Source organism: Lycium barbarum, chromosome 10, assembly GCF_019175385.1.
Source record: "Lycium barbarum isolate Lr01 chromosome 10, ASM1917538v2, whole genome shotgun sequence".
NCBI classification, from domain to species: Eukaryota; Viridiplantae; Streptophyta; class Magnoliopsida; order Solanales; family Solanaceae; genus Lycium; species Lycium barbarum.
The window spans coordinates 87,000,871-87,072,959 of record NC_083346.1 but is presented as its reverse complement, the minus strand read 5'-3'; the positions used below and the strand labels follow the sequence as shown (position 1 = coordinate 87,072,959).

The window sequence follows — 72,089 nt, the reverse complement described above, 5'->3', positions numbered from 1 at the left end:
CTGATAGGGCATGATGGGCACCCGACCCCTTACTCAGAGCCGAGTGAACCTGCTGGTTCTCGTTATGTTCATAACCTAACTGGACTCTGAAATCACGAAATGAAATGCATAATGAAAGCTTTTCAAAAACATTCTTTTCGTCGTTCTCAAATCAAGTAAAATCTGTAATCATATGAAATTTGTAACATAATGCATAATGATACGTCGGCTTGCAGAGCCGCTTACAAGACTGACATGCTATATACGTGACTCTGTCTGCAAAGTCTCTAACATCAATAAAGATACCACAACATAGATACTCTGACTCGGCAACACTCCGGAAGGAAATGGAGCTCGCCAATCCAGCTGGAACATCTTCTAGCAATATCCTCTACTCATTTGTAAACACATGTGTTTCATGAAACGCAGCGTCCACAAGAAGGGACGTCAGTACGAGCGATGTACTGAGTATGTAAGGCATGAATAATACCATAAGATCATGGTAAGAGATGTAAAGCATAGCATAGAGTAAGGAAATAACTTGTACCTCTGTCTGCCTCTTAAGGCAGATATCATGCATGCTAACTTTACCTTTTGAAACAACATATAAATATTTACAAGTAAACTGCCCGACCATACAGGTACGGTGTAATGCTGCCCGACCATATAGGTACGGTGTAATGATTCCCGGCCATTTAGGCACGGTGTGATCATCATTAGCCCGCGTCCAGGCCTCCCGCGTCCGCGGTAATCATAAACTGCCCACTGCAGTGGTGTGTCTGCCCGGCCGCCTATTGGACGGCGTGGTGTTATACTGCCCGGCCATGTAGGCACGGTGTTATTAAAATACATACACAATTAAAAAACATGCATGAGAGCACAACAAAAGCTATAACTCTATCGGAGTGACGTAAGGTCGGTAACCTCCGATTATATTATGGAATAATCATCATCGTTCTATCTCACCTTGAAGGAACAATTATTTTAAGGTGAGACAATCAATGAAGAATAACATTAAGAGAAAACATAGAATAAGATCATAAATCTCATAGGGCGTCAATTCATATACTTTGGAATCTTTAGAAATAGTCATCATCCATGAATAAATTGAGAAATCAAGAAATATCTCAACATTCTTATTTCGTCATTGAAACCATAAGCTTGGAACCTTTAAACATAAAATCGTTCTCCTCATAGTCATCATAGAAATATTCTCATCCTTGACATCATCGTTGTAATTGTAAAACATATCCGCCATTGTAGTCATAAAATCTTACAAAATCATAAACCTTTGTTTTGGAAAAAAATACGGACATTTTGGAAAACATTTACGGGTTATCAGGAAGGGAATCATGCCTTGGAATCATAGACTTTTAACTTTTGATGACAACGAAGATATGGAAACATTTATGAAATCATAACATAGGAATCATGCCTTTGAAAGAAAGGGACGAGCAACATACCTTTTTGGTCGCCTTAACTCTAACTATTCAACGCTTGGCCTCCCAGGCTCATAAATCTATATTCAAGAAAATTTATACTATTGTTAGACTCATCTTCATAGGCCTATCTTAAGCCCTCAAACTAACTCTTTCTAGAATCTGCTGAAATTTCGGCAGCATCTCCCCTGTTTATATGCCTAGTCCGAAATTATAATTCAGCAACCAACAACAACAACAACGACAATCACATCATTTCCAACACCAATATGTATCATAAAACATCCCACACGATGTTTCCCAATTTCCACAACCACCCATCTCGCTATACAATTATTTAACGACTTTATCTCCGTAATAAAGCAAAATTAACATTAAATAATAGGAGATTCATACCTTATTCTTGTTAAAACAGAGATATCTTCAATATCTACTTTGAATCCACCGCAAAACCATACTAGAATCACATCTATGCGTTTATCCGAGCTTCGATTAATACTCCGTCACTTGAAAATTCTTACTCTTTGTTTCTCTCTCTCTCTCTCTCTCTCTCTCTCTTCAATGAGATTTCTGGGCCAAAATCTGGTGAAAAAAGAGGGTCTTACCCTTTTTATAAGGGTCAAATTCGGGTCAAATCCGGGGGGGTACTGTAGCATTTTACTATAGCAGCACTGTAGCAGGTCGGTACTGTAGCAGTACTGTAGCAAGCGTTACTGTTCTGTCAGCTGAACTTGTAACGTCCATAATTCTCTACTCCGATGTCCTATCGACAAGCGTTTTGTTGGGTTGGAAAACTAGACTCGACGAACTTCATTTTAGGCTTTTGTTTCGCCTTAAAACACTTCATATGCTAAGAGATATGCGTCCCCCAAGTTGGACCAAAATGTTTCACACAAAACATTACCCATCCTTTCTCCGAAATCGTACTACTTCATTTCTTCCACTCATTTCCTTATAAAACCTTCCGGTATATATTATATACATCATTCACTTATTAAATATACTTAATAATTCTTGCTCCTTATATTCCAAGGTGGTTTTACTTAACCCTAACTCAACATACTTATGTTTCAAATTTGGTAAGTGCTCTTCGAAGATACGGGGTGTAACATCCTTCCCCCCCCTAGAAACATTCATCCTTGAATGTTTAAACTAGTCTCGTACTTTGTCCATGATCCCATTATCGGGTACATCCCTTCATCGGATCATTCTTCCTTTAATGCTATCATAATCGATGCACTATTGCATCTATTTTCTACGACCTATTCATTTAGTTGTCCAGCTCGTGCTGTTTTGTAGTCTCTCTTTACTGGGTGATCATACCATAGTAAGCATCGTAGTTATTCCAATATCTTGTCAATCTTTACCCCCTTCACTGGAATATCGTTTAATTTCTTTTCTTCTTCACGAATTATTTTCAGTCCAATCTCAAAAGATACCCTTCAATCACTCTATTCCTTTGCTGACTAACCCTTAGATCTTATTAAACTCGCTTCTACAAAAATTCTCACTTCAAACTACATCTGTTTTTCATATCTGAGTGCGTTTAGAATCTTTGCACTCTATTCACTCGCTTTCTCCTTATGAGTCTTACCTTACGGTGCCTTCAAAACAAATCCACACTTCGATCTTCAATCCTTACTTTCAATTTTAAGTCTAATACGTTCCTTTCATCGATTCACTTAATGGCCATACTGAAATGTATAATGATAACAACTATATCATTTCCGTATAACTCTCACTTTTCGTTTTAGGGTCTATACTTGTCACATCTTAGGATTCGTCATTTCAATCTCTACACTTATGCTTTCCTTACTTTCTTCCCCCCTTTTAGGGTCTTACTTATATCATACGCAAATCCATTACCTCACCTCCAATCTTGAATTCATGTATCCCTTTCCTCAATTCCCTTATTATACTGCATCATATTCATGCCATTTCCCATAATTTATAGTTGCAGTAATTCATGTGTGAAGTATTAACATACTCATCTTGTAGTTGTGTAATTCAGTAGTACAGCCAATGTAGCAATCCAAACAAGAATGTATTTTGCTTAGCTCAACCGTTAATTATGAGTCAATGTTTACCTCCGCTCCAATTAACAACTCTGTCCCATGGGGATACTCAAAATAATAGTATGTCAAACCGTCTGTACCGTCCATGTAGTGTCACTTATCCCATTCTTCAATAGTCAGCATTCACTGGTAGCGTCATCTTCCCCTTTTCTTTCCATCTCAAGTTATTTCTCTCTTTCCTGTAATCGACTTACAGTAACCGTAAATGCATTTCCCTTAAACCGCCATCTGTCTTATCAAGGATCTAAGTCTCATGCACAACTAATACCCCTTGTACGTCATACTCTTTTATTCTTGTGTTGTACTCAGCATTGATTTCAAAGAAAATCATAATCATATCCTTACTTGTTATTGGTGATATCCTTACTTTGTCGCTTTATCGTCATGTGGTGAACTCGTAACTCATAGCCACATTTTTCTTTCCAGCTTATTCCTTTATGTACTTTACTTGTTCTGTCTTAGTATAGGGTATCCGTAAGAGACGCATCTTCCTTTTCTCATAATACGACTACTTCTTAAGCTTGTGTACTTCGCATGTTTTCTTTTCTTTCTATACCCATACTTACTCCGTTTTATAATTAATCCTTTATTCCTCGCACAAGGAACCCTATTCTTAACTCAGTACCGCTTTTTCCTTCAAAATATATTACTTCTATACAATCCATTCTTCGCTTCCAACACTTATCCTACTCATTCCCTATCATCCTTATTATGCTGATCCTTTTCCTAACAATTGTTCTATTTAGTCATTCATTTTTCCGTAGTCTTAGTCCTTTACATCCAGCCAAAATATCATTAGTGATCTCGATTCTCCGCCACTACTTTGCTATGTCACCTTTCTCTGATTTCTTTTTCGAGTTGACTTCCTCTTCCCTTATGCTTGCTATCACTCCTGTCATTGCGAAACCTCTATGCTGAACTTTCCCTAACAAGGTCTTATAAGATTTCTTATCCACTGCTTCATGGCTCGCTTATTGGTTTCACACTTGCATTCACTCTCTATTCACATAGAACATGTCACCTCTTTAGTCGTTTCCTCGCTACACTTTACTTACTTTGTATTACAATTCTTGCTACGTTCTCATTATATCCCAATCATAATCAATTCTATAGTGTACCACTTCTTGATCTCATTCGTAACACTGCTTATAAAACAGAATAAACCTCGTGGAGTAAGCATACTTAACCTGTAACTCTTTCTGATTGACCCTATTACACTTACTACATAAGCTGTCTTACCAAGCTATTCATATTTGTTACAAACCTTCGTATTCTATGCCCTGTCTCTGTCATGCTGTTACTTCATTTTACTAATAGACTCATCGTATTTCACTTGTGGTTATCCATCCCAATCGATACTTCAGTACCACACTCCATTAGAGTTAACCTTTCTCTTTTTAAATCATATTTTAGTACTACCAATCTTCCCAATTTTCTCGGGTATTTCTCTTTACCATTAATATCATTCCGTGTAATCATCCTTACCTTCCTCTTTCCTTTCACTTCTAGTTATCTTTTAATGCTTCCTTTCATTTTGCACTCTAATTCTGTCCTTAGTCTTCTTTGGATCTCAATTTCGTTATGTTCTACTTAGCTTACTCAACGATACTTCATAGCTTGCCTTATGTCCTTTCACTCTTATCATTCCTTAACATTCTAGCTTGAGTTGCCTTGCACTTTCCCTCAATTCATCTGTAATATCATAGGCGTATGTCCTTCGCTTATCATCCTACCTTTGACCTTAACTCTTCGCGTAGTCCCTTCATATTGTATCGCCTTATTAACGCAACTCTACTATTCCCCTCAATCCAACTTGTATACAACTATCTCCATAGCTTCGACATCTATAATATGTCAAGATTAGGCGGTATCTATATGCGGTAATACTCTTTAACTTGACTTAAATGTATAACTAATCCAATAATCCTTTCGATACTTTAATATCTTTGAATTTTTCATAATAACTTTTTCTTCGTATAACTCACCTTCCTCAAAGATCATTCTTCAGGCCATGCCAAATCCATAACTCCTCTAAAGCAACACATCCCACTTATTGTCTATCTACGATATTTCCTTTTCACGCTTCTTCCTGTTAGGTGTACCTAACCAAATGACCTGATTTTGAAAAGTTCTGGCAGAGTCTCTTTTATAATTCTTACTATCCAAAACCTGCATGCAGCAAATACCAGCAATGCCTCACAGGGCATACACATATACACGACATATCCTAGCCACCCAGGGCTCCCAATTTCCGGTAAAAGAACAAAGATATCAAAACTTACCTCATATATAACACCTCGAGATGTACCTGATCCTTTAGCGATCTGCCCTGTTATATCTTCTTGTTTACCTTCCCTTTTCATTCTTCATCTTTACATCTCAATCATACATGCAATATTCTTACCTTACCCGACACACATCCTTCGTGCCATTGCTTACCTTGTACTGATTCATTCAATTGTCCAGTTCACAAACTTATGACTGAACTCATCATCAAGAGATACATTTAATCAATTCCGCTACTTGTACTTACACAGACTTACCTCTATGTCAACCGATCCATTATCATATATATATATATATATATATATATATATATATTCTGATAATGTAGCCTCAACGAAGTGACTTACCTCTGTGACTTCCCATATCAACGCTCACTTTCTCCCGTCGATACTGTGCTTCTGCTGAGATCAAAGGTTAGTATAAGGAATCTCATTTCCTATGACTTGGCTCTATCGTACGATCTTAGATGTGAAAGAAGAGTAACCACCCTATATGCCCCGTAGCCTCCTGTTTATAAATGTGGCGCGCTTCACACCATAAACAGGACTCTACTGGACACGACTTTCCAGAACACCCCTAGGACGAACTGCTCTGATACCAATTTGTCACACCCCAATCCTGATAGGGCATGATGGGCACCCGACCCCTTACTCAGAGCCGAGTGAACCCGCTGGTTCTCGTTATGTTCATAACCTCACTAGACTCTTAAATCACGAAATGAAATGCATAATGAAATCTTTTCAAAAACATTCTTTTCGTCGTTCTCAAATCAAGTAAAATCTGTAATCATATGAAATTTGTAACATAATGCATAATGATACGTCGGCTTGCAGAGCCGCTTACAAGACTGACATGCTATATACGTGACTCTGTCTGCAAAGTCTCTAACATCAATCAAGATACCACAACATAGATACTCTGACTCGGCAACACTCCGAAAGGAAATGGAGCTCGCCAATCCAGCTGGAACATCTTCTAGCAATATCCTCTACTCATTTGTATAAACATGCGTGGCATGAAACGCAGCGCCACAAGAAGGGACGTCAGTACGAGCGATGTACTGAGTATGTAAGGCATGAATAATACTATAAGATCATGGTAAGAGACGTAAAGCATAGCATAGAGTAAGGAAATAACTTGTACCTCTGTCTGCCTCTTAAGCCGGATATCATGCATGCTAGCTTTACCTTTTGAAACAACATATAAATATTTACAAGTAAACTGCCCGACCATACAGGTACAGTGTAATGCTGCCCGACCATATAGGTACGGTGTAATGCTGCCCGACCAATTAGGCACGGTGTCATCATCATTAGCCCGCATCCAGGCCTCCCGCGTCCGGGGTAATCATAAACTGCCCACTGCAGTGGTGTGTCTGCCCGGCCGCCTATTGGACGGCGCGGTGTCATACTGCCCGGCCATGTAGGCACGGTGTTATTAAAATACATACATAATTACAAAACATGCATGAGAGCCCAACAAAAGCTATAACTCTATCGGAGTGACGTAAGGTCGGTAACCTCCGATTATATTATGGAATAATCATCATCGGTCTATCTCACCTTGAAGGAACAATTATTTTAAGGTGAGACAATCAATGAAGAATAACATTAAGAGAAAACGTAGAATAAGATCATAAATCTCATAGGGCGTCAATTCATATACTTTGGAATCTTTAGAAATAGTCATCATCCATGAATAAATTGAGAAATCAAGAAATAGCTCAACATTCTTATTTCGTCATTGAAACCATAAGCTTGGAACCTTTAAACATGAAATCGTTCTCATCATAGTCATCATAGAAATATTCTCATCCTTGACATCATCGTTGTCATTGTAAAACATATCCGCCATTGTAGTCATAAAATCTTACAAATCATAAACCTTTGTTTTGGAAAAAAATACGGACATTTTGGAAAACATTTACGGGTTATCAGGAAGGGAATCATGCCTTGGAATCATAGACTTTTAACTTTTGATGACAAGGAAGATACGGAAACATTTATGAAATCATAACATAGGAATCATGCCATTGAAAGAAAGGGACGAGCAACATATCTTTTTGGTCGCCTTAACTCTAACTATTCAACGCTTGGCCTCCCAGGCTCGCAAATCTATATTCAAGAAAATTTATACTATTGTTAGACTCATCTTCATAGGCCTGTCTTAAGCCCTCAAACTAACTCTTTCTAGAATCTGCTGAAATTTCGGCAGCATCTCCCCTGTTTATATGCCTAGTCCGAAATTATAATTCAGCAACCAACAACAACAACAACGACAATCACATCATTTCCAACACCAATATGTATCATAAAACATCCCACACGATGTTTCCCAATTTCCACAACCACCCATCTCGCTATACAATTATTTAACGACTTTATCTCCGTAAATAAACCAAACTTAACATTAAATAATAGGATATTCATACCTTATTCTTGTTAAAACAGAGATATCTTCAATATCTACTTTGAATCCACCGCAAAACCATACTAGAATCACATCTATGCGTTTATCCGAGCTTCGATTAATACTCCGTCACTTGAAAATTGCTTACTCCTTGTTTCTCTCTCTCTCTCTCTCTCTCTTCAATTTCAAGAGATTTCTGGGCCAAAATCTGGTGAAAAAGAAGGGTCTTACCCATTTTATAAGGTTCAAATTCGGGCCCTGTAGCAGGTTGATACTGTTGCAGTACTGTAGCACGCGATTCTATTCTGTCAGCTGAACTTATAACGTCCATAATTCTCTACTCCGATGTCCTATCGACAAGCGGTTTGTTGCGTTGGAAAACTAGACTCGGCGAACTTCATTTTAGGCTTTTGTTTAACCTTAAAACACTTCATATGCTAAGAGATATGCGTCCCCCAAGTTGGACCAAAATGTTTCACACAAAACATTACCCATCCTTTCTCCGAAATCGTACTACTTCATTTCTTCCACTCATTTCCTTATAAAACCTTCCGGTATATCTTATATACATCCTTCACTTATTAAATATACTTAATAATTCTTGCTCCTTATATTCCAAGGTGGTTTTACTTAACCCTAACTCAACGTACTTTTGTTTCAAATTTGGTAAGTGCTCTTCGAAGATATGGGGTGTAACATTTTTCTCCAGACTCAGACAGGGTGGTCAGGGGACTTAGTATCAAGCTCCCCGAGCTCCATTTGCACTAGATAGAAGAGGCAAGGACCGTACACTGACAGGGCGGGGTGGCCACATCGCTGGTAGAGAGTGTCGCTCAGCCTAACCGAGACGGTCCTCAGGCAGGCAGAGGTGGAATGCAGCCCGATAGAGTGAGGCTCAGACTGTACAGGGTAATCGCAATGTATCACAGGCTACAGGAGGGCGCGATCACTTATACGCTTTCCCAGGTAGACCCGAGGCTGAAGCCTCCGGTGTCGTCATCACAGGTACTATCTCAGTTTATGACCGGATGGCTTCTGTTTTATTTGATCCGGATTCTACTTTTTCATATGTGTCTTCATATTTTGCTATGGGTTTGCATATGATTTGTGATCCTCTTGATGCCCCTATCCATGTATCTACTCCGGTCGGGGATTCTATAGTGGTAGATAGAGTCTACCCCTCTTGCGCGATTACATTTATGGGATATAATACTTGGGCTTAATGATCCTAGACATGGTAGATTTTTATGTCATCTTGGGCATGAGTTGGTTGTTCCCGCATTATGCAATTCTAGACTATCACTCTAAAACAGTTACCTTAACTTTGTTCGGGGCACCTAGGCTTGAGTGGAAAGGTAACCTTAGTCCCCTCCCTAAGAAAGTAATATCCTCTATTCGTACTAAGAATCTAATGGAGAAGGATTGTTTAGCTTATTTGGCACATATCCGTAATTCCAGCGCAGATACTCCATCTTTGATTCCGTTCCAGTTGTACGCGAGTTTACGGATGTGTTCCTCGCGAACTTGCCAGGTATGCCACCTGACCGTGGCATTGTCTTCCGGATTGATTTAGACCAAGAGACTCGTCCTATTTCTATTCCACCTTATAGGATGGCACTAGCAGAATTAAGGGAATTGAAAGAGCAGTTGCAAGATCTCTTGAGTAAGGGGTTGATTCACCCGAGGGCCTCTCCTTGGGGTGCTCCCGTGTTATTTGTTAAAAAGAAGGATGAGTCTATGCGTATGTGTATTGATTATCGTCATCTAAATAAGGTCACTATTTGAATAAAGTATCCTATCCCTCGTATTAATGATTTGTTTGATCAGCTGCAGGGAGCTTCTGTGTTCTCTAAAATTAACTTAAGGTTGGGGTATCACCAGTTAAAGACTCAAGCAGAAAATGTTCCTAAGACAACCTTCAGGACCAGGTATAGGCACTATGAGTTCTTGGTTCTGTCTTTTGGGATTACTAAAGCCCCAACTGCATTGATGGATTTGATGAACAGTATGTTTAAGCCCTATTTAGATTCTTTCATGATAGTGTTCATTGATGATATTCTAGTTTTAGTGTGTTCCGCTACAACAGGGCCACTGCAGCGACAGTTTGATCGTCGCAGTAGTCGACGGGGACAGAATCTCGGGTTTTAAACACTTAGTTCAAAATTCTTTATTCATAAAACTCGAAAACAGTTTCCAAGGAGCACCTAGGGCGAAGTTCTAAGCTAGGGTAAGAATATTCTCGAGAAGTAAGTCTCAATCATTCCTTCCTTCATTACCCATTCATCTCTAAGATTATCATCATTATAATGGGTCTACAATAGTGAATTGGGAATAATAACCCTAGAACTTAATAGACTTTCAATAGTTGTTGGGTTATGATTCTTTTTGTGGTATTATTATCTAAAGGCTTGGGCTTTCACTTTCTAATCATGAATTAAACCATTAGAGACATGAACTAAGTGAATTGAGACTTAGGGTTTCATAAAAATGGTAGCTTGACCATAGAAACTGCTTGTATGAGATAACTTGATTAAATAACCTAATGAATTGACAGTTTGTGACCACTAAGGCCAACGTTAGGATGATTTACGCCTAGTAATCATTCACCCATTAGAAAGGGGTAAGGTAGAAGGGTGTTCATTGTTTTGATATTGTTGACTAGAGTGTTTGGAACTTATTTAACATCTTAATTGCTAGAGTTTGAGCATTCTGAGGCTTTACGGAAGGGAAAGGCTATAGCGGAGTGATTCTCATTATTCCGGATCTGCAGTTGACGTAGGTTATGGTCTACTTGAGTTAGACTTTTATTAGTTGATTGTATGCATTGTGAAATTAATAGAAGAAAGCATGTCTAGTCTTCAGGCATAATGTGTGTGGTTAAAATTCCTATATGCTATTGATGAGTGATTGTGTGGGCTTAGTGCCACTATTCGATATATTGTGACGTACAGGTTGATGATATTTGTGGTGAGAAGTTAATAACATCTTCTTGGTAAAATTGAGGTACAAATTGATAAATCGATTATTGGCAGCGATGTGACAATAAATATGTATAAATATGAAAAGGCACATTTGACCGAGGGTGAGGGTGTGACCTATATGTATGAACATGCACATTTGACCGGGGGTGAAGATGTGGCCTAGTTATGAGCTCATGGTCTGAGGTTTGTTCAGGAACGAGTTGTACATGGACACCATGGGTCCCCTACAGGTCATGACTATTGGGCAATGACACCAATTAGCGTGGATGTACACGAGTGATCAGTGACTGAGTAGTGAGAATGTTTTCGGGAGACTATTTTCGTTGTTTGCTTCCATTGACTTGATTTTGATATCATTGGGTGACTTGATTGTTAATATCATTGGTAGACTTCTTATTGGGCTATTTGACTATGTGTTGTTGACTGGTTTGTCTATTTTATTGATTTTATAATTCATGCATGATACTAATCTTAGTCGGCCTATGATATGTACCGGTATATAGTGTTTGTAGTGATACTACCTTGCTACATTCTTTTGAGTGTAGATTCTGATCTAGAAACTGCTACACGACCTCATATTTAGCGTCCAAGCCAGCCATTTGCTGATAGATTGAGTGTGAGCTTTTATCCATTCTAGGATGCTTGAAGATCTTCTTTTTTCTAATGTCTATTTCCATTCCAGACATTGATGGTTATTTATTTCAGGCCCTAGGCATTCCTTAGAATTTTTGGGTTGTAATAGTTAGGACTTCCGCACTTACGTTATTATTTTATGGCATGATAATTTATTGATTTATTTTGTGTTTGACTGTTATGAATTTGTTAAATAAAAATGGACTTAAATGAATAGATGGTTAGGCGTGCAGGTTCGCCCACTAGGAGTTAGTGTGGGTGCCAGTCATGGCGGGTTGGGTCATGGCAGAGTTGGTATCAGATATTTAGGTTCATTGATCTTGTCGTTCAAGGACATGTTTAGTAGAGTCTTGTAGATCGGTACGGACACGTCTGTACTTATCTTCGAGAGGCTACCAGACACTAGGAAAATTCCCTTTTCTTCCTTTCTTTCGTGCTAGTTGATTCTAATTGATATCTGGATAATTCAAATTGGTATCTGACTATCCTTCATTCTCTCCCATATTGCGAGAACATGTGCGGCAGCAGCCTGAGGTAGAGGTGGAGGTAGAGGAGTAGGTAGAGGAACAACACCGGTTGGGAGCGGAGTCCTAACAGTTGATCCCGTGCCTCCGTGGCACCTAATAAGGATGCGGGAGATGCAACCGCACCAGCTCAGCCAACGGCAGTGCCAGTTCATCCTGGGGCTGCAGCTGCTTCAGGTATACCAGATGCTATGGCTCAGGTGCTGAACTGGTTACATAGATTGGCACAGGCCGGAGCAATACCAGCCGCTCTAACTAGTAGAGGTGCAGGGATAGCAACCCCAGTTCCGGACAGAGTTCAGGCTCCAGGAGTTCAGCATGCCCCTTCAGTGTTCCTCACTTGGATTAAGTTCGGGGTTTTGAGGCATTTCTGAGGCCAGTTGTAGGGCCGATCATGATCGGTGAGGAGCATGATTTATTTTGGAGGTTCACTAAAATGAAGCCTTCGATTTTCTATGGCACTGAGTCAGAGGATGTGTACGAGTTCATCATATATTGTCATGAGAGGCTCCATAAGATGCGGGCGGTGGACAAGTATGGTGTTGAATTAATGACTTTTCAGTTCTTGGGGAATGCCAAGTTGTAGTGAAGGGCATATATGGAGTGCAGGCCATCGGGGTCACCTCAATTGACTTGGGTTTAGTTCTATTAAGTTTTTCTAGGTATGTATGTTTCGCGTACTCTGAGGGACAGAAAGAAGGATGAGTTTGCTAATATTGATCCAAGGAACTCATTTGTTGCTATTTATGAGTCTTGTTTCCATTCTTTGTCCCGATATGCTCATCAGTTGCTGCCTACTGAGGAGGAGAGGATCAGGCGTTCCATGAAAGGATTGAACACTGGACTTCAGTTATCGACTCTTCAGCTTGTAGCCACTGGGCTTTATTCCAGGAGGTAGTGGAGCATGCCCGTGTTGTAGAGGTAATTGGACAGGAAAGTCATGCAAAGCAGGTAGACAAAAAAGCCCGAAGGTGCAGGAATTTCAGCAACTCCTTCTCTAAGGGTCAGAGTTCTTAGGTGTATTCAGGGCGTCCGGTTCAGTCCGCTATACAGGTGTCAGTTAGGGGCCAATTATCAGTCTTCGGGTCAGCATGGGGGTTATACCGCGCCATCAGCTTCTATTCAGCGACCTACACTAGACCATTCTATTTACGAGTATGATGAGCTAGGGCATATTAGGAGGTTTTCCCCCAGACTCAGACAGGTTGGTCAGGGGACTCAGTATCAAGCATCCCGAGCTCCATTTGCACCAGATAGAGGAGGCAAAGACCGTGCACCGGCAAGGCGGGACGGCCACACCACCGGTAGGGAGTGGCGTTCAGCCAAACAGAGACGGTCCTCAGGTAGACAGAGGTGGAATGCAGCCCGGTAGGGTGGGGCTCAGACTGGACAGGGTAATCGCAATGTATCACAGGCTATAGGAGGGCGCGGTCACTTATACGCTTTCCCAGGTAGACCCGAGGCTGAGGCCTCCGGTGTCGTCATCACAGGTACTATCTCAGTTTATGACCGGATGGCTTCTGTTTTATTTGATCCGGATTCTACTTTTTCATATGTGTCTTCATATTTTTCTATGGGTTTGTGTCACGACCCAGCCCCGTGGGCCGCGACTGGCACCCTACCTGGGTACCCAGACCAAATCGCATATTCATTTCCGAATCCAAACTTATTTCAGAATTTTCAAGAAGTTATATCAAACATAATTTATATCGAAAGTATGTCTTAAGCGGTCATATCAAATCAAACTCAAACAAAGCGGCGGAATAGACATCGCCGGTCAAAATACAAATATATACAAAAGGGCCATTTGGGGCCATCATATCAAACAGACCGCTTTAAGACCCGAAAGCAAAATCAGACAATAAACACATAGGACCCTCGCCCCACAAAGATGACTACAGGCCTCTACGAATTCAAAACATAACATAAGGCGATACAGGGCCCCGCCGTACCCAAACTGTCAAATATACAAAGTATATACAGAGTAGAGGAGTCTGTACCAAGAGTGGACTCCGGACCCAGTAAGAGTACTCCGAAAAGCAAGAAGTGAAGCCTACTGCGGAGGATCACCGATGTCTGCACCTGCGGGCATAAAACGCAGCCCCCGGAGAGAGGGGGGTCAGTACGAAATATGTACTGAGTATGTAAAGCACGGAGTACAGAATTATGGATCAAAACCGAAAGCAAATCAAATGTCAAAGTGGGGTACAAACTGGTATGTCAAAATCTATATCGGAATCATATACATATATTTTATGCAAATAAAATCATGCAAACGCTTAAGAACGTGGTCGCCACTCCGACGCTGGCACCACACACAGCATAACACCAGAAGGTTTCAAATCTCCGTACATCCCCGAACATAATCATAATCATCGGTGAGCGTATCGCATCACGAGCCATATCACAGCATAACTCCAACGGAACCCGGCCCTATGGCGAAGCCTCAGGAACCGTAACACAGCATACGGCCAAATTGTCATAAGGCGCACGAATCAAAACCGGCCCGGGAACCGGTGAACGAAGTCATAATAAGACACGAGCGGAGTCGTGAGCAAACAAATGCAAATCGTATTTCAAAATAGTGTTTCAAAACAAAGTAAACTCATAAATCATATCCTATTACAAAATAGTCGAATACTTAGTCGACATAAGGTTTCATTTTGCAAAACGATTCCAAAATGGTCCATATAGTTCAAAACCTGGATTAGTGCATCGAATAGTCCAAACATACCCCGTGGAAGGATGTTCCAAAGATCAGAAGTGGTACGTTCAACTCTATTCTCAAAGATGGCCCGAAGGGCAAATCGGGCATTTTGGGGTAGCGGACCCACCTCGAGTCGAAGTGAGGTGGCGAACATATTTTTACGAGCAGTAATATGCCAAGGGTCATACATAATCATTTCTAGGTTACCCGACCACATTTCGATAGGTTTCGGACGAATAATGGCATTCTAGCCAAAAGGGAGCCTTTAGGCTTCAATCGAATTGAATGAATAGTAACTTTCCTGTGGATCGGGTTTCGAGGAGCAGAAATGCTCCGGAAGGTCTCATATTCACCTAACACACTAAGATATGCCAAATAAAGAATTGGGAAGCTTTACATACCTCACAGACGTCGTATGCTCTTCCAAAAGTCCAGTCCCGTTTCGTCAAAAATCTGCAAATGGTCAAAGTTACCAATTGAGATTCTTAGGCTCAAAAATGCCTTTAACTCCATATTTGCCTACCGAAATTTCGGCAGCATTTCCCCTATAAATCTAACATCCCCGAGGCGTAGCTCGGCTCAAATTAACCAACCACAACAGCCCACACATCAACCAAACAATGTAAACAACAATCAATTCACTCTAGCTTCAAAGTCCTACATGATTTCTTAAGTTGGCAACTTTCCATTCAAACTTTCAAAATTCCAATTCTATATCTACCTATTTGTATTCAGTCCCACATTCAAACTTATACAACCACATTCTCATTACAATTCAAACCATACACGAAATTTCACCAAAATCCATTAGTTCCATAATTCTTCAAAACATTAAAATTCACGACGAACATTCTAACTAACGTCGTTTCAATCCGAATTCGTCAACATCGATATAGATTCATATCTAAAGTCTATAGCACCCCAAAATATACATTGATATACATAAGAATACCAAGGATATACACTTTCCGATAATATCCGAATTCGTTTTCCACCGCCAATTTAATTCAACAATCAATCAATTACGATCTAAGGGTCACAACAACACATTATGCCAACTTAAACAAGATCAATTCAAACCATTTCTTTCCTTCCATAACTCATGGCCAAACACACTACACACACACACCCACGACTTTCTATTTACGTTAAAATTACGGGATCTCCATCTACTTCCAATGCTTAACACATTCACATCAATTCTATAACATAAAAGGGGCAAAATTCTTACCTTTCCTTGAAAACCCGACTTGTCGAAAACGTCGTCCTCGTGCCAAACTATTTATACCACGTCGGAGAGCGTCTTGAGTACTTCACAAATATGTAGCAACCAAGATTTTTGGATCACACACAAGCTTGGAATTTTTTTTTTCTTTTCCTTCCTCTTTAGGTTCGGCCGAAGCCCTTCTTTGGGGTGTTCTTGATTTATGATTTGTTTCTTGGATATTTCTAAGTGTTCACTAGTATATATCCTTTTAGGGGTCATGTGCATAGCACATGACCCTTTTAAAATGGCTTGGGCCTAAAGACATGGCCGGCCCCCTTTATTCTTTTTGGGCTTCATTTGAGTTGTAATTTCTTTGGCCCAATTCTTGAAATGCCCCGTTTTGTAATTCCCGAAACTAATTTACGAAGTTCCAAATTTATTCTCGGCCTTCCCCGAGGTCTTAACAATAATAATTCCATAACCAACATAGTCATATTCACTAAAATCAAATTATGTCCTTATAACACACAAGTCGTAATTATTTCACGATTTCCAATTATACGAAAACACGGGATATAACATCCTCCCCCCCTTAAGAACATTCGTCCCCGAATGTTAAATTAATCTTATAAGGTCCTATGATCAAGGCAGGAGTGTCCCTTTTTAATAATGACATACATAATTCATTTTATCAATCAACACAACAAACTGAAAAAGAAATGAGATTACCTGTGGATGTCGGAAACAAGCGGGGTTATTTTTTCTTCATCTCGTCCTCCGCCTCCCAAGTCATCTCCTCCCGATTATTGTTGCGCCACAGGACTTTGACGGAGGGCACTTCTTTAGTGCGTAGTCTCCGCACCTGTCGATCCAGAATAGATACAGGCTGCTCGTCATAAGATAACTGCTCCGTCACCTGAATGTCATCTACTGGGAATATCCTGGCAGGATCACCAATACATTTCCGCAACATAGACACATGAAACACCGGGTGTACGGCCTCCAAGTCGGATGGTAAGTCTAGCTCATAGGCGACCTCGCCTATCTTTCGCACGATCTGATACGGTCCAATGTACCGGGGGCTCAACTTACCCTTTTTACCGAATCTCACGACACCCTTCATGGGCGACACCTTCAGGAATACCCAGTCGCCAATCCGGAACTCTAACGGTCGACGTCGTCTATCTGCATAAGCTTTCTGTCGACTCTGAGCAGCCAATAATCGTTCTCGAATAAGCTTTACCTTATCTACAGCCTCCTGGATCACATCTGGCCCAATCAACTTAGTCTCGCCCACGTCAAACCAGCCAATAGGAGACCTGCATCTCCTGCCATAAAGGGCCTCGTACGGAGCCATCTGAATGCTGGAGTGATAACTATTATTATAGGCAAACTCAATAAGCGGCAAATGATCATCCCAGCTGCCCCTGAAATCAATAACGCAGGCCCGCAACATATCTTCGAGCGTCTGAATAGTGCGCTCGGCCTGCCCGTCGGACTGGGGGTGAAAAGCTGTACTGAGACTCACCTGAGTCCCTAATCCCTCCTGAAATGACCTCCAGAAATTTGCTGTAAACTGGGTACCTCGGTCAGTAATAATAGATATCGGGACTCCGTGAAGTCTGACTATCTCTCTGATATACAATCTGGCATAGTCCTCAGCCGAATAAGTAGTCCGAACCGGAAGGAAATGGGCTGATTTCGTTAGCCTGTCAACAACAACCCAGATAGAGTCGTACCTGCGTGGAGTGCGCGGTAGTCCAACAACGAAATCCATATTAATCATCTCCCATTTCCAGGCTGGAATTTCCATCTCCTGTAATAATCCACCGGGCTTCTGATGCTCGATCTTAACTTGCTGGCAGTTCGGGCACTGACTAACAAACTCAGCAATATCTTTCTTCATGCCGTCCCACCAATACAAACACCTGAGGTCCCGGTACATTTTAGTGGAACCAGGATGGACAGAATATCGTGCATTATGGGCCTCGCCCATAATCTGTCGCCGTAAGCCCGCAACGTCCGGTACACAGAATTTGTCGTCATATAATAATACTCCGTCAGGCGAGATCTCAAACTGAGTCTTTGATTTACTAAGGGCCACATCTCTGTACTGAATCAAAAGAGGATCCTCAAACTGGCGCTGCTTTACCTCCTGAATAATAGATGACTCAGCAACTGGACGAACAGAAATCCCAGAATCTCCAGAATCCACCAAACGAACTCCGAGGCTGGCCAGCTGATGAATATCACGAACCAAATCTCTCTTATCAGATGGAACATCAGCCAGACTGCCCACGGACTTGCGGCTAAGCGCATCAGCTACCACATTGGCTTTCCCCGGATGGTACAGAATATCAACGTCGTAATCCTTTAGTAACTCAAGCCATCTCCGCTGCCGCAAATTTAGTTCCTTCTGTCTGAAAATATACTGGAGACTCTTATGGTCCGTATAGATATCAACATGGACCCCATATAAATAATGCCGCCAAATCTTCAAAGCATGAATCACCGCGGCCAACTCAAGATCATGAGTGGGATAGTTCTTCTCGTGCGGTCTGAGCTGCCGGGAAGCATAGGCTATAACTCGACCGTGCTGCATCAATACACATCCTATCCCAATACCAGAGGCGTCACAATATACAACATACCCATCAGATCCCTCTGGAAGAGCCAGAACTGGTGCTGTAATCAATCTCTCCTTCAGCATCTGAAAGCTGCGCTCGCAGGCATCCGACCACTGGAATTTTGCTGCTTTCTGGGTAAGCCTCGTCAGTGGTGCTGCAATGGAAGAGAAGTCCTCCACAAACCTGCGATAATACCCAGCCAATCCCAGAAAACTGCGTACCTCAGTCGGTGTAGTAGGCCTGGGCCAATTCTGCACAGCCTCAATCTTCTGCGTATCGACCCGAATACCGTCTGCGCCGACAATATGACCCAAGAATGCCACAGAAGTCAACCAGAACTCGCATTTAGAGAATTTAGCATATAACTTCTGCTGACGGAGAATGCCAAGTACCGTCCGCAAGTGATCTGAATGCTCCTCGGCTGATCGCGAGTAAATCAGGATATCATCAATAAACACAATAACAAACATGTCCAGGAATGGCCGAAATACCCGGTTCATCAGATCCATAAACACCGCTGGAGCATTAGTCAGCCCGAAAGACATAACTCTGAACTCATAATGCCCGTATCGGGTCCTGAAAGCAGTCTTCGGGATATCTGACTCCCGTACTCGCACCTGATGATAACCAGAACGCAGATCTATCTTTGAAAAGTGTCTAGCACCCTGCAGCTGGTCAAACAAGTCATCAATCCGGGGGAGGGGATATTTATTCTTAACAGTCACCTTATTCAGCTGCCGGTAGTCGATACACATCCGCAATGACCCGTCTTTCTTTCTGACAAACAGCACCGGCGCTCCCCAGGGTGATGTGCTGGGTCTAATAAAGCCCTTATCCAGCAAATCTTTCAGCTGCTCCTTCAACTCCTTCAACTCAGCTGGTGCCATTCTGTACGGAGGAATAGATATAGGCTGCGTATCCGGCATCAACTCAATAGAAAAATCAATCTCCCGCTCAGGCGGAAGGCCAGGAAGCTCGTCAGGAAAAACATCTGGAAACTCGCTGACGACCGGAACAGACTGAAGGGTAGGTACCTCCGCGGCAGTATCGTGCACACGAACCAAATGATAGATATACCCCTTCTGGATCATCTTCTTAGCCTTGAGGTATGAAATAAACTTACCCCTCGGCGATGCTGTAGATCCGAACCACTCTATGACTGGTTCTCCTGGAAACTGAAAACGGACTACCTTTTTCTGGCAGTCGACATTAGCATAACAGGAAGACAACCAGTCCATGCCCATAATGACGTCAAACTCGAGCATGTCTAACTCTATCAAATCAGCCTTAGTGCTACGATCATAAATGGTCACAGAACAATCCTTATAAATCTGTCTCGCTATAATAAAATCCCCAACTGGCGTAGCTACCTCAAATGGTTCTATAGGCTCAGACACTATCCCAATCTTACTAGCAACGAGCGGGGAAATATATGATAAAGTAGAGCCAGGGTCAATCAATGCATATACAGATCTGGAGAAAACCAGCAATGTACCTGTGACGACGTTTGGCGAAGCCTCCTGATCCTGGCGGCTGGCCAAAGCATATATGCGGTTCGAGGGACCGCTAGAACCTGAAGTGCCACCGCGGCCTCGACCGCGTCCTGCCGGTGCTGAAATACCTCGCCCTCCAGGGCGTGCAACTGATGGAGCAGAAGAAGAACCGGCGGCTGACCCTGTCTGCTGAGCAGCACTACCAGAACCGCTAGCCAAAGGACAATCTCTCATAAAGTGGCCCTGACCACCACACGAAAAGCAAGCTCCAGTCGCTCGGTAACACTCCCCGGGATGAGACTTCCCGCAATGAGGACAACGGGGCCTGGGTGGTCTGGCCTGGCTGGGACCCCTGGGTACCTGTGAACCTGCCACTCTGGAGCTCTGACTGGCCCCGGACGGTCCTGTACTATCGAATCTCCGGCTGCCTGACTGAGTACCCCGGCCGGAGGGAGGGAAATGCCTGTCTGACTGCTGCTGCTGAGGCTGTCCGCCTCGAGAATCCCCCGCATAACCTGCGGACCTAGCCCTCTTGGGCGGCCTCCTATCTCGATCTCTGCCAGCCGGATCAGACCTGCGACGGTCCTCCATACCCATCGCATAGGCCTGATGTCGGGAAATGTCCATGTCTGCCTGCAATGACACTGCCATACAGCTATCAACCAAATACCGGTCCAATCCCATAACATATCTGTGCATCCGATCGGACATATCTGCTACCACTGCCGGTGCATATCGGGCCAGAGAATCAAACTCAAGGTTATACTCGCGAACACTCCGACCCCTCTGCTGCAGACGTAAGAATCGATCAGCCCGTGCCCGCCGTAACTCTGGTGGCAAAAAGTGGCGGGTGAAAGCTGTCACAAACTGATCCCAAGTGGCTGGAGGGGCACCCTCTCCCCTAGACAGCTCCCAAGTCTCGTACCAGTGGGTAGCCACATCTCGAAGCCGGTGCGAAGCCAGCTCAACTGACTCGGTCTCTGAAGCCCTGACCAAGTCCAGTGAGCGTCGCATCCCCCGAATAAAGTCGTGGGGGTCCTCGTCGGGCTTAGACCCGAAGAACTCTGGAGGGCCACATAGCAAAAACTCCCGAACTCTCAGGCTGTCCCGCCTGTCATCATCATCGTCGTCCCTCCGCCCGCGCCTGCGAGCCTGTCCTGCTACCAGTGTAGTCAACAGCTGTACAGCCTCCCTCAGGGTCCTATCCTCCGCCCCTGGCTGAGGAGCTGGAGTCTCAGGTGCGGGTACACGGACCTCTGGAGCTGCTGAAGGTCCTGCTCCAGGCTGTACTAGTGGGGGTGTAGCAGACCCCTCAGAATGAGGCACATCCTCAGGCAAATCATAGACACGAGCCCGGGTAGCTCGCTGTGCCTGGCTAGTCTCTCCAATCCTCGCCTTGCCCTTCTGGGCTGCCGTTGCCTTCTTCGGAGGCATCACTGCAAACACAAAGGCGAGTCAGATCATAATCATCCTAATAGCACAGCTCTATCGCACGATCTAAGATTTCAAAGAAAGTGACATCCTAATTGCCCTGTAGCTTCCCGTTTATAGATGTGGTGCACAACACATCGATAAACAAGACTCTACGAGACACGGCCTGTAGACATTCCGAGGACAGACTGCTCTGATACCACTTTTGTCACGACCCAGCCCCGTGGGCCGCGACTGGCACCCTACCTGGGTACCCAGACCAAATCGCATATTCATTTCCGAATCCAAACTTATTTCAGAATTTTCAAGAAGTTATATCAAACATAATTTATATCGAAAGTATGTCTTAAGCGGTCATATCAAATCAAACTCAAACAAAGCGGCGGAATAGACATCGCCGGTCAAAATACAAATATATACAAAAGGGCCATTTGGGGCCATCATATCAAACAGACCGCTTTAAGACCCGAAAGCAAAATCAGACAATAAACACATAGGACCCTCGCCCCACAAAGATGACTACAGGCCTCTACGAATTCAAAACATAACATAAGGCGAGATAGGGCCCCGCCGTACCCAAACTGTCAAATATACAAAGTATATACAGAGTAGAGGAGTCTGTACCAAGAGTGGACTCCGGACCCAGTAAGAGTACTCCGAAAAGCAAGAAGTGAAGCCTACTGCGGAGGATCACCGATGTCTGCACCTGCCGGCATAAAACGCAGCCCCCGGAGAGAGGGGGGTCAGTACGAAATATGTACTGAGTATGTAAAGCACGGAGTACAGAATTATGGATCAAAATCGAAAGCAAATCAAATGTCAAAGTGGGGTACAAACTGGTATGTCAAAATCTGTATCGGAATCATATACATATATTTTATGCAAATAAAATCATGCAAACGCTTAAGAACGTGGTCGCCACTCCGACGCTGGCACCACACACAGCATAACACCAGAAGGTTTCAAATCTCCGTACATCCCCGAACATAATCATAATCATCGGTGAGCGTATCGCATCACGAGCCATATCACAGCATAACTCCAACGGAACCCGGCCCTATGGCGAAGCCTCGGGAACCGTAACACAGCATACGGCCGAATTGTCATAAGGCGCACGAATCAAAACCGGCCCGGGAACCGGTGAACGAAGTCATAATAAGGCACGAGCGGAGTCGTGAGCAAACAAATGCAAATCGTATTTCAAAATAGTGTTTCAAAACAAAGTAAACTCATAAATCATATCCTATTACAAAATAGTCGAATACTTAGTCGACATAAGGTTTCATTTTGCAAAACGATTCCAAAATGGTCCATATAGTTCAAAACCTGGATTAGTGCATCGAATAGTCCAAACATACCCCGTGGAAGGATGTTCCAAAGATCAGAAGTGGTACGTTCAACTCTATTCTCAAAGATGGCCCGAAGGGCAAATCGGGCATTTTGGGGTAGCGGACCCACCTCGAGTCGAAGTGAGGTGGCGAACATATTTTTACGAGCAGTAATATGCCAAGGGTCATACATAATCATTTCTAGGTTACCCGACCACATTTCGATAGGTTTCAGACGAATAATGGCATTCTAGCCAAAAGGGAGCCTTTAGGCTTCAATCGAATTGAATGAATAGTAACTTTCCTGTGGATCGGGTTTCGAGGAGCAGAAATGCTCCGGAAGGTCTCATATTCAACTAACACACTAAGATATGCCAAATAAAGAATTGGGAAGCTTTACATACCTCACAGACGTCGTATGCTCTTCCAAAAGTCCAGTCCCGTTTCGTCAAAAATCTGCAAATGGTCAAAGTTACCAATTGAGATTCTTAGGCTCAAAAATGCCTTTAACTCCATATTTGCCTACCGAAATTTCGGCAGCATTTCCCCTATAAATCTAACATCCCCGAGGCGTAGCTCGGCTCAAATTAACCAACCACAACAGCCCACACATCAACCAAACAATGTAAACAACAATCAATTCACTCTAGCTTCAAAGTCCTACATGATTTCTTAAGTTGGCAACTTTCCATTCAAACTTTCAAAATTCCAATTATATATCTACCTATTTGTATTCAGTCCCACATTCAAACTTATACAACCACATTCTCATTACAATTCAAACCATACACGAAATTTCACCAAAATCCATTAGTTCCATAATTCTTCAAAACATTAAAATTCACGACGAACATTCTAACTAACGTCGTTTCAATCCGAATTCGTCAACATCGATATATATTCATATCTAAAGTCTATAGCACCCCAAAATATACATTGATATACATAAGAATACCAAGGATATACACTTTCCGATAATATCCGAATTCGTTTTCCACCGCCAATTTAATTCAACAATCAATCAATTACGATCTAAGGGTCACAACAACACATTATGCCAACTTAAACAAGATCAATTCAAACCATTTCTTTCCTTCCATAACTCACGGCCAAACACACTACACACACACACCCACGACTTTCTATTTACGTTACAATTACGGGATCTCCATCTACTTCCAATGCTTAACACATTCACATCAATTCTATAACATAAAAGGGGCAAAATTCTTACCTTTCCTTGAAAACCCGACTTGTCGAAAACGTCGTCCTCGTGCCAAACTATTTATACCACGTCGGAGAGCGTCTTGAGTACTTCACAAATATGTAGCAACCAAGATTTTTGGATCACACACAAGCTTGGAATTTTTTTTTCTTTTCCTTCCTCTTTAGGTTCGGCCGAAGCCCTTCTTTGGGGTGTTCTTGATTTATGATTTGTTTCTTGGATATTTCTAAGTGTTCACTAGTATATATCCTTTTAGGGGTCATGTGCATAGCACATGACCCTTTTAAAATGGCTTGGGCCTAAAGACATGGCCGGCCCCCTTTATTCTTTTTGGGCTTCATTTGAGTTGTAATTTCTTTGGCCCAATTCTTGAAATGCCCCGTTTTGTAATTCCCGAAACTAATTTACGAAGTTCCAAATTTATTCTCGGCCTTCCCCGAGGTCTTAACAATAATAATTCCATAACCAACATAGTCATATTCACTAAAATCAAATTATGTCCTTATAACACACAAGTCGTAATTATTTCACGATTTCCAATTATACGAAAACACGGGATATAACAGTTTGCATATGATTTGTGATCCTCTTGATGCCCCTATCCATGTATCTACTCTGGTCGGGGATTCTATAGTGGTAGATAGAGTCTACCCCTCTTGCGCGATTACATTTATGAGATATAGTACTTGGGCTTAATGATCCTAGACATGGTAGATTTTTATGTCAGCTTGGGCATGAGTTGGTTGTTCCCGCATTATGCAATTCTAGACTATCACTCTAAAACAGTTACCTTAACTATGTCCGGGGCACCTAGATTTGAGTGGAAAGGTAACCCTAGTCCCCTCTCTAAGAAATTCATATGCTTCATTAGTACTAAAAAGCTAGTGGAGAAGGGTTGTATAGCTTATTTGGCATATATCCGTAATACCAGCGCAAATACTCCATCTATTGATTTAGTTTCAGTGGTACGCAAGTTTACGGATGTGTTCCTCGTATAACACCTAACCGTGACATTGTCTTCCAGATTGATTTAGACCCATAGACTCGTCCTATTTCTATTCCACCTTATAGGATGGCGCCCGCAAAATTAAGGGAATTGAAAGAGCAGTTGCAAGACCTCTTGAATAAGGGGTTTATTATCCCGAGTGCCTCTACGTGGGGTGCTCCCGTGTTATTTGTTAAAAAGAAGGACGAGTCTATGCGTATGATTATTGATTATCGTCAGCTAAATAAGGTCGTTGTTCGAAACAAGTATCCTATTCCTCATATTGATGATTTGTTTGATCAGCTACAGGGAGCTTTTGTGTTCTCTAAAATTAACTTAGGGTCGGGGTATCACCAGTTAAAGATTCGGGTAGCAAATGTTCCTAAGACAACCTTCAGGACTAGGTATGGGCACTATGAGTTCTTGGTTATGTCTTTTTGACTTACTAAAGCCCTAGTTGCATTCATGGATTTGATAAATAGTGTGTTTTAGCCCTATTTAGATTCTTTCATGATAGTGTTCATTGATGAGATCCTGGTTTTAGTGTGGTCCGCTGCAGCACTTGCCTGCTATAGTGGGACTGCTGCAATGACGATTTGATTGCCGCAGTAGTCGACGCGGACAGAATCCCGGGTTTTAAACACTTAGCTCCAAATTCTTTATTCATAAAACTCCAAAACAGTTTCCAAGGAGCACCTAGGGTGAAATTCTAAGATAGGCTAAGAATATTCTCGAGAGGTAAGTCTCAACCATTCCTTCCTTCATTACGCGTTCATCTCTAAGATTATCATCCTTCTAATGGGTCTACAATAGTGAATTGGGAATAGTAACCCTAGAACTTAATAGACTTTCAATAGTTGGTGGATTATGATTCTTGTTGTGGGATTATTATCTAAAGGCTTGGGTTATCACTTTCTAATCACGAATTGAACCATTAGAGACATGAACTAAGTGAATTAAGACTTAGGGTTTCTTAAAAATGGTAGCTTGACCATAGAAACTGCTTGTATGAGATGACTTGATTAAATAACCTTATGAATTGACAGTTTGTGACCACTAAGGCCAATGTTAGGATGATTTACACCAAGTCATTATTCACCCATTAGAAAGGGGTAAGGTAGAAGGGTGTTCATTGTTTGACATTGTTGACTAGAGTTGGAGGCTTCCGTGTTGTTATGATAATGATTCCTTAGTTATCATCAGCCTTCATACTCTCTTTCTTCGCTCGAGTATGAGCGATTGTTTAATTGGTATCTGATGTAACGAGTCGTTCGGTCGCTATTGCGTTTTAACCATTTTGTCCTTGTTGACCGGTCACCGAGCATTATTAGTACAATTTTGACCCGCGGGGACAAGTGGCATGGTTCCCTAGGCATGGGAGTGAGTTGTGATGTGACTTTTGGAAAAATTGGCTTTTAAGTGAAAACTATTTGACTCATAGTTGGCTTTTGGGTAAACGGATCTTTTTCGGAAATCCGTCAATTTTGAGAGGTTCGGATGATCATTTATTACTGATTGGTGGGTTTGTTTCGGGTCCCATTGCACTCGGTTGTATTTTGGGACTTGGGTTGGAAAGTTGCTTAGGCTTTTGGGGGTTGACTTATTCAACGAGGCTTCTTTTGAGAATTCCGAGTGCGCGAGTGAGTTTGTAGCGTGATTTTACATATGTATGTGGTTTGTGTCTGGGAGGTTCCGAGGTGGTTCCGAATGTCGATTCCAAGTTTGGAAGACACCAGAAAAATCTGGTGTCAGGTAGCCGCAAAAGCGGTGGTGGAACCGCAATAGCGATGCCGCAAAGGTGGCCTGTTGACTGCAAAACCAGCCGACGGGGCAGTTTCTTATTTAAATGACCTTTTGAAACCCTTATTCCTCCCATTCTTAATATAATAATTCCTTAGCATGTTAGAGGCGATTTGAGGAGAGTTGGGTCAGATTTCTCTTGAGGGTAAGTTCCCTAATCTATATTCCTTTCATTTAACTTCCCTAAGTATGAATCCATGGTAGTAAATTCATAGAACATGATGAATAAATGGGATTTTTATTGTTTCTTCTTTAAAGGATTTTAGCCCTAATGGGAATTGATGATGAAAATGGTTAGTTTAACCGTAGGAAATTGATGAATTCATTGTCGATAAGCTTATACCTTCCATTATTGGTGATTAGCTTAAAGATTAAAGAGGGTTTTGGGTTTCTTCCTCTAACGAGTTCTTGATTATAAAACCTTGAATTGTTGGTGGATTCGGCTTGATTGAGAATGAAATTGTTGATTAGTAACTACATAAGCATGATTCCTTCATTACTAGTGACCAATTTGTGGGATTTTAAGTTAGGGTTGATACCAATTTTGGGGGTTTCATCTAGAATCTGAATATCCCTAATCTATGAGTTAATCTACCTAATGTTTGGTGAGAATTGATCACCTAGAGTATGAATTTCATATTTAGCCTTTGAATTTATGATTTAACCCTTGAAAGACTCGTTTTCCCATTCCATGAGTTAGGATTTAGGACTTGAATAGAAATAAGGTTGTGAGTATTCATTCTTCTTGATTCTAATTTCCTATTCGGATATGATTATACTTTCAATATCACGAGGCACAAAGGAAGGGGAAGACTAAGGTTTGATCGTTCGAGTTTTTTGTTCGGCTTTCCAGGTAGGTTACGGTTTACTTTATGGTGAGACTTCGATTAGCGAAGCATATGTTTAGATGATACTGTCGGAGAATGCATGTGAACCTTCGGGTATGAAGTTTGGGATGGATATTGGCTTAGGTTGGGCCTTGTTGTATGATTTGGGGGCTAGCTACCCCGTTGTGTTGTTGACTTATTTGTTCTATGTACTTGCTGGTTCGTTGCCACGTTAAGATATAGGATATTGGTGGTTAGTTATATATCATAATTATGATACTGTGGTACCTTACTTTGTTGATATTGAGATAAGCACTGTGAATCTGTGGTGGCTTATTGTGTAGCCTTATTGATAATATTACTTGTATGCTCATGTATGGTACTGTTTGGGATTGATTTGGTTTATTGATATTACACTTACATTGTTTTCATACTCATTTTCATGATATATTGATACTGCCTTGATATGGTACTGATGATGGAAATGAGAAGGAAATATAGATGCATTGAGACATATTGATGCAAGTCATCTCTGGGCTGTGTACAGAGTGACTGCTATGGAAACACTTATCTATCTGACTCATAGTGGATATTGAGTCATCTCTGGGATGTGTGGAGTGACTAATACGGAAACACTTATCTGACCCATATTGGATATTGAGTCATCTCTGGGCTGTGTGCGGAGTGACTGGTATTGGATGTTAATTCATCTCTGGGTTGTGTGCAGAGTGACTGGTATTGCACGTTGAGTCATCTCTGGGCTGTGTGCGGAGTGACCGGTGTTCCACGTTGAGTCATCTCTGGGCTGTGTGCAGAGTGACGGGTATATGAACTTCGCGGGTCCACCATAGGTTGTGCTGCCGAGACGTGATATTCCGTCATCGGAGTACATGTGTATGAGTATATGCATTGCATACATATCATATGCATCTTGCAATGCATCTTATCATCTCTCTTGGTTGATTATGATATGGACTTGTGATTGAAATCTCCGAGACTTGGCACAATTGGGTTTAGATGTGTGATATGGTTGTGATTGATGGATTCAGAGTTGATATACTCAGACTTGGCATATATTTCTATTGCATTTTGTTGTCTCTCTTATGTGTTGAGCGTGATTTGGATTGTTGTTGGATTTGATCTGGATTATATTGGGATCCTTGTATGTGACTAAATGGGGATGAGATACTGTAGTCATAGTTTAGTCTTGGGTGATTATTCGAAAGCTTAGAACATTTGGGCTTAGATGCTAGGTTGTGATTGGTATTGTGGATACTTGTCTGGTAATGACTTGTACTCTACTGTTTACGTGTTATTCTTACTTTATTGTCTTCATATACGTTAGCTAGTCTTAGTCGGCTTATGATACCTAACAGTACTTGTTGTTTGTACTAACCTACATTTGCTGCATTCTTTTATAGATGCAGAGTACTTGCCAGGTTTCACTTCATCTCCTCATGGTTGATTTCCCAGTTTGCTGTTGAGTCTATTCAGGGTGAGCATGATGACGTTCGCTGCCCAAAGACTCCTCTTTATTGCTTTGTCTTACTTCCTATTCCAGGACATGAATTGAGACTTTTATGTATTATTCAGACTTATAGTTTAGTAGAGCTCTTGTATGACTAGACCACTATACCGGGATTATATTTCACTACTTTCCACACTTTATATTATTATTATGAGACTTACATTATTTCTATTGTCTTCTGCCTTTCTTATGTTTATGATTGTTGGGATGAGGGTTCGCCTATCGAGGTGGGAAAGGTAGGTGTCCGCACGACTTAGAGAAATTGGGTCGTGACATGGCTTTACAAGTACTTCCTGGGATCATTATTTGGGAAGTTTGGAAAGATAGATGCAAAGTAAGATTTGAGGACATGAAAATGTCAATTCAAAGAATTACTAATCTGTCAACAGCTGGTTATGGTTATCCATAAACAGTTCCCCATGGTAGGTCCTTTTAGGTATTGGATCTAATTTATACAGATCATGGAGAAGACCAAGTATTTTTCTAGAGCCTTTCCAGTTAAATGATCTCTTCCATCTCAAAATTGTGTGAAATTTGAATATTGATGGATGTTCTAAAGGGAATCCGGGTATCAGTGGTGGAGATGGTACTATAAGAGATTATAGAGGATATCTGGTTGTTGTTTTTGGTGTAAACTTTGGTATCAATACTAACATTATGGTTGAGGCTCAGGTGGTAATAATATGGCTAAGGCTCAAGGGATGGAATGGTGTGTGCAGAAAGGCTACAAGAACTTGGAGTTAGAAGTGACTCCAAGCTTCTTATGGATTGGATTGTGGATAAAAGCAGTCCTTCATGGAGCATCATGGATTTTGTTCTGAAGATCATGAACTTGCTTGAAAAAGTAGATAGCTGGAGAATTGAGCATTGTTGTAGGAAAGATAATAGAGTGGCTGACGGTTTGTCCAATTAGGGCTTAGAATGCAATGCAACAAGTTGGATGACTGACTTCCTTCTACTACCAAAAGATGTTAAGGGTGAGATGAATATGGACAGAATGCAAATGCCAACATTCCAGAATAATCTCATTAAGAATTCCTGTTATGTTAAAAGGAAGTTGTATAAAAATTACTCTTTTGATGTTCTTTTATTTCAAACTCTATATAGAAGAAGAGTTCTAATTCTTCTTATGATCACAATTTTTGTAAGCTAATTTGGAAATCCTACCATTTTTTGTAAGGAACATGTCCATACAAGGTAGGTGCAGGGAGATAGTACTGCTCTGTTTTGTCCTTAGAAGTATATTAACAAAATAGTCACTGATGAGATGGGTTGATTGAAAAAAAAAACAATTAGATATCGGCTGACTCGGTTTGAATTTAATGGTTATCAGCTAGTCCGGCTTAACGGTTAATCAACAAAGTCATAAGAAAATATAAAACCCCAAAGACTCATTGTTGAATCTGATAAAGTGAAGCATGAAATTCAAGAACTTCCTTATCAGTTTCTAATATAACTGAAGCATTAAATTCAAGCACTTTCTAACCACTTATCACTAGCAAAACCAAAATACATAAACAAAATATAAGTGAAGCAGAAAGTCAAAAAAAAAAAAAAAAAAAGGAAAAGAAAAAGAACACATAAGTACAGATCAAGGAACATTTGAAATTCATATAGGTTATTAGGAACATTTGAAATTCAAGTGCTTCTGCTATTTACTCTTAAGAGTTTAACATTTAAAGGTTTCTAAGTTTCCATACTTCTAAACTACTTACATATGCAAAGGGTATAAATGTAAATTTAACCATTGTTAACAGGTTAACGGTTTATCCGATAAGAAAATTGAGTAATCTGTACCCCGCACCGTTAAGTCGTTCACTATAAATTTGTATTTGTTTACCAACCGTTAATCTGATAACCAATACGAATAAGCCAATAAACTTATTTTGCATTTGCGTTATCGATTATAGTTCAATTTTGAACAGTCTTATACAGTACAAAAAATGAATTTCAGTAATGCATGTATAGTGTAGAATTTTTTTAAATTGCAAAGGAATAGAATTGACCACCTTGAACCAATGTGAGTCCGCTACAAATTTGAATGTACCCAAAATCTAGGCAATACTACAACTAATATAACCCTAATAAAAGAAACTACGTACAACATAGAAGAGTTCAACTGCAGTGCAATCATGAAACTGCCACAAACATAAAAAGAAACTACGTCACCTATTCTTTATTATTTTTAAAGCAAGTGCTCCAGCAAAGGTACAATAACATGGAAAGCATTACGATTCGATCGTGGGTCAATGCTGCAGGAAGCCCCAGCTTTAGCCAAAGTATGAAGTTCACTTTTGTTTATGAGAATGCACAGTTAAATATATAGGTTTACTTTGGCAAGCTATATACACATATATATATATACAGAATTTTTCCTGAAGTTAACAGGGGCATGTGCCCTCCCTCCTCACATCGTGGGTTCGCCTCTTCTTGTAATGGTGTACTTTGATAATTCAGAAAGACAAATGATTTTCTCCACATCAGTGTACTCATTGTTAGTGGTTGCTTAGAATCTATAACTGTACAATCAATATTTATAGCCTGTTTGACCAAGCTTTTGGAAGGCCATAATAAGTGATTAGTTTTTAAAAAAGTGCTTATTTTTATAAAGTGAGGCGTTTAGTCAATCTTTTGAGAGAAAACAAGTGATTCCAAGGAGTAGCAAAAGTTATTTTTCATAACCTATAAAAGTAGCTTTTCCCGAAAAGTACTTTTTGAAAACGGAAAAGGGCCTAAATGCCCTCGAACTATGGGATTTGGTACAAAAAAGTCCTCCGCTTACCATTGTGCTCTAAAATGCCCCTGCAGGGCCTAAATTGTCCTTATTTTTAACAGAAGGGGTTTTTTTGGCCTAATAGATAGACGGAGGGTAATATTGTACCAAATCACATAGTGCAGGGGCATTTTAGGCCCCTTTCTGAAAAAATAATTAAAATTTTATTTATTATGTGGCACATTTTAATTGTTTAGATTTAAAATTAAACTAAACTAATTATATCCCAACACAAAATTCGGATCCACCTAACACACCCTGACTTAACATGGTGATTGTAGTAACATCTGTCCCCGCCGGTGAACCACCATTAATCTCCACCATCCTTTCCTCTATTAAAACAATCCAAAACCTCCACTAAAACCGCCACCGTAGCACCGCTCATCCAAACGGTCCATTGATCCACCAGTAACTAGCCAATATTCTTGGCTGGTGGTTCTATGTAGATAAATAATCTAATCTGTTAAAAGAACGGATTATTAGTTGAACTGCATGGATGGTAATCTCATGCAGTTATGAAGTGTAATATTTTTTTAAATAAACATTTCCAGATAACCATTTCTGTCACATGAACATTCTCATTAATTTCTCTTATATAGTTACTGGGTTTCAAGTGAAATTAAGGGTAATCAATTTTGCCACATAAACATTCCCATTAATTTCTCTTATGTAGTTACTGGGTTTCAAGTGAAATTAAGGATAATCATTTTTACCACATGAACATTCCCATTAATTTCCCTTATATAGTTACTGGGTTTCAAGTGAAATTAAGGATAATTAAAACCACAGCTGTAACATTGTCAAGAATATTGACTATTTAATGGTGGCTCAATGGGCCGTTTGGATGAGCGATGTTATGGTGATGGTTTTAATGGAGGTTTTGGGTTGTTTCAATAGAGGAAAGCACGATGGAGATTAATGATGGCCCACCGGCGGGGACGAATGTTGCTACAGTCACCATTTTAAGTAGGGGCGGGTTAGGTGAATAATTTTATGTTGGGATATAATTAGTTTAGGTTAATTTTAAAACTAACCAATAAAAACGTGTCACGTAATAAATAAAAATTTTAATTATTTTTTGGGAAAAGGGCCTAAAATGCCCCTGAACTATGAGATTTCGTTTAATATTGCCCTCCGCCCATCTATTAGGCCAAAAATGAGCAAAAAATGTCCGCCGTTAAAAATAACGGCAATTTAGGCCCAATGGGTTGATGACAGGGACATTTTATAGTGCAAAGGTAAATGGAGGACATTTTTGTACCAAATCCCATAGTTTGAGGGCATTTTAGGCCCTTTTCCGTTTTGAAAATCACTTTTGAGAAAAATAAACTTGAAGCATTTTTTAAAAGCTTGGGCAAACACAGACCACTTCTCACCAAAAGTATTTTGAAAAAAAACACTTTTCAAAATAAGCTGATTTTAGAAGTTTGGTCAAACAAGTTATTATATATCATGAAACATTTACATATTGGTGTTGTTAATTATTAATAAAAGGCCCTCGATGTTTCCTATATATAAATTTTTCTAATATTGCTTAATGGAGAATTTAATTGTTTAAATTAGTTTTCAACCTTGTTGGAGAAATCAAGTCAGTAGTAATTAATAGGTATACCTTTTATAAACAATCTTTTCGCAATGCCAATAATGTGGGGAAGGTTTATATGGAAACTTATCATAGGTACATTGAAACAAAATGACTTTTACTTTAGAAACAGAAAATTTCAATGAAACAGACCAACATGCATGTATATGTGATCAATTAAAGTTTGATTTTTGATATTTCCTTGTTGGTAGCATTTAGAATTTCTCCAAACTATGCCTTTTTGTACGAGTTCAGCGTAATTTGTGATGATTTAGAAAAAGAGAAAATAGGAGGGTGACAAGGATGGTTTTCAAGTGGAATATACTGTCAATAAAAAGTGAAGAAATAGTACTAATCTCTCTGTTTGTTTTGCTTATACCCTATTTATGGATGGTGATGATGAAGAATCCTAAAAAAGATATAACAACGAATAGGAGCACCTACAAATTGAACAAACAGATATTCATATTAGCAGGGCAGAGCAATATGGCAGGTCAAGGAGGAGTATGTTACGGTCATTGGGATGGCATTGTACCACCTGAGTGCCAATCTAATCCAGATATTCTAAAGCTTAGTGTGAGTTTGCGTTGGGAAATAGCTAAGGAGCCTCTAAATTATGGGGTTGATTGTGCTAGGAATTGTGGAATTGGCCCTGGAATGGCATTTGCGAATGCAATTCTTAAGAAGGATCCAAATTTTGGTGTAATAGGTTTAGTACCTTGTTCTGTGTCTGGAAAAGGAATTAACTGGTGGTCGCGTGGGAATATTCCATATGACCGGCTGCTGGAAAAAGTCAGGAGTTCTCTTAGACAGGGAGGAGAACTTCGAGGACTCTTGTGGTTTCATGGTGAGAGTGATACAATCACCAAGTTCGATGCAACTCGTTACAAACCCAAACTCCACAAATTCATTCAAGATTTGCGCACTGACTTAAACTCTCCTCTGCTTCCACTTCTAATGGTACACTTTTGTCCCACTTAATCTCCATCTTAGCATTTATCATTTATCCTTTATATTTTGTACTATACATATACCGGGGAGGAGGAGATTACAAGTTAGGGAATTGACTTTAACTGGGCTACCATAATTCCCCGTGATATTGTTGCTTCTGATATCATCACAGGCTATACTTTAGCACTTGTGAAGGTAGAGCTTTAGTAGCAGCACCTACGTGTTAATTCTGGTGCACCTATAAAACTCAAGAGGGGGTCAATCGGTTGTCCGAATTCTTGTAAACTTTTATAGTTTTCCTAACTTTATGTTTTTGAACGGACATGGCTCTTTTATGTGTTTAGTGGAAACGATAAAGTCCAACAAAGTAAAAATACAAATCTTTTATGTGGAAAACCACCCGATTAAAAAGGTGTAAAAATCATGACCTATTCTAGTGGGATTTAACTCCAACTCTACTAAAAATAAATGAGCCTTAAATTCAAATTACGACAATTTGTAACCCAAGACTTAACCCTATGCCTTTCTCAACAAACACTAAGATTGTTGCACCTCCTTCAAGTCTACTCCGACTTGAAGCAAAACTAATTTAACTCTAAGCCCTTTAATTACCAGTTCAAGCCATCTCAAGGTTGAATCAATATTTACACCGGATTACAATCTCAAAATATGCTTCTGAGAAGTGAATAGATATTACAACTCGATAACCTAGTACATGGACTAGGATTGGACTCAACACTCGATGTAAGTTGATGAAGGAATACTTGTTTGCTTTGGTTCTTCTGCGCATTCTGTTTGCTTTGGTTCTTCTGCGCATTCCTTACTTCAGATTTTCACACTTGAATGCTCACTATTTTGTCTCCCTTTTATTCCAGCACTAGTGAATTTTTCCGCGCTTCGCACGGTTATAAAATATAAACCACTTTTCCAAAAAATCCACATGCTACTAATTAATTTAGAAATTATCCCTCTTTTTATGAGAAAGAATCATTTATAATAACATATATTTCAATTAATTATTAAAGTTTGTTAATTTAGAGTGATATTTATTTTCAATATATGAAGTTTATTTTGAGTTTTATTTAATTAAGAAAACCTAAAGCGCACTAAAATGCCTAAAATTCAAATAGAAATAAAAAGAATCACATAAAGTCCTACTGAGAGAGGTCGATAGGTTAAAAACTCATGTATGTCGTATGTAACTTTAAAGCCCTGATCTCTCTGATTATCTTATTTTTGTGGTACAATCTGATCATTCTTCTCAGAACATGCTATGCAATTTGTCAAGAATTTCTTCTATGCTATAAAAGTCGTCTCATCTTAGTATAATCTGCTCAGATGCTATGTAATTTGTCAAGAGTTTTTTCCCTGCTCCTGAAATCATCAATACCAAATCAGAGAGTTGGATGTTTGCATTTTAATTTTCTCCTTTTAAAACTAGGTGTTCATTCAAATAATCAAAGTTGTCAAATGGGCAACATATGGTATTCCAATCCTCCATAAATATGTTTAATTACCTTGGGTATATATAAAGAAATCGTCAACATGTAAAGACCTGAAAAGGCAATAAAACATATGACTGCTTTCGAGAACATAGTTTGTACTAATCATTTACTCAAATGAAAAAAATTGTAAATGCATTTATAGAAAGAAACTGTAGTATTCCTAAATTAAATGACATTTTTACATACATCGATTTTCATGGGAAGAACAAATAATTTATCTTCCAGTTGGTTAAGGCAGTTAAATATTCTACACATATGGATTGAATTGTTAAAAATAGTTAAATCAACATTATCTAAAATTGTATTATTATCAAGTGGTGTATATTACTACTAATATTGTTAACGTCTTCGGTACAGAAAAATAAAAGACCCAAATATTTGTAAATGAAATACCAAAAATCATTTTAAACTTGACTCTTTAGTTCTCACGGTTGCACTTTCACTTTCTCATGTTGTTTTCTTGACTAAAAAAATTGAATTTGTTAGAAGAATCCCATTGTAATCAAAATGACAAAACTAAATTGTAGATAGTATCAAATTATATTACTACGAGGATCTCAAATTTTGTAGTACTCACAAGAATTTTAATCCTATGGTGTTGCTACACATGGCTTTGTTTTGTCTTTTCCTTGCCTATTAACATTTTTGGATTCATTCTTTATCTTAAGTCAATTTTTATCTGGGCATATGTAATTGGTGAATATTTTACTACTCTATATAATGGAGAATCCCAAATTTTTATAGTCCTCAAGAATTTTAATCCAATGGTGTTGCTACATATGGCTTTATTTTGTTTTTTCCTTGCCTATTATCAATTTTTTGGACTCATTCTTTATCTTAAATAAATTTTTATGTGAGCCTATGTAATTGGTGTATATTGAATTGTAATAACTTTTTGTGAATCTTTTTTCTTGCTCTTTACTTCCTTCAGTTCATATTATATGGTATTCTTAGCTTTTATATTTAATTCGAATCATTTTTATATAATTGAGAAGGTATTAATAGTTTTTTATACCAAAATTTTCATTATTTAGATAAGTGAATTTTTACATAACCAAAAAATTGTAACCATATATAAGGGAGGATGCAATCTGTAGTTCTCACAAGAATTTTATCCCTATAGTATTGCTAGACGTGGCTTTGTTTCTTCTTTTCCTAGCTTATACTCATTTTTTTTTTTTTGACTCATTCTTTATCTTAAATCAATTTTTATATGGGCTTATGTACTTAGTGTATATTGAATTGTAGTGCAGTAACTTTTGGGGAATCTTTTCTTTTTCTTTATACCAAATTTTTCGTCATTTAGATAAATGAATTTTTACATAATCAAAAGATCATATTAAGTAGGTACTATTTAATTAAGGTATCTTAGTTAAATGCTTCTTACTTTCTAGCCCAATTTAAAAACACCATATAATATGAACTGAAAGGATTATTAAATTACCTTTTACATTGTTTGTTATTATACATATTTGCAAAACATAGGCAATTATGGAGGCGCATTATCGTTTTGAACTGGAGATTTACTACATCTTACTAACTACTCTTGCCCCCGTATTAATTTATGTGACATCTTCATCTTTCCGGAATTAATTTGACTAAATTATAAAGCTAAATTGAATTAGATCAACTTAATATCTCATAATTAAAATTTAGAAATTAAATACAGAGCCACATTATCGTTTTGAAATGGAGATTTACTACATCGTACTAATTACTCTTGCCCCCATATTAATTTATGTGACATTTTTCATCTTCCCCGAATTAATTTGACTAAATTATAAAGCTATATTGAATTAGATCAACTTAATATTTTAAAATTAAAATTTAGATATTAAGAATTACAAAAATTACTATAAATTGCAATGTTAACTTAGAATTAATATTTTTAAGCATAAACTATATATGAAGAACTAAATTGATTCTTGGCATTCATTTAATGATACTAATTCTTTTCTTAATTTTGTCTAAAACTAATATTAAATCACGACATTTAGCTAGCATAAACTATTGTTACAAGAAATATTATGAGTAAACTTAAAAATTATAAATACCAAAAAAATCTACTTCTATCTATAAATACAAAATTATAGCTCACGGATTCATAAAAATGTCAATATTTTTCAATTAATGATTTTCACCGAGTTGTAATTATTTTACATAATTAAAATATGTTACTTTACAAAACGTCGAGTCTCTTGTGTCCTTTGGTATTTGATAATTTTTCTGCCAACCTTCTTTTCTCATAAATAATTTTTCTTTTAAAATGATCTAATAAATTAACTGAAGAGCATTAATAATAATGAAGACTTATCAATAATACATACTTAACATGCCGCTGAATTGTTAATTATGTGGCAAGAAAATAGGTAATAGATTATACTTTTTAAAATAAAATATTACTACATTTATATCTTGAGTTTGGGTCCGGGCTTAGCACGGGCCTTACGTAACTAATATTTATGTATAAGAATTATCTGTAAGTATATAAAGCGCAAACATATGGTCCAATTATAGTACAAAGACTTCATTTTATATCATTTTGATGAAGCTAACAATGAAAATAAAAAAGAAAATGATTACTACATAAAGAAAATTAGCATTAAAAGGGAAAAAAATAGAATGAACATACTAAATATTTAATATCATACTGTAAAAAAATACAGTCAAAACTAAAAAGAGAGAGAGAACGAATTCACCTTAACAATCCTTCAAGCCTTCGACAGGAAAGGAGCCACAGTTCTCTAAGAATTTAGATATGAAGCATGAAAGAAAATCTTGCACCATATATTCATTAGGTGGAATTTAAATAGATAGTATAATTTTTAGAATGTAACTGCACCATTATGTTCATTGTTGAGCCGTTACACTCTTTCTTTTGGAAAAAAAAAGTTAAACATATATTTAATGGGATATTAATGAGAAGTAAACGCCAGAAAAATGAGGGGGGAAATCACATTCGGTATATTGTGAAAGAATATAGAAAGAAAACGAAAAGAGAGGGATTATCATAAAAAGGAATAAATGCCAATAATGATGATAGATGTATTAAATCTTTTTGGAGGTTTTGAGGACAAAATTTGTGAAAAATATTCAAAATTATGAAAAAAAAAAGATAAATGGTAATACTGGCCAATTAGACATGTCACATCACCTTGCTCATTCCCAACTTTATATATATATATATATATATATATATATATATATATATATATATATATATATATATATATATATATATATATATATATATATATATATATTGATTTGGAAGTGCATTCATCTTTAATGAAACCTGGACTCTTTTGTAAGTAAAACACATTAAAACTATCATAACCCAATTAGGTTTCTTAAACAAGGAAATAAATTGTGAGTAGGAATCTTTTCCAACAAGAAAGACAATCTTACTCATCATAAAAATCATTCTTTTTCTTTCCTTAACTAAGTCCAACCAAGTTTTGATTGCTTGGGTGGTAACTGGTAAGTTCCATATTTTGCAGCTACATAAATAATTTTCAATAACTACAAAGTACTTTTCATACATTAATTTGGTTAAGTTAGTCTCTTATAATAAACCAAAATCTTTTAGGATTCTAATTGCTTGGTCCATTCTCAGTTTCTTTCCAAAGTCCATCGTAAAAACATTATAGTCTCTCTCTATATATACTAGTTTCTCTGTACGTGCATTGCACTTGTATGTTGAGTCATGCATGGTTTATTGAATATTAATAATATTATTAAAATAAATATTGAAATAAACATTATACATGAAAGAATAAATTATACTTCCTCCGTTTTAAAATGTTTGTCTGGTTTGACTTAACACAAAATTTAAGAATGTAAACAAGACTTTTGAATCTTGTAGTTGTTAACTAAAGATATGTGGAATGTAAAAAAACATCCTTGAATCTTATGGTTTTAAACATGTCATGTGAAAAGTCGGAATTAAAGAGCTGTCAAAAGAGGATAGAGGCGTTCTTTATTAAATGGACTAAAAAGTAAAGTAAGACAAACGTTGTGAAACGGATGGAGTAACTTCCTATGAATGATCAATACGAATGGTCTTACAAATAGTCATATGAATCATAAATGTATTAACTAGTCATCTCCATTTTTTCCAATTTAAAAGATCCATCATTCTTCTTCGACTATTTTTGTTGGTTTGTTAAACAACTCTCATATTTTATGTGGGTGTAGAATAGGGCAAATCTAGTGGATTTTCATCAATTGACATATAAGTGGTTGACCATTTTGAAATGCATATTTATACAAAAGTTTCACTCTAATATCACAAACAATTAGTGGGTGCAACATTATTCTAACATCTGTTCACTCAAAATTGGGGTCCATATCTACTTAAAGAAGTGGCCTCGAAAATACTTGTCAGAAAAAAAAAAATTGGGTCTAACTCACACCCCAAAAGCTAGCTCAAAAGGAGGAGGATTGTTCAAGTATTACAAGAAACCCTGGGCTCTCGTTCTTCATCGATGTGGGATTCATTCATGGGCTGGGAGAAATGGGTCTTGAGCCTAACTCAAATTGAAAAGCTAGCTCAAAGGGAGGTTGATTGCCCAAGCCTTATAAGGAGCGCATGGATCTCATTCGTCACCAAGTGGTATATTCTATTCAACCCCCTCCCCCGTCACATCCAGATCTGAACATACTTTTATTCGGGGTTCCACTCTCCAGTCTGGAACGTGCACCCTGAGCATTTACAACCTCCATCAGTCTTGGGGGGGGGGGGGGGATGGGGGGCATTCCTCCCCGGTCAATTAGTCTAGGGGCATTTTGCCCCCCCCCCCCCCCCCAAACTAAGGCCCACGTCGAATCGGGCTTGAGTCTGACTCTGATACCATGTCAAATTAGGCATTAGCCTAACTCACACTCCAAAAGCTAGCTCAAAGGGAGGAGGATTGTCCAAGACTTACAAGGAGCCTAGGAATCTCATATGTCACCAATGTTGTGTATTCTTTTCAGCAAGTGATTTAATTAGATTAATTGTTTGAACATATTGGAGGAGTATTCTGATTCAAGTAATTCTGCATATGGTGATCATCATAGTTGTTTGATTTTATAGGTTGTTCTGCATATTCCAGATCCATGGTTTAAAGGGAAATTTGCAGATATAGTTAGACAAGCTCAGATAGAAGTTGAAATCCCAAATGCAGTGAAGGTAGATGCTAACGGACTATCATTGAATCCTGATGGCATTCATCTCACAACTGCATCACAAATTCGAGTCGGCAATATGTTGGCTGAGGCATTTCTTTGTTCTAACTTTACATCACCTAGGAAAATTTCAAACAAGGCTTATCACATGATGTCCTCCCCTTAACAACTTAATTTTTTTCTCATGTGGAACTCTTTTTATTTTTATAAAGCTTAAGTGTTAGAATGTTCTTTCGGTAATAAACTTAATTATTCACTCTTCCCACGTTTGAATATCTGTATTTATTGCTTCATGAAGCGAAAGTCAATTTCATCTTATGAGAATCAAATATAAAAGAAAAAGAGTGTAAAATGTGTATATTGAGTTATACTTTGGTCGTAATTGTATGAAAACAACCGGAGGACTGCCGATAGAAATAAAAAAATATCAATCTAGTGTAAAACGTTGAATCACAATTACTGAAGGAATGATTTTGTAATTTTAAAGCAAACAAGATATTTACATACTTGGAAGTTATCACTCCTTTGAAATTGCTTGAACATTCCATAATCATTTGCTGGATTATTTTTCTGCAAGCCTGCTTTAATTTATAGAATGAATAACTGAATAACGAACTGATAGGACATAAATGATAACATCATGACTACTCTTTTCATGCCTTTAGAAATGTTTAACGAAACTGTTTCTATAATTATGTCAGCGTTATTTAACTTTTGACACATCTAAACTTCTAAAGACATCTCTTATATTACGATCGAGAGGTAAACTTTAATCCTACTAACACAAAAATTACAATTACCAGAAAGTCCAATCTTTCGATGAGTGATAATTTTTTTATTTATTTTAATCTCTTTTTAGTTTTTTAATCATATAAGTATAGACTCAATTAAAAGAAGACCGACCCGACGCAATTTTTGAAACACGTAGTATATATTGGAAAGTATTATATTTTGTTGGATAGTACGAAATTAAACTTTATGAAGCAATAACTACTACTGCTAGTTATCAGTGAATCGAAAATAATAATTTTGTGATAAATTCTTTCTAATTCATTGATCCTTTTAGTTGTTTAATTGATTAGAGATGTTTTTTCTGGAGTGTGAATTACCTGGGAGTTTTACCTTAGATATTTTCTGCAGAAATTTCCTACCGATTTTCATGGGAAAATATGAAATCTCTAAATTTTTGTCACTATTCTCTCCGTCCCAATTTATGTGAAGGTGCTTGACTGGGCATGAAATTTAAGAGAAAAAGGTAGGTTTTTGAAATTTTTGATCTAAAATAAGTCATATAAATTTCTGTGGCTAAAAGTTATTTCAGTAAGGGTAAAATGAGAAGTTTAAGATTAAATTATTACTAAGTATGAAAATATGTTGTTCTTCTTGGAATGCCTGAAAAGAAAAGATGGTCACATGAACTGGAATGGATGGAATATTAATTTGGATGAAAATCTTGAAAATGGGGATCCAAAATTGGGGGTAAAGAATTCGATACATTTGAGATGGTAAAAAAATGGTGGATTATCGCTCATCGGAAAATTAAAAATTGCATCAGGTCAGTCCTCTTTTAGTTGGGTATGTGTTCATTAGATTAAAACTAAAATGTAGAGTAAAAAATTATCATCCATGGGAAGATTGATTTTTCAGCAATTGTAACTTTTGTGTTAGTAGGGTAAAAATGTTATGACTTTTCTGTTAAAAAATATAATTATGCGACTTTTTGATGAAAACAAAATTAAAGTTGTGAACTTTGGTGGAAAATAAATCATAGTTATATAATCATTTTAAAATTTTACCTATAATCGGTTGATAAAGCAGAATGATTGACAAAGAAATTAAAAATATGGTTTTCAACAATTTTAGGAATGTCTTTCAAGCTAAGCATCGTATTCGACAACAATAATTTTTTTCAATTTCCTAAATTTGATTAATCCAAATCAATGTGTGAGCCTATCTAATATGAGTAAGGGTGATTTGCAAAAATATGGTCATTAATGGAAATTATTTATATTTTGTCCCTAGTTAATGAATTTGTGCAAAAATAGTTTCGTCTGTTATAACTTCCACGAAGTTATGCCAAGTGAAAGCATCACTTTGATACAAATTGTTCACAAGTCGTGTCGGATAGGCAAAGTTTACACTATTCACAAATTATGTTGCTGGACACAACTTTAATATAATTTTTTTCTTCCTGTCTTGTTAAATTGTTAGTGCTCTCGTCAGATGACACAATTTATCTGTGTTGTTTAATTATTCGCAAATTTGGCAGACTGACAAAATTTACCTGTGTTGTTTAATTATTCACAAATTTTGTCGGACTGACAAGAACCGGTACCATGTTCATTCTACTTATTATATAAGTTTTGCTGGATTTGTAAAGTTATTTGTCTTTTTCAATTACTCATATCTCTAATTAGATTATTTTCTATTAAGCACCTATTGTCAATCAAACAACGTCTCTGTTGGGAATAAAATAGACCCGCAAAAATAATATTCACGGTATTATTGATAAACGCGGAATACTAACTTATGGTTAAATCAGCAAGAATAAAATGCAGCAATAATGACACCAAGATTTTACGTGAAAACCCTTCTGAATAAGGGAAAAACCACGGCCAAGAGGAGCAGCTGATATCACTATAGTAAGGAATTTTACATTGTGTAGTCACGAGTATAAATACTCCAAAGACCACTACACACTCAAAATGAAAAACACTCTTTTGATTTTTCCCACCTTACTACAATATCACTCACACTCTATTTTTCTTCACAGACTATTTTCTTACAGTCTATGGAATACCTCACTTTGCTCTCACTCAGATGTATTGTCTGAGATTTTGGTGTGTCATTAAACTGAAAGAGAGCTCCCTATTTATAGGGATGGAGTGTGCAATTTTTTCTCTTGGCATTAATTGGCCTGTGCCAATTCTTCAACCTTGCATTTAATTTGGCCGGTGCCAAATTCAACCTTTTTGCAACACTTTTTGACAAACTCTTCAATTTGGCCGGTGCCAAATTTTTCTTCCTTTGGCAAAGTCAAAAATTGTGGGTCTGGACCCCACAAATCTCCCCCTCCAGACCCATTCACCTGAAGGGGGATACGCTTGCTTCTAGTTTGAGTGCATTCCGACAAGTTCTTTGCAAAGTTCGAACTTATCTCTCGATACCACCTTGGTCAGCATATCTGCAGGGTTTTCACTCGTGTGAATCTTCTTAACCTGGAACAATTCGTTCTCTATCTGATCATGAATCCAATGATATCTGACGTCGATGTGCTTTGTTCTCGCATGGTACATGGAGTTCTTGCTCAAGTCTATTGCACTCCGACTGTCACAATAGACAACATACTCCATTTGCTGCAATCCAAGTTCTTGAAGGAATCTCTTGAGCCATATCATCTCTTTGCCAGCTTCAGTAGCCGCAATATACTCCGCTTCAGTTGTAGAGAGTGCAACACATTTCTGCAACTTCGACTGCCATGATATAGCTCCCCCTGAAAAAGTAAACAAATATCCAGTAATGGATTTTCTGTGATCAAGGTCACCTGCCATATCAGAATCTGTATAGCCCTTCAAGATTGGATTTGATCCTCCAAAACACAAGCATTCATCTGAGCTTTCTCTTAGATACCTGAGTATCCACTTCACAGCTTCCCAATGCTCTTTACCTGGATTTTCGAGAAATCTGCTAACAACACCGACTGCATGAGCAATATCTGGTCGAGTGCATACCATTGCATACATCAAACTTCCGACGGCAGAGGAATAAGGAATCTTGGCCATTCTCTCTTTTTCCTCCTTTGTTGTAGGACACATCTTTTCGCTCAATTTCAGATGACCAGGAAGAGGTGTGCTAACCCACTTAGTACTCTTCATATTGAAGCGCTCTAGTACATGTTCTATGTACTTTTTCTATGACAAATAAAGCTTCCTTTCATCTCTTGAATGAGTAATTCTCATGCCCAAAATCTGCTTAGCATGACCCAAGTCTTTCTTTGCAAAAGACTTACTCAACTATTTCTTCAACTCGTCAATCCTGGAAGCATTCTTGCCTACAATCAACAGATCATCCACATATAGCAGAAGGATGATGAAGTCATTATCAGAAAATCTTTGTACAAACACACAGTGATCTGAAGAAGTCTTCTTGTAGCCTTGCTCCCCCATAACAGACTCAAACTTCTTGTACCACTGTCTGGGAGCTTGCTTCAATCCATATAGACTCTTCTTAAGTTTGCATACAAGATTTTCTTTACCTTTTGCCTTGAAGCCTTCAGGTTGTTCCATATAAATCTCCTCTTCCAAGTCACCGTGAAGAAAAGCAGTCTTCACATCCATCTGCTCAATCTCCAAATCAAGACTAGCAGCCAAACCAAGAACTGTCCGAATGGAGGACATTTTCACGACAGGAGAAAATATTTCGTCAAAGTCAATACCGTTCCTTTGACCAAATCCCTTAACAACCAATCTAGCTTTGTATCTAGGCTTCAAGCTGTGTTCTTCGGCTTTAACTTTGAACACCCACTTGTTCTTCAAAGCTCTCATGCCCTTAGGAAATTTCACCAACTCATAAGTATGGTTCTCATGCAGAGATTTCATCTCATCTTGCATGGCTTCAATCCATTGATCCTTGTGCTCATCTTTCATGGCCTCCTCATAACATTCAGGTTCTTCCCCATCAGTGAGTAATACATACTTATTAGGTGAATAACAGGAAGAAGGAACATGTTGTCTAGTAGACCTTCTAAGTGAAATATCTGACTCATCCATGACTTCATGAGTAGGAGCATCTACCTCATCAATAGCAGCATCATTGTCATCATCAACATGCTGATCTGGAACATGAGTCCGGGCATTACCATCGTCATTGAGCCCACCAACGTCATCAACATTTGTATGAGGGACTTGATCAATATTAACTAAGCCTTCAGAACTTGAAGATTTTACTTTCTCCGCTTTGTTAATATCTTCAATGGTTTGATCCTCCATGAAGATAACATCATGGCTTCTCACGACCTTCTTCTCAATTGGATCATATAGCCTATAACCAAACTCATCAAGGCCATAACCAATGAAGATGCACTGCCTTGTCTTGGCAGTTAATGTTGACCTCTCATCTTTAGGCACATGTACAAAAGCTTTGCAACCAAACACTTTCAAGTGGTCATAGGAAACATCCTTGCCATACCAAACTCTGTTTGGAACATCACTTTGCAAAGCAACCACAGGGGATAGATTAATAACATGTGCGGCGGTCAGCAAAGCCTCACCCCAAAAGGAATTCGGCAACTTTGCTTCAGAAAGCAAACATTTAACTCTTTCCATCAAGGTCCTATTCATCCTCTCTGCTAAACCATTAAGCTAAGGAGTCTTCGGAGGAGTCTTCTGGTGTCTGATACCCTGTTGCTTGCAGTATTCGTCAAACGGTCCACAATATTCACCACCGTTATAAGTACGAATACACTTCAACTTCTTTCCAGTTTCTCTTTCAACTAAAACCTGAAACTGCTTAAAGACACCCAACACTTGGTCTTTAGTCTTTAAGACGTAGACCCAAAGTTTCCTTGAGCAATCATCAATAAAGGTAGCGAAGTAAAGTGCACCACCCAAAGTCCTTGTCTTCATTGGACCACATAAATCTGAATGCACCAACTCAAGCAACTCTGTCTTTCTTGAAGGAGGATGAGACTTGAAAGAAACTCTATTTTGTTTTCCAGCCAAGCAGTGCTCACACTTTTCTAATTTAGCACTTTCGAAATTTGACAATATTTTTTTTTTGGCCAGAACATTTAGTCCTTTCTCGCTAATGTGGTTAAGCCTCTTATGCCATAACGTTGAAGAGATATTGCTCTCAACTGCATTCACCATATCAACACAGGTAGAGGCCGTAGTCCAGTATAGACCACGACACTTTTCGCCACGAGCCATAATCATGGAACCTTTAGTAAGATTCCACTTTCCAGCACCATTGGTCTGACATATCCCTCATCATCCAAAACACCAACAGAGATCAAGTGCAAACGAACATCAGGTGCATGCTTTACATTGTTTAAAACTAGTTTAGTTACAATACTAGTTTTCAAACAAATTGTTCCAACACCAGCCACCCTAGATACAGTCTCATTACCTATACTCAAATTTTCAAAGTCACCCGGAGTATAGGATGAGAAAAATTCCTTCCTTGATGTCACATGAGATGCGGCACCACTGTGCACAACCCAGCTTGACTCATCACAAGCAATATTTATCAGATCCACATCAAGGACAGTAACAAGATCTTCTGTAGTGACAGCGGCAACATGATTTCCATTTTATTTCTTTTCCTCCTTATCTCTATTCTCCTTTTTCAAAATCCGGCAGAACTTCTTTGTGTGCCTTTTTTTCCCGCAATGATAGCACTCAATATCTTTAGGTCTGCTTCTAGATTTACTTCTATGGTGTTCTCTATTTTAAGAACCACGATTCTTGCCTCTCCCCCTAGTGTCAGTCACCAAGACATCTGATGAGGAGGAACCTTGAGATTTTCTTCTCATCTCTTCATTTAAAAGACTGCTCTTGGCAAGATCCATAGATATCACACCATCCGGAGCAGAATTTGATAATGAAGTTCTAATAATTTTCCAATAATCTGGTAGGGAACCAAGTAGAAACAAGCCTTGAATTTCTTCATCAAAATTAATACCCATAGCAGATAACTGGTTCATGATCCCCTGAAAAATATTCAGATGATCTGTCATTGCGGAACCATTGTGGTATTTTAAACCCAAGATTTGCTTTATCAAAAATATCTTGTTGTTACCAGTTTTCCGAGCATACAAACTTTCAAGATGCTCCCATAGGGTCCGAGCATGTGTCTCCCCAGAATATGGTTCAACACATTATCGTCAACCCACTGTCTAATAAAGCCGCAAACCTGCCGATGCAACAAATTCCACTCTTTATCTGATTTATTATCAGGCTTTTTATTGGCAAAGACAGGTTGATGAAAATTCTTGACATAGAGCAAATCCTTCATTTTGCCCTTCCAAATGGCATAATTTACGCCACTCAACGTAACCATTCTACTAGTGTTGGCTTCCATCGTTTATCACAAATACAAATACTATTTTATTCGAAGACCAAAGTAATTCTTTTCTGATGTGGAAGTTCAGACTGTGCTGCAACCACAGAGCATACTCAGACAGAACCTTGGCTCTGATACCACTTGTTGAGAATAAAATAGACCCGCAAAAATAATATTCACGGTATTAGTGATAAACGCGGAACACTAACTTATGGTTAAATCAGCAAGAATAAAATGCAGCAATAATGACACCAAGATTTTACGTGGAAACCCTTCTGAATAAGGGAAAAACCACGGCCAAGAGGAGAAACTGATATCACTATAGTAAGGAATTTTACACTGTGTAGTCACGAGTATAAATACTCCAAAGACCACTACACACTCAAAAAGAAAAACACTCTTTTGATTTTTCCCACCTTACTACAATATCACTCACACTCTATTTTTCTTCACAGACTATTTTCTTACAGTCTATGGAATACCTCACTTTGCTCTCACTCAGATGTATTGTCTGAGATTTTGGTGTGTCATTAAACTGAAAGAAAGCTCCCTATTTATAGGGATGGAGTGTGCAATTTTTCCTCTTGGCATTAATTGTCCTGTGCCAATTCTTCAACCTTGCATTTAATTTGGCCGGTGCCAAATTCAACCTTTTTGCAACACTTTTTGACAAACTCTGCAATTTGGCCGGTGCCAAATTTTTCTTCCTTTGGGAAAGTAAAAAATTGTGGGTATGGACCCCACAGTCTCTTTAATCATCTACACTTAATTTTATCTAGTTTAAACATGATAAATAAGAGATCAACACCAGCTTGGAGTAGTGTAAGGAGGCTACATATTATGTCTTCTGCATATTAATTTACATCAAACGAAGAGAAAACTCTCTCACCATTTAGAACAGCACTACTTGGTGCCCTAACTCTTACTATTAGGTAACGAGGAGGAAGTAAAGGAGGAGGATGAGGGAGAAGAAGGAGGGAAGAAGGAGAATTTATGTTGTTGAATCGATTTTTGCACTAATTCTTTAAATGATGGAATAAAAGTTAACACAAACCTTAAGAAAGGGAATCAGATGAAATTTTACGTAGGAGTAATAATTTTTCGGATAATATTGAATTACTAATAAGCATGTTGTTGGGTTATCAACATCTCCACTGAACTTTTTGGGCTCATCTAACTCATTCTATAGCTGTAGATGACAATGTTTGTTCACTCAATTATGTTTTTTTAAGAATGGTTTTACAAGAGGTAAGACTAATAATATCGTGTTTTTTATGAAGCAAAACACAAGTCAACTAATTATTCAAGTATATGTGGATGATATCATCTCTGGTGTCACAAAAGAGACTTTGTATAATGAGTTTGCTAACTTATGGAGAGTGAAATTGAGATGAGTATGTTGGAATAACTAAACTTCTCCCAGGGACTGCAAGGGAAACAAACCAAGGATGAGACAATGATTCACCAACAAAAGTACATCAAGGAGCTGCTGAAATGATTTGACATGGATAATGCGAAGACCATTGGTACTCCTATATAGCCACTGCCACTTGACTTGACAAAGACGAATCTGGTCCTTTGGTTGAAGAAAAGAAGTATAGGGTATGATTAGCTCCTTGTTAAACTTGACTACAGGCAGGCTTGACTTTGTGTTTAGTATTGAACTTTGTGCTAGATTTCAATCTCTTCCAAAGGAGTCTCATATGAAAGTTGTGAAGAGGATACTAAGGTATCTCAAAAGTACACAGCTGGTGGTCCTTTGGTATAGTACCGGAGGTTTCTTTGAATTAATAGGATATGTTGATTATACTGGATATTTGGTGGATAGGAATAGTACATATGGGAGGGCTCATTTTCTTGGATCATGTTTGATCTCTTCGGCAATAAAGAATAAAATCGTGTGCATTATCTATTATAGAAGCTAAATATGTGGTTGTTGCTTCATGTTGTGCACAACTATTATGGATCAAATAGCAACGAGAAGATTATGGTGTCAAAATTGAAAGAGTTTCAATCTTTTGTGATAATACAAGTGCTATGAATATGGCAAAGAACTCTATCCAACACAAGAGGAAAAAACAAATTGATATTAGGCACCAATTTTTAAGAGATAATGTGAAGAAGGGACATAGCTCTATGGAATTTTGCAATCTAAGGAGTAGATTGCTCATATTTACAAAAAACTCTAAGTAGAGATCACTTTGAAAATAACCGCTTTAGCTTGGACAACTTAAGATGGATTAAAAATCTCTTTGATTCCTTTTATGATTGGCTAGGTTTTAATGATCGTAATAAGTAGATTAAGGTGAGATGAATGTCTAACTGAGTCTTATACTGCAATAGGTATGCACACATGGCATGACCAAGTAAATTTGGGTAAGATCTAATGATGCTATCATGCAATAACCTGATTCTCTTAAGACTTGTGCTGTGTTCATGTTAGTGTAGCCTCAGTGACCATGAGTTGGACATTTGTTAATTCTCATACTTGATTCAAGTAATGTTGTTGTCTTTTCGATGATGATAAAAGGGGGAAAATAGGGAAGTAAGAAAAATAGAGATATATGCATTGATTTGAAAATTTCAAAAATATCCTAAAGAAAAAACTTGATCCTTGTACTTTCAATAATGATATTTTACAACAAACAAACAAATGGTTATGCTCAAGTTGCAAATAAACAAAGGGTAATGCTTAGGTTTTTAAACCTAGTCATTTAGAGTATTGCAAGGAATGGAAGGTAAGGCCCTACACAGACTTAAGTGAGATCATATCTTGCTAAGTCAAAAGTTGGATCAACATAGAGCTGGTTCTAAGAAGGAATTGTCAATATAGAAGTTGGTCCTTCGGATAAAGATGCAGTTGACTGAAAATGAAGAGCTATGAGCTTCTTGAGTGCACATGAAGAGTTATGAAGCTATTGTGGGTTTGTCATCATCAAAAATGGGGAATTTATTGAGCTTCTTTGATCTGAATTACAATTTAATATCTTATGAAGTTTTGATGATTGACAAACAATATATAATTGGAAATTAACGTTCAAGAAGAATGGACAAACATACATAAGAATCAGGTCCTTAACACATCTCTTAAAGAAACTGGTAATGGTGGAAACAGGATTGCACAAACACTAGAAGAACCAAGTTCTTTACATAAGAACTAGAGATTGTTTAGTGTAAGCAAGAATAGTTGTTCCACGTGTAAAAAAGGAATCCTTGAAGAATATGGACTAAGGCTTAATCCAATTCTACAAGGAATACAAGTTCAAGACATGAAAATATTATCATAATTGAATATATGAAATTATCTTTGAAATAGGAAAAAACAAAATGAGGCTAACACATAAATGAAAACCAAGTTTGACTTGGATTAAGTTCTTCGTTTCTTGGATTCTTGAACCTAGTTTTGTTTGGATTTGAAGATGCAAGAAACGACTATTCCTACTACTACATAAATCATCATATTGATGTTTTTGAAGAAACCACAAAATAAAGAGACACTAGAGCAAATAAAGAGAAATTTATTCAGCGTGTCTTCAAGTGAGAGAGAATCAACTGCAACGAAAAAAAACCTATTTATATCAAGATCTATTCAGACAGTTCTTTGAGTTGTAATAGTTAGATTATTATTATTATTATTATTATTATTATTATTATTATTATTATTATTATTTTTTAAATTATTTTTATTACATAGGGGTAGGGGAAGGGAATTACAATGTGGGGATTCGAACCCTCACCAATAAGGTGAGAGTTCAGGTAGCCAACCAACTGAGCTACTAGATCCCTACATGATTATTTGTTCTTAAATTTGTAACTTTTTATATTCATAGAGAAATTGTAATAGGTGTTGTTTTTAGTTGTAAAGGGCTTCTTAAACTGGGTACAGTCTTTGAAAAAGTTGCTACAATTAGTGAAGAATTGTCGAGGGGGAAAGGTTATGTCACGAACCAAATTTCTGGGTCATGATGACACCTACACCCTCCCACTGGTAGGAATACCATTCCCAAAATAGTGAATCATAAAAAACAAGTAAGAAAATCGTTTACACCAACAGCATTGTCTAAACAGTCTTAACATACATATATAAATAAGTGGGGAAAATAACTTAGTCGAATACAACTCGAAACCTGGTCTAACTCACATAAGAGCTTCTAAATAGAATACAAGTCTTAGATAATAATTAAATAGAAAGTTGTCTCAAAAGGAAAGGGCAGGAACATAAAGAGAAGAATCCAGGGTTGTACGTCCAGCTGTCGCTCACCCTAGAATCTGGAAATGATAGCATCGAAGTCAGCCACGAGGGATGGAACTGGAGCACGAGTCTGTATCTGCACTAGAAAATAGTGCAACAAGTGTAGATTGAAAGAAACACATATGTAGAACCATACCTCTCTTAACCCTTAGTCAGGTTCCACCCAAAATGATGGTAACCAATAATCATGTAAGAATGAAATGGATCAAATGAGTGAATGCATGAATGCAATGCGCTGGCCAAATCTCATATCTAGTACACACATGCTATAGGTCATGTCGTATAGTCATGACCAATGGGGGATTCGCGAGGTCCATATACCTCTTAACGCCTTCATCTATGTACCCTTAGATTGGGTAGAGCCATATCAATCATATCATAGCATACCATATCTGCGCAAATCATATCGCCATACCTAGAACCATTTCCCTTCAAGCGTAAACACGTCAATTTTACCTTTTTTCCGATCACGATGGGCCATCTTGTATCTCATAATTATCTCATCACAATGAACATGTGTATGTATGCATGGATAAGTACCAAATGCATGATAACAAGTGTCAATAGAGTTTTGAGATAGGGAATGAATGCATATACATCATTGATCATATAATATTAACTCAAGTCAAGATTGATGCCATGTAATGACCCATTCGGTTGTTTATGAAAGTTTACCCTTTATACCCCTATTGACCGTCCCTCTAGTCTCGTTAGAGTGTTTTTGATTCGTGAGGATGGGTAGCGCGGTTCCTAAGGTGATCAGGTTGGTTTTGAGGATTTTAGAAGCCTTTAAGTTGAATAAGTGGAAAAGTGTTGACAATAGTTGACTTTTGGATAAATGAGTCTTTTTAGGATTTTTGTTGGTTCCATTAGGTCCGGAAGGTTGATTATAACTTGGTAGGATGATTGATTTTGGTCCTTGGGTTAGAAACTTTGTCTTTGGATGTTTGGGGGTTGACCGGGTTAAGATGACCTCTTTTTAGAATTTTCAGGGTGCGGATGGGTTTGTAGCGTGTTTTTATAGTGGGTTGCTTGTTTTCTTTGTATTATGAGAGGTCTCGGATGAGTTTCGGGTTTTGGGTTCGACTTGGTGAAAAATCAGATTTTTCTGGTGTCTGGTGTGCCGAATCTACAAACTTGGGTTTGCACCTACAGGCCCGCAGGTTCGAGAATTGTAAGTTTAAGTGAGGTTGCAACTGCAAGAATTTCTCCACAGATGCAAGGCCGCACCTATGGAAAACGGTCCGCAGGTACGAAATCGTTGAGAATTAGAACCTTAAATTCCCAATTTGAAGCCATTTCTTTTCATTCACTAAATTGGAGACCTAGAGGGTTTTGTGGGGCGATTTTGTGAAGAATTTTGAGATTCATCCTTGGGGTAAGTTCCTTACTCTCTTTTATTGGTTTTATCATGTTTTATCTAAAGAATCTATGGTAGAAATCATGAATTCTATTGGGGATTTTGGGTCATGAATCCTAAAATGATTTTTGAACCATTTACTATCTAAAGATTCAAGTTTTGTTGGGGAATTCCTAGTTTCTAAACATCTAATCAATGGTTAAGTAGTTCCTAAGCTTGAATGCTTTTTTTACTCAAGATTTTGGGATATGGAAAATGAGGGGTTTTTTCTAAATTGGGGATTTTGATTAAATAGTGAAATTGATGCTCAATTGTGACTAGTTTGTGATGAATCTTGGTATTTTAACCCCCTACACTTTGGGAAACCTTTTTCAGCATAAAATTTAATTTTTCTTTTGTGGTCCTGGGGTTCCTATTAAGGTCAGTTTTGATTTCAATTTAGGGATTATGGTAATACGACTATTGTTAGTTCCGTAATCTAGCATAGATTAATTACTCGACAGACTTTGATTGTTCGAAATCTATTCGGAAGGGAAAGGCTCTAGCAGACTAGTTCGTGGCACCGATTCAGCTTTTGAGGTAGGTTATGCCTTACCTATTGGTAAGACTCCGATTAACGAAGCATATGTAGATGATAATTATTGACGGGGAAAGCATAATAGGCCTTTGGGCATGGTGTAAAGGTGACTCCAACTAGGTTGGTATTGATAGATGTTATGTGGGCTTGTTGCCATGATTTCTGATATTTGTGAAACTTGACTGCTTCATCTCTATCAATTGATATCTCAGTTATCATCTGGAAAGGAAAGAAAATGTGAATGAATCGAATTGTGATGTGTGTTTCGTGGAAAGTTTCTATTGATCCCATGATATGTGATGTTGTTTGGGGTTGATTCATACATGGCATGCATTCTTTATTGCATAATGTGATCTGATCTGATATGATGGTGACATAAATGATGAAAGTGAGAGAATGTAGCCTCTGAGGTCTTTGCCGGAGAGCATAAAAGAGAGATGAGAGCTCGTGATCCGAGGTCTTTATTAGAGCGAGATGAGTGCTCGTGATTTGAGGTCATTTACCAGAGCGAGAGAGTGCTCGTGTCCGAGGTCATTTGCCAGAACGAGGGTACGTGGACTTTGCGGGTCCACCATGGGTCATGGCTTTAAGGCATTGCCCTTATCATGTGTGTACAGATATGAAAAGTTGGCCAGTGCATTGCATTGCATTGCATATATCTATATTCATTCAGTTATTCTTGGTTGCTTACTTTGCTCTTTATACACTTTACCTGATCTCATATGTGTTCGAATATGTTTCATCATTGTATTGGATTGCTTATCTACTCTTTCTGTTAGTTTTCGTTCATATATATTGTGAACTAATCGTTGTCGGCCTATGATACCTACGAGTACGTGTGTTTTTACTCATACTGTAACGGGTCATATTTTTTTCGATTCGTATTTGCACTTGTCTCATTAAAAAGGAAAGTGTCCCAGGAAAATACGGTTGTCAATCGTATCAGGAAAAAGGAAAAAATATACTTCTACGTGGATGGTGCTCTAAATGGATATCGTTTTAGAGTCGCCACCTAACTTATAGGTAAGTTAGGAAAACCAGTTCAAAAGGGTTCATTTAAAACGACTAAGCTTTAAAAGAAACCAATATATACCAAAGCCTAGGTAAGGGTTCTGGTGATCCCCCGGGGAAGGTGTTAGGCACCCCGGTATTAAGGATCCACAAAATACGGTTGACCTACGGGTTTTAATAGTATGCCTTGTAGATATAAATTATTTTTGATAAAAAACTGCTTTTGTTTTATATTTCCACAAATAAAGGTTAGTCATTCATGCAAAAACTACTCATTTTCAAGAAATAAAAATGTTAGAGTTTTGCCCAAAATTGGGCGTTTTGGATTTCGGACTAGAACGCTGAAAAAAAAAAAGGATTTCGGACTAGAACACCTAGGTTAAAACCCGAAGGAGTTAACCTAAGTAGAACACCACGTAAGCCCACCCGAGTTCAGAAAAAGGTTTTTGGTTTAAGTTTTTAAAGAGTTTTTATTTAAGTGTAGAAAATAGTCTAAGGCATACTATTATTGTCCATTTGTCAACTATATTTACATTTTTATCAATTTTAATCCAATTTTAGTCTTTTTTAGATAGTCCAAGTTTTTGGGAAGTCCAAATCAATCCACAAGTCTTAAATCAGTCCATATAGTCCATAGGTTCATATCAGTCTACAGGTTTCAAAAATGTTCAAATCAGTCCCATAATGTATGAAATTTGATCATTTTTTGTCCAAATTCACCGAAACAGTCCAATTAATCTAAAAGATTTACAAGTCATTTTAATCCAAAAAAAATCAGTTTTATTATTTATTAAAAATCAAGTTTGGCGACGCTAATTACGTGATAATCTTTAAGGGTTCAATTTATAAATAAATACACAAGTATAGAATTTAAATACACAAATAAAAGGTGAGGAATTGGGCCGACCAAGCCCAATAAGAAGGTATGCATTCAGGGTGACATCCAATCCAAATACGTATGCTCCATTTTTTCTCCAAGATGGGTACACTCGTTCTAGATACGTTAGTGGGCCCTAACGGGTTTGGGTGGACAAAGATGCAAACGGGTATACAAGACCTTAGAATACATCCATATATTAAACTAAGTACAAGAATTAAAAAGCTACAATAATTATTACAATGCCAAAAATTAAATTATAACATTATTGGGCCAAGCCCATATATAATAACTAACAGCATCAACTAAGAGAAATAATGAGATGGTCCAGATGTGAGAAATGAGATGCAGGCCCAAAACAGCAATGACAATGGCCCAAGAGGAAATATCTAGAATTTTCTAAGTGTCAAAAGTCATTATATACATGATATATACCCAATATACACCTAATGGAGAGCAAAACCATAGTTGCATACCCTACATATACCCTCAATATACACCTCAACTTAATCACTTCAGTTCCTGGAAACAGAAACTAGAACAGGACCCCCAAAAATTTCACTTTTAACCAAAATTTTAGACTTCTAATTGGTTTTAAAGGCATAAGAGGTTTCTGAATGTCAACAAGATCAGTGATCCACAACACCCAAAGGAGCTACTATAATTCATTTAGATTCAATTTAGGGTCTCAACACTAATCCCCGGATGCAAACAGAGGTCTAGAGAGGTGTCAAGTTACCAAGTCAAGTAAGGCAAGGTATTAGAAAGTTGCAAGTAACGCAGAAGCCATAACAGCAGGAACATAGAAACAATAGAGGATTCATGGTGATAGGGGAAAACAACAACAATATAGGGAAAAATTGGGGTAAGGTCATGTCAAACAAAGCCAAAGAAGTAAACAAGACAGGGCATAGATCCTATATTGGTTCCCAGTTTTAGAAATCAAAAACCAATAAGGCAAAGTGAAGGACCAAGCTAGCCCTGAGGTACAAGGGTCATGATACTCAATCCTAGGCTCAACAATGGACACAATAGACATGGTTCAGTTTCAATGAGCAAATAGGGACAAACAAGACATGAGACAGTATTCAAATTAATCAGGCAAACAGTAAAGGGATGAGATATCGCAAAATAAGTATCACACTTAGTCTCTCTAAAGCAGTTTTAATCTTGTCATATCCTTCCCATACTTAGTTATAGTGACCTATGTGAAACAAGAATCCCAAACAAACTGTGACTCTACACTAGTGTAAAGAGCAGAAGTCACAAAGAGCAGACTTCATGAATACTACAAGCAAGTAGAACACAGGAGAATTATCAAGCATTCAGAGACAAGATTAAAGCAATCAACTTATTAGCCATTCCCAGTCCCTCTTATTCCAATTTTAAGACAAGAAACCAAGTTCCTTACACTTTCCTATCTTCTATCTCTCTTAATAGTTCCAAAAAACAAGATCAACAAATGCACACAAGGTTCAGAACACTTAAACTCTTCAAAGATCAACAAGATAAGCTACAAGTCTTTCAGGTTCTTATTTTTAGCAAATTCTCAATCTAGATAGTCTCAGAACTCACTAAAACAAGTTCAAGAAAATCATTTTTATCTTTATATACTTTGCAAGATTCAGAAGTGACAAAACAAGGCACCAGCCAAAGAAAAACAGTCATAAAACACACAAGAATTCCTCTTATGGTTTTAAAAGTCATATAGCCAAAACAGGAAACCGAGATTCATTTTAAAGGTTTTCAGAATTAGCAAAGTTCACTATTTCCATAGCAGCACTCAAAATCCAACTAACAACCTTTTAAGAAAGATCTTCAATAAGCCAGTTTTAAGGGAGTTTGAAAAAATCATTTTTCTACAAGACTACTTGACAGGTTTTAAATATAGTAGTGTTAAAGGTGTGATAACAGGTTTATCACAAACAAGACAAGCAAATATAAATCTTAGACATCTTCTAGTTCAAGATAGGTAGACTACGCAGAATCAAACAAGACATATTTCAGAATATTTTAAGCCATCCTTGGCCAGATTTTAATCACTAGAAACAAGTGAAAGGAAAACCATCTCATTTTAATCTCAGAACAGTTTTAGGCAAGAAATGAAAACAGCCACTTTTAGAACCATTTGTAAAAAAAAAAAAAAAAAAAACTGAGAACCTTTGAAACACGTTTCATAAACTCTGAACCATGACAAGCAAGTCTTGACTCATATTCTTCATACCAGGGTCCAAACAACTAAGATAATCAACTTCAAGAAATCAAAAGGAGCTACAACTAACCAGAAGTCTTTAAAATTCAATGGAACAATAACAACGTGACTAGAACTAGAGAGAACCATATCTCAACAACTTTCAATAAAACACAGATCTTAACAGAAAGTCACATATCCAGTTTTTATCTCAGAAATTTCAATGTAATAGTGATCTACAAACTAAAACAGACCCTTCTTTACAGCTTTTGATCATTTAAACATCAATTCCATCCAATCAACACTAGAAACTACAAAATAACAATATTATAACACAAATAGCTTACTCAACAGTTCATAAGCAGGTTGTAACCAATGGAATAGTCTACTGTGGACATAAGACAAACCATTTCCTATATTCCTTAACCATTTTCAAATAATAACATCAACTAATCAACTCCGGAATGCCCTGAATCTTCATAATATCAACAACATAACATCATAATCAGCCTTAATAGTTGTATAAAATAGTAACCAAAAAAACTTCAAACAATCATAAACACATATCAATACATATAATTAAACTAGAGTAGGATATAAATAGGATAGAATAGAGATATTACCTTTTTATAAGGCAATCTAAAGATCAAAATGTGGGATTAGGTCAACAAATCAATACCAACACTCAAATCCTCAAAGCAGCCCTTTTGTTCTTGATTTTGTAGTATAGTATAGTATTTTTTGAAGTAATAATAAAACCCAGCTATTTTCAAAAAAATAAAAATCGGACCCCTGAAAATATGACAAACATTCTCAATTTATAGAGTGAAAATCTCAACCCTAGGGACGAATACAACCCCAAAATTGAATTTTCCCCCCAATTTCAACAAACCTTATGCAATTAATTCAAAAAAATCAAGTAAAGACAAGAGAAATTCCCTAATTCGTACCCATACAGCACTGAAAATTCGCGCAAACAGTACGAAAGGACAGTAGCATAGATAAAAAATAGTACAAATAATGAGAAACAATCAAAAATCATACCGAACAATGAAACAAATTGGAACGTTAGTCACAAAAAGGACAATACACGTCCTCAAAAAACTAGTAGCATGGTACGAAAGTCTTTGGGGATAACAACCCGTTGATTCTCATGGTGTGGTGGCACAAGTTGGCTAAGGGCTCTAAGACCCCGCCCATGGCATCCCACACCTTTATAACATGTTGTTCCTCACCCAAAGACTATCGAAAAATGCCAGGACACGGTGGCGCAGTGGTGGCATCGTGGTGGAAACCCTAGCGCCGCCTCTAATTTCTCTCAAAAGAGAGAGGAAATGAACAGTTAGGGTTAGAAAAATAAAAGGGATGCGTAAAAATGAAAATAAAAGGGGAAGGGTAATATTAAAACCCCTCCTCTAATAAAATACCCTTTTTTTTCAAAACATTGTACCCATTTTAAAAATTAAAATGCATACTCTTAAAACGTATTCGTCTAAAACTCCCTCGTAAAATAACTTTTGACGAAAACAAGATTTATAATATGTAGTCTTAAAATACGAGCTTTAATACGAGCCCAATATTGACATAGTTCCGAGAAATGTTTAAAAATGTGAAAAATGCGGTCAAAATGAGTCGTAATTCATATGTTGTTTTAATTAATAATTTTCCCGATTTAGACGGAGCGGAATATTTATCTTCTTTTCAAATCATATTTTTGAAAGTAAATAACTCGTAATTTTCTTGTAATTGTCAATTTTTATGAAATAATAATTAAACGTCAATTTTGCAATTTTCTCGGGAGTTTTAAAATTTTAATTTTTTAAGCATGCATCCTTACTCCGTCTTTGACTCGAGAATTTTGAAAAATTAAAATACGCATCTTATGAGTTGAAAATTAGGTGTCCACACATACTGCTCTTGGTGCACTTTTCCTTGAGTGCAGAGTTCATCGCGGGTTCGTCTTTCTGACCTCGTGAGTGATCTGAGGCCCCCTTGTCAGCGATTCCAGGGTTAGAAACTTGCCTAATCTGTAGCCCGAAGACTCCTCTTTCACGTATCTATCCTTTCTTACTCTGAGACAGTATTCTTAGTATTTGAGACTTGTATTATTTTGTCAGACTATGTATTTATTATTAGTAGCTCTTGTATGAGTTCAGACCAAGTTTTGGGGTATATGTATTAGTACTTCCGCATTGAGACTATTTATATATATTGAGATTGTTAGTATGATACTTGTTTATTTCTGCATTGTTGAATGTTGACTAAAATAAGGTAGCTTTAAAGGAAGGGTTCACCCACAAGGGGGATAGTGTGGGTGCCAGCATGAGCTACGAGTTAGGTCGTGAGAAGTTGGTATCAGAGCCTTAAGTTCATCGGTCTTACAAGTACAAGAGCAATGTTTAGTAGAGTGTTGATAATTGGTACGACGAGCTCCGTACTTATCTGCGAAAGGCTATAAGACATTTAGGAAACTTCCATTTCATTCACTCCTTTCATGCTACTTTATTCAAATTGGTATCTGACTTCTATTCCTATTATCCCACATATAGTGAAGACACGTACAACGGTCGCGAGAGACGAGGTACCAGAACAGGCCGTTAAAAGCTGACCTCGTGGCCGAGCTAGAGGTCATAGTAGAGGTAGAGGTCGTGGGGCAGCACCGGTCTAGGGTAGAGCACCCGTGGCTGGCCAGGCCCGAGATAGATCCCTATCGCTCGAGTCGGAGTTTCAGCATGATGATTAGCGGATGGAGGAGGATGAGCTGGGACCAGCCCAGGCTCAGCTAGAGGTTATTTCCACACTCGTTCTTCAAGATGCCATGGCTCGCATCTTGAGTTTCCTTGAGGGGTTGACCCAAGTGGGCATGCATCCAGCTACACCAGATGGGTCTCAGATCAAAGCTGGGGGACAGACTTCAGAGCAGTACCGGACCCACGGGGCATAGCCTGCCATAGCTGTGGCACCCTGTATTGGTGATATTCCAACACCCGTATTTGCTCCTAGGTCCGTTGCTGTCCCGACTATGAATCATGAGGAATAGGATCTATTTGCAGGGTTTACCAAAATGAAGCCTCAAGAGTTTTAAGGTACCCTTGGAGAGGCTGCTTATTATTTCATTGTTGAAAGTCATGAGAGGCTGCACAAGTTGGGTTTAGTGGAGTCTCATAGGGTTAGTTATGTTTCCTTTCAGTTGCATGGGGACGCAAAGATGTGGTGGAGGTCCTTTATTGAGTGTCGACCAGCTGGGTCACCTCCCTTGACTTGGACCCAGTTCTATTAGGTATTTCTAGAGAAGTACATCCCTCGGACTTTGAGGGACACACACAGAGATGAGTTCAGCAGTCTAGAGTAGCGATGGATGCCGATCGCTTAGTATGAGTCCAAATTTTATTCCTTGGCCCGTAATGCAGTTCAATTACTTCCCACCGAGGTAGATAGAGTGAGGAGGTTCGTCAAGGGGTTGGTTCTTCCGTTGAAGCTGGCTACCATGCAACTAGTGGCTTCTGAGTCATCATTCCAGTCTATGGTTGATCATGCTACTAAGGTAGAGTATGTGAGGATCCAAGCTCATGGTAGGGGTAGCAACAAGAGGATGCGTTAGTTTGGAAGTTTCAGGGGTTCGTCTTCTAGGGGTGGGGGCCATTTGTTCAGGATCTCTCATGTTACATCCCGTACTTTTATACGTTGGAGTTTTTGTAAGTTAATAGACATAAGTTCAAGGACAAGATTATTTTTTAGGTTATAAGTACTTGTGTAATGTTAAACAAGTGATAAGTAAGTGTCGTGAAGGTTAGAGGTTAAATGAATTGGAGAGTATCAGTTCATCAAAGTAATACCCCAGACTTTTGGGCTAAGATTTTAACCGCTCGATATATGTGAGTAGACCCGAGCCCCGAAGAATGTTGGTCATATTCAAGTATGCAAACAAAGAGGTCAGTGTATAAAAAGATAAAGTCTTGAAATGATTTAGCACTTAAAAGTGTGATAATGGTAGTTGGGAATAATATTTGATATGTGTATAAAGAGGTTATGAACTAAAGTTATACCACATGATTATGATAACGAGTATATGAAGTGTGTTAAATAAAAATATTATTGTTAAGTGCAGTAGAGATAAAGCTACTACATTAATTAGTAGAAAGGTAACAAATAGAGTTACCTTTCCACGTGGCTTCCATGGGAGTAAGGGAAGTTAGTGACAAAATATTGTAAAGGTGAGGTGGCAAGTCATGATTATTCTAGAGAGGACCCCACTGGCCACTATCTATTTATTATACTAGATATCAGAGCCCGTGTCAACACGAGCCCAACATATATTTATAATTTTATTTTTATGCAATTATAAAAAGAATTGATATATTTTACAACATTTTTTTAAAGTCACATATGTAAAGATAGAAATTTTGGGAGCACGGGTTCAATAATTTATGTCATGATATTATTTCTTTGTTTTAGTTTATATGACTTCATTTAAGAAAAAGGCTAATAGACACTTTTTAAACTACACGTTAATCAAATTTGAATCAGAATTTCAAAACTTATTGAATTTTTAACTACTTCAAAATACGGAAACGTCATTTGAATTACCATTCCCCTAGGCTAAAACATGAAACTTTTTATACATATGGTGATTATGTATATTGTGTCATATAACATGGGCATAGATGCGATATAAGATTTATATCCCTTTTTTACTTAACCTATCATAAGTATGTACTAGTAAATTATTTTGGCTATTATGGTGCTCCATATATAATTAGAAACTTAAGACACTGGAAAATGCCTTTTGAGAATGTAATACTCATCTTAGTTTCATTTTAGGATATTAAACAGTACTGCAATAAATATCCTAATAATTTATTTTATCAGTTGTAACAATATTCAATTAATTTGATTATAGAATTACAGTTGGTGAGATAAGATATCACTCATGGAACTACAAAATGTAATAAGTTGTAATAGTAACTTTTAAAAAATGAAGCTTGATAATAATATATTCAGAAATACTTTTGAAAAGGTAATCCTTACCTGTACTTTCTCTGTCTATTGAATATTAGTACTACAGGAGTACTAAAAAGCTATGGAGATTAGAAGGAGAGATAAGTAAGAGACTGCCACATTAATGTTTAATGGGGGCCACTTTTTTTGGACAGTCATTCAAAAATGCTGCAAATGTAGCGTGTGGTATAGAAATCCAACTGAATGAATCCATCATTATTGACTTAATGGGGGATACTTTAGGAATTACATGAATATTTTTTGATTTTTTAATATTGGGTCTACTTTTTTTGATATTGCTTGATTTTTTAATATGAGGTCCACTATTTTTATATTGCTTGATTTTTTAATATGGGGTTTACCTTTTTTGTTTTTTTAGATATTAATTAATTTTTTAATATGGGGTCCATTTTTATTTTTTATTTTTACATGAGTTGGAGGTGGACGACCAAACCACCTCCTATGCTTCTAATATATTAGTAATAAAATAATATGGTTAAATATTTCAATAATATACAAACCAGCATAAAGTATTACATCCACGTAGTTATATTTTAAATATACATCTGTATAGCCAACTTTTTTTACAATAGTGTTTATACGCACAATATACAACATTATACACTTACTGTAAATAATGTGTTAATCTTATATAAAAGTGTATAATAATGTATAAAAGGGTAATTTTGGGTAATACTAAAAATATGAGTCATTTCGGGTAAATATTTTGTCACTCACAGGACACATGTGGATCCCCACCTTATTTTTTTTCAACATGAGTAGTATTTTTTTTTTTCATGAGTTGGAGTTAGACGACGAAACCACGTCCAAACTCATGCTGACGTATGCCCGTCCGCACACTTTGGATTATAGTGTATCTATGTGTATGTAGTTGTATTTGGATAGTGATATATATACACTAGATTAATATAACATTGTAGTTTGTGCTCCGTATCCAAAACTTTATCATATTAGTGTTTGCTACGAATACAAAGTTTGCAAAAATTTATTAATACTTTTTAAAAGAGGAGACTTGTTTAAAAGGAAACTATTTTCCTCTCGTTGAGACAAAACAATAGCAATATTTAAGCACCAGTTGATACTTTGAATTTTAATTCGATTAATTTAAAGGTATAAAATATTCCACTGTTAATGTATGTAGGTTGGACCTAAATAATACTTATTATTTTTTTATCAAATTTTGATTTGGATAATTCTAATTCAAATTATAAATTAATTTACATGTTTAAAACGAAACAAAGTAGAAGTATGATTTTCTATTTAAACGAAGAACTACTATTTTTCAATTTTTGGTGAATATTCTTGGTTTAGGTCATTTTACTCTTTTGCACGTTTTTTTAAGGAAACGCCAATTAGAATTATAATTTGACTAATTTACCTTATTTATTATTTGATCGCCATTTAATATTATTTTTTCTTTTATGACATTAATCTCTTTTCACATTTATTAGAGTAAGAATAAAAATGAAAAAGTAATTAAATTCTATCTTATTTTAAAATATAAATATTTTAAGTATATTTATTTTAGTGAACATAACAAATAAATGACATGGAGGAATAACAAATACAACAGTTAAATATCTAGATTAGATCTCAAGCTAATATAAGAAAAAAAAGGAAATTGTATGGTTTGGTTACTTAACCTTTTAAAGAAAAGCAATAATATGGGGTCCACGTTTTTTGCTGTACAATAATTTCAATTACTCCCACTAATGGGTTGATACGCATGTGGCAATGAATCCACCATTATTGACTTAATGGGGATACTTTGGGAATTCCATGAATATTGTTTGATTTTTTAATATGGAGTGCACGTTTTTTATTTTTTAATATTGCTTGTTTTGTTAATATGGGGTTCACTTTTTTTTTGTTGATATTGCTTGATTTTTTTAATATGGGGTCCACTTTTTTTTTAAAAAAAAGAACATGAGTTGGAGGTGGACGACGAAACCATGTTCTTGTCTCACTTTGGTTGAAGTATATCTATTGAGAAGTAAAAATAAGTGCAAAATTAAAGGGGCATATATGTGGATCTCACGTTTCAACTATGGGGAGGAGTTATATATATATATCTTTTTTTTCCCTTAGCTTAGTGAAAGTTTAAGAAGTGAAAACAATATTTTTCTCTGTCAACACCCAAAACAGCAAAGTGTGTGTTGACACCTAATTTTTGACCTCCCGCAATTCATTTTAAGTGCTCGGAGCCTTTGGACAATAAATAAAACCAGATGCGCGCCCTAAAGGGTCTAGGTAATTTTTCATGAAATTATTTGGGATAATATTTCACCCCTTTAAATTAATAAAGAAATCTCCAGGATATTTTTAAATTTTTTGGAAATAAATTAGGGTTTTTATAACATTCAAGGAATATTTTTATTAAAATTAATCAAAGGCAAAACCCTTCTGAATAATTATTTACTTAATTAATTAAATCAAGGACAATTAGATTAATGAGTAATTTATTCCATTTTATTGTCCAAGGCACTTTAAGTAATTAAAAGAATTGACCATTTTACCCCTTAAACCTCGATTCCGTGTGTGTTTGCGTAGTTGATTAATTAGTAAATTATCTGGTTGATTAATTTAGAACCAGTATCTGCAAAATGATTTTTAATGAGTCGTGTTTTAAATTAATTAAGTCCTAATAGGCTAATAATTTATTTTTTTGGGATATTTATCCTCGACCCTCCATACATATAAATACACATCATGTATATACCAATATACATGGTGCATATATGTATATATGTCCATGGACCAATCGTTTTAATTAAAAAAAAAAGGACCAGGCCCAATCCAAAAAAGGACCAGACCCGGTCCAATATCGATTAAAAAGGGGGGGGGGGGGGGTGGATAATATACTCCTCCCCTCATTTCATTTACAGACCCTAGGGGTCGTTTTGCAAAAGAGAATAGGGGGAGGCGGCTAGGGGTAAAACCCTAGCGCCGCCCCACTGCTCCTTCAACCACCCGCTTGTTTTTTTGGTCGTGTCCCATCGTAGTGGGTGTATAGCGTGAGGGAGAGGACGAAGCATTAATGGTTTCGACCTTCTCTCCACAAAACCAGGCTAAACAGCCCCCTAAAGGTACAAACCCCCATTTCTTTATATTTTCCGTCATTATTGTTAGTGCTGAAGCATTTTGAGCCATTGATTTCGTTTTTACCTCGAATCTGGATCGTGTGTTGGATTTGTGAGTAAAGACTTGTATAATTTGCAATTCCCATCTCATTTGTTGCAATTCTGAGATGTATTTTAGGGGTTCTATAAATAGAACCCCATTTGTTCAAAGAAAAAGAGTTGGAAACCGAGAAAGGCTTGAAAATTACAATGTTCAAAGTTTTAAGAGTTCCATCAGTCAAAATTTTAAGTTTAGCCTAAGGGTTTAGTTTTTTAGTTCTAAATTTTCTGTCTTTTATTTGCTTTGTGGTGTTGGTGGCTTGAGTTTGGGCATTGGAAGCATAGATGTATCCAAGTCCATCGTTTGCCCCCAGTTGCACTCGCAAAGGTAAAGACCTTTTTGTTTATTGCCTTTGTATTTGGATCTGTTTATATTATGCTTATTTATGTGATTATGTGTGGTTTAGAATGAAGTTTAAGCTAATGTGCTTGTTTGATGTGGCTTCCCTTTTAGACTTCTGTTTGTATCATGCTTGTTATGTGATTATGTAGTCTAGAATGGAGTTTAAGCTAATGTGCTTGTTTGATGAGGCTTCTATTTAGATTTCTATCTATATTATGCTTATTCAATGGGATTATGTGGGCTTAGAATATAGTTTAAGCTGACAGGCTTGTTTTGATTTAGATTTCCATTTAGAATTTCTGTTTATGTCATGTTTGTTTAATATGATTAGGTTTTTTTATGTGTGGTTTAGGATATAGCTTCAAGCTGATATGCTGGTTTGAGTTGGCCTTCTCACTTGGATTTTTGTCTAGATCATGTTTGTCTAATGTGTGAACTGTACTGTGTGTGGTTTGGAATAAAGTCTTAGTTGATATGTTGTTTTGATTAGGCATTTCCATTTAGATTTTCTGTCTAGATCATGCTTGTTTAATTGTGATTAAGAGTATTAAGTGTGGCTTAAACTACAATTTAAGCTGATGATGTTTGTTTGATTTGGATTTCCATTTAGGTTTTTGTCTTATCATGCTTGTTTAAATATAACTAAGTGTTTTATGTGGGGTCTATAATGTAGCCTAAGTTAAGATGTTTGTTTGATGTAATGAGTTTTGTGCTTTGAATTAAAGTCAAAAGGGTCTGTCCAGTATCGTGATGGGTTTAGTCCCATGTGTCCCATGTGATAGGTTTGGTTCAGGGGTTGGTTTTGAAGTTATAGGGTCTTTAAGTGATTTACTTGACTTACATTCTTGGTTGTGTCCATTTGGAAATGTGTCTTGGTTTGAAGGTTAACTCAAAAGGCGCGGGGGGTTAAAGGCTTATTAAAGTGAGATGTCTGATCTGGTGCTGACTAATTTATTTGGTAATATGTTTGTTTGGATGTTGAAAGTCTAATATGAATTAGACCTGGTTTGACCATTACTTGTCCTACTTAATCATGTGTTTGTTTTGAAGTTGAAAGTCTGATATGAATTAGACCTAGTCTGATCATGGTTTGTCCTGTTTAATCCTGTGTTTGTTTGGAAGTTGGTGATGAAAATCAAGAAGTTATATTGGGCTTTTGTTATTTAGGGCGTCAAGAACAAGCTCTTGTGAACCCAAGAATTGGTATGTGGACTTGTCTTCAAATTAAAGAAGCCCAAGGACGATTTCAAGCCCAAGAAGCCAAGTTAAAATTATTTCCTTCTTAAATTAGGATTAGTTGTTTTCCTTTTTCTAGTAGGTTTTACTTTCCCCTTTCCTTGTAGAATAGGGATTTTACTTTCCTTGTTTTTAGCTATTTCCTTTCTAGAGTAGAATAGGAATTTGTAGTCATCAAAGAAGGGACCCTAGGCCTATAAAAAGGGTTCTTATTCTTTGTTAAACACTATTCACGTTTTTAGCATAAACCTAAATTTTACAATAGAGTTATTTTCTCTATTTCTTGTTCTTTATCCTTGTTTTTGGTTTCAAGAAAGGTGGTGATAGTCTTTATCTTGTTTTCAATAGCGTGTGGTGTTTCTTTACCACGTAAGATGATTTCAAGTGGTGACTTAGGAACTTTGTTGGCTCTTGATCATTCAAGAACACGTTTCTTGTAAACAATTTCGTTCTATTTTATACCTAGAACCCTAATTTTGTTTCCATCATTGTACCCTTAATATTTACTTGTTTTAAACGATTCAAGAGCCATTTTTATAGTTCAAATCGTCATTTTTCTCCTCGTCTTGAAATCACATAATTCCGAGAAGTATAGCCCAATTTACGTTCGTTTCTTGAATTCTGCCCATCAATCGCTTCAAGAACAATATCCTGGTCGATTGGTTCTTTGTTAACTCGAAGAATCACATCAGTTGGAGTTTTGATATGCATTGGACTTAGTCTGATCATGTCTGTCCTATTTAATAATGTGTCTTGGTTTTAAACATTGAAAGTATACTGTGAGCTTTTTGTGGGATTCTATTTGTTCTACTTGGTGATATGTTTGGCCTTGAGGGTGTTGGTGGCTACAAGTGGATTAAGTGCTTTGGTTGGTATGATCTTTGTTTGTCTCATTTAAGTGAAATATGTTTGGTTGGAAACTTGGTATTTTGGGTCACATTGGTATATGTTAAGATAGAGGTCTTGAATAATGCTTCTGGGGGGAAGGGATTTAAACTTGATCAAAGTATTTATTTGGCTTGCATTTGACTGATTGTTATGCTTATGGTAAGTATGGGAACTTGCTGAACCTACCTCTGAGTAGAACTTGTGGAATATGTAGGTGCTTGGGTTGGGCCTAAAAGGTCTCTAATGTTGCTATAATGAACTGAGTTCAGAGTAGTTCTAAGATGGTCTATGTCTGGTTAAAATGGGCAATCACTTAGTTTAACAGGCTTGTCAAGAAGATAATTTTCATGTTTTGCCTTAACCTAATAATGAGATGTATCTAATCTGAAAAATGGCAAGGGGTTTAAAGATTGATAGTTTGACAAGGAGTATGTGCTTATGTGGGAGTCTGCTTTGGCCCACCATGTGTGGGAATAGCCATGAATGTGTGGTGTATAGAAAAATCTTGTCTTTGCGATTGATCACCTAGTTATGATAACTGTAAAGATAAAGGATAAAAAGGGAAAAGGGTTAATGGGAACCTGGACATAAGTTTTTGCTTATTGTGTCTTTGTGTGGCTTCCTTGGATGCTTTTGTATTTCCTTTTGGATGTTGTGAACTAAGTTATTTTAAAAGAAGTAATGATAAGGCCAGAATAATGGATTGAAGTCTGTTGTTGTTTCTCTCTGTGTGATTTGATCCTGATGGCAAAGGAAATGTGTGTTTTCATTTAAAATGCAATATGGTTAAGGGCAAAGGTCCTTTCCTGATTATATTTTGGTTTGAAGTGTTTAGGAACACTAGTTGGTCATTGTTTGCTATATGTTCGTGGTGGGTCTGTTCCTAGTGCTCCATGTTTGAATTTGGCAACAAAAGTATTTAAAAGTTGGACATAGTTTCATGGGTTCATTGTAGGAGTTGTGACAGAGTTAGGTGGTTTTGAACCTACCTAGGGCCTCTAGTATTGTCACTGGAAGATTAAGATGAGGCCATAGGATGGGGGAAAGAGTTTTAGGAGAGGAAAAGGCGAGCCTGGGCATGAATTGGAGGTAGTGACCAGTGGGGCCCAGAATCCCTTTTGGCTGAAAGGAGACTCAGGAAAAGGAGATGGGGAGGTGATGACCCCACCCTATCCTGTTTCCCTTTCAGGGGCCTGAAACTGTTTCTTTCATCTTTTTGACCTACTCCTCATGACCGTGGGACTCACAAAGGCCTTAGATAGGGAAGAACAACCTAGCTATGTCTAAAAGGAGGAATGGGGGAAGATACACCTAGAATCAAATGAACTGATGTTAATGTCTGAAAAGTCCAAGTATGTGTGATTTCTGCCATGTCTCTTGAAAGTGTGTCTTCCTTTATCTGAGGAGTTTTTTTTTTTTGGAGTCCTATTGCTTAAACTGGTTTTGTGCAAGAAAGTGGGACTGATGAGTGTATTATATTAGTATGAGTCCAGACCATGAGAAAACTATATGTCAACTGTGTTACTTGCCATTTGCTTTTGTTGTTGGCCATGTGCCTTTTTTTTTCATCTTTTCTTAGCTTGTTTATCCATGACTGATGTTTGAGACTTTGCCACTTTGGTTTATTGATTGAAACTTGTTCCCTATGTGATGATTGAATCCCTTGTTTGTCAAACTATGATCATGCCATAAATCTATTCTTGCCTTCTTTTCCTTTCCTTTTGTTCTTTAAGAAAAACTTCTGGTTAGTCTAAGTATGTTGAAAGGTCATTTCTAAGATTCAAAATTATTTTAAGGCTTTTTGACTAAGTTCCCATATGACTTACCCTTATGGGAATCTCTTTTCCTTAACAAAGGTTTTCAAAGCTCATTTATTTGTTAAATAGTAACTCTGACTAATGGACCAGTCTATTATATGCTTGAGTTGATAAAAGAGAGGTAAGTTTTAAAAGATGCCAGTTTTTGAATATGCGCTCTAAAGTTGTAAATGCTGTCATGAGCCTTGAATGTTTGCAAGACCTTCCCTAAGCCCTTTTATGTGAGAATGCTATGCTTGTTTTGATATTGGTTTGGTCATGTTTGCCCTTGAGGTTAGTTGAGATGAGATATATGCTATCACTTGAACTAGTTTGACCATGCCTTATTTTTCTCTGGGAAATGGTTGGACCTTAATAAATGGATAGGTCTGTCTGTTTGAATATGTGCATTTTGGAACCCTTTTATAACAAGTCCTAGGCTAGGTAAGTCTGGAGAGAAACAAAACTCCATGTGACCATAGAGAAGGCTGGAAATGAACCAAGCCACATGACTTAAGAAAGACCTTTTAAAGAGGCCTTAGGGAAAAGAGAAAAAGAAAGCCAGGCCCAACCTGGTTTACAACAGTCTCTTTCAAATAAGAGGCCTGATGGCACTCTTGTGGTCTGTGGGGCTGAGGTTCATTGCCAAGAATTCTGGAAACCACATAGATCCTACCCCCTAGGATTAGTGAGACTCCCCTCCCCAAGCTTAGAGTTAGCATTGAACTAGTATCGTTGATTCTGGCTTTGACCTGAATAAAGAGTAGTTGTGCATATGAGTTTAAAAAACAAATAAGAGGCAGGGATAGAAGGATAGGTAGAGGTGCACATTTT

At 37.6% G+C, this 72,089-nt stretch overlaps 1 protein-coding gene across 1 annotated transcript; it reads left to right on the top strand.

Annotated features, from left to right (window-relative positions):
* Nucleotides 1-34,133: 34,133 nt before the first annotated feature.
* Nucleotides 34,134-41,630, top strand: LOC132613088 (probable carbohydrate esterase At4g34215). The gene is made up of 2 exons (XM_060327143.1): nt 34,134-34,799; nt 41,373-41,630. Exons 1-2 carry the CDS (start codon nt 34,143-34,145, stop codon nt 41,628-41,630), a joined length of 915 nt encoding a protein of 304 aa, XP_060183126.1. The 5' UTR covers nt 34,134-34,142.
* Nucleotides 41,631-72,089: the final 30,459 nt, after the last annotated feature.

Bases quoted from the DNA above. Each gene is read 5' to 3' on its own strand.
- LOC132613088 (XM_060327143.1), top strand. From the start codon at position 34,143: ATGGTTTTCAAGTGGAATATACTGTCAATAAAAAGTGAAGAAATAGTA. The intron at 34,800-41,372 runs GTACACTTTTGT...TTGATTTTATAG, and splicing joins CTCTGCTTCCACTTCTAATG to GTTGTTCTGCATATTCCAGA.